Genomic DNA, 72,089 nt, shown 5'->3' with positions numbered 1-72,089 from the left:
CTTACAAGAGGGAAATTCCAAGGCTTAATAGGGATAACTTTTCAGCATGGCAAGGTCTCATGAGACTCCATTTGGCTTCCATTGGAGATTCAGGATTGAAATATCTTGATCAAGCATATGTAACACCTTCTAGCACAATATCTATGAATGACATTAGTGAGAAGAAGACTCATAACACCATGATGATAGACAATGCATCTGCCCTAAGCTATGAAGAATTTGATGATGTCAAAAACTGCACAACTACCTTTAAAATGTGGAACAAGCTTTAAAATGTCTATGGAGGTGATGATAATGTGAGAAGAGCCAAAGCAAAAAGTTTAAGAGGACAATTTGATCAGATGAGGATGAGAGAGGATGAAAACATTGCTAAGTATGTTGAAAGAGTCAAAGTAGTTGTCAATGCAATCAAGGCTTCTAGAGGAGACATTGAGGAGGAAACACTTGTAAGTAAAGTTCTTATAACATTACTTCCTATTTATGCAATTAGAGTTTGTGCAATTCAAGAAAGAATATGTGAAGCAAATCATAAGATAAATTTAGAGGCCATAGTTGGAAGATTGACTGCATTTGAGCTAGATAACTATGATAACTATGTTCCAGCTTCCAAGAACATTGAATTAGTATTTGAAGCCAAGCTTTCACTCAAGGAGAAAGGAAAGAAGATAAAGGATTCTCAGTCAGAAAGTGAAGAAGAATCTGAACAAAGTTCAAATAATAATCTTGAGGTGGTTGAAGCTCTGCTTGCAAAGAAATATTCTAGAGGCAGAGGGAAATACAAAAGTAAGGTTCCTCTAATTTGTTTTTCATGTGGAGAAATTGGACATATTGCTGCTAGGCACCCAAATAAGTAGGACAAGGATGAGAAGAAAGGTCACAAGTACAATGGCAAGAAATACTTCAAATCATTCAAGGATAAAGGTAAGAAAACATGTTTCATGGCTAAGGATTCTAATGATTCTGATGAAGAAGAAGATGAAATTGTTTATATTGTTATAAAAGATGATTCTAATAATGATGAGAAAATGACACTTATCTCTCATGTGAGCAAAAATGATACATGGATTATAGATAGTGGTTGCTCTCATCATATGACTGGTGATAAAACTAACTTTGAACATTTTGAAGACTATGATGGTGGTAGTGTGAGGTTTGGTAATAATGAAACTTGTTGCATAAAAGGAAGAGGAAGAATCTCACTAACCAAAGAGCTTGTATGTGATAATGCATATTGGGTAGAAGGACTAAAACACAATCTATTAAGTGTGGCACAACTACTCAATAATGGATTCAAAGTGGAATTCATGCATGGTATGGGAAGACTGTTGGATGACAAAGGAAAGTTGATTGGATCAGGCATTCAAACAAAAGGTAACTTGTTCTATCTTGAACTTGGTGAATGTTCATGCTTTATTGCTCAAGTTGAAGAAAGTTGGTTATGGCATAGAAGGTTGTGTCATGTGAACTTTAATAACCTTGTGAAAATAAAAAAATTCAGAAAGGTAAGAGGCATTCCTAGTATAAAGAAACTAGAGGTTGGTCTATGCAAGAATTTTCAGATTGGTAAGATAAAAAAAAAAACTGTCTTCAAAAGTAAGAACTATCAGTTTGAAGAAGTTTTAGAAATTGTGCATACTGATTTGTATGAACCTATTAGAATTGAAAGCTATACTAGAGAAAATTTCTTCATTCTTTTTATTGATGATTACTCTAGAATGATGACTATCACGTACCTAAGAGAGAATTCAGAAGCTTTTGAGAAGTTCAAGTGGTACTTGGCCAGAGTAGAAAAAGAAACAGGCAAAAGATTGAAATATTTGAAGTCAAACAGAGGTGGTGAATTCATCTCCCATGAGTTCAATAACTTTTGCATTGAAAGAAGAATCAAAAGATAGGTATCAGCCCCTGAAACTCTCGAACAAAATGGAATAGTTGAAAGGAGGAATAGATCTATCATGGACTGTGCAAGAACCTTAATGATTGAAAAGAACATTGCTATCAAATACTGGAAGGAAGCTATTAGCACTGCAGTCCATACCTTGAACTGAGTATAGCTGAAGAAAGACTCATTCAAAACCCCTTATGAGTTATGGTATGGCTATAAACCTAATGTAAGTTACCTAAAAGCATTTGGAAGCAAATGTTACATCTTGAAAGAATCTAGAAAAGGTAAATTTGATGTGAAGGGTGATGAAGGAATATTTTTGAGATATTCTTGCAAGAGCAAAGCATATAGATATTTAAATTTGTCTACTCACAAAGTCATAGAAAGTGCACATGTGAAAGTTGATGAGTTTGCAAAAAGAACAAAAGAAGAAAGAAAAAGGGAACCAAAATATTACAGAAGATTTTTTTTCATTGAACCTGATACAATGCCAGATACACCTATTAATCATGAATCTTCTACTCCCGAGTCTTCAGTAACTGAGTTGCAGGAAGTTCAAATCGAGTTGAAAGAAATTGAGTCACATTTCAATGCTACTGAGCCAATGCATATAGAGTCTAAAGGACCCAAAAAACAGACAAAATAGCTAGAACCTAAAGTTGAAGTGCAAGAGGATGATAGTGTAATGTGTTCAAAAGGGAAGGAACTTGTATTAGAAAAGTATGTTAGGAGACATCGTACACCATATTAGATCATTAGAGACAAATCTGAAGGTACTATGACAAGAAGTAAGTTGAAAGGTACTTTTTTACTTGCTAATTTTGATTTAGAAGTGTCAAAGATACATTAGAAAATGAAAGTTGGATTGACGCTATGAATGAAGAGATAGAGCAGATAAAGAAAAACAAAACATGGACTCTTGTACCCAAGCCTAAAGATAAAAATGTGATTAGAACTAAGTGGGTATTCAGAAATAAGTTGAATGAAGATGGTAAGGTGTCAAGGAAAAAAGCTAGACTAGTATGCAAAGGATACTCTCAAGAAGAAGGAATAGACTATGGAGAGACTTCTACTCCTATTGCAAGATTGGAAGGTGTTAGGACCCTACTTGCATATGCTGCATATAAAGGATTTAAGGTTTATCAGATGGATGTCAAATCTCCATTTCTCAATGGTATACTAGAAGATGAAATCTACATTGAGCAGCCTAAAGGTTTTGTTGATCCAAACAAGAAGGACATGATGTGTAAATTACACAAAGCATTGTATGGTCTAAAACAAACCCCTAGAGTATGTTATGAAAGATTGCATAACTATCTTATTCAGATTGATTTTTAGAGAACTAATGATAACAATAACATGTATAGCAAGGAAGGACTAAATAACAAAATTGTTTTGGCAGAAATTTTTGTAGATGATACTTTGTTCATAGGAAATGATGATCTTTGCAAAGAATTTTCAGAGAAAATGAACAAGAAATTTGAGATTTCAATGTTTGGTGAGATCAAAGTCTTTGTTGGTCTTCAAATTCAGTAGAGTAAGAATGATATCTACATCACTCAATCTAAATACATCAAGGAGATATTGAAAAAGTTTGTTATGGAGGACTGTAAACCATTTGGGATTCTTATGTGTATTGGATTGAAACTTACCAAGGATGATGAATCAAAGGAGGTAGATCAGACATTGTATAGATCTATGATTGGAAAGTTGCAATATGTGGTTCATACAAGGCTAGATATTGCTCTTGCAATTCGTATTGTAGCAAGATTTTTAGCAAAACCAAGAGAAAATCACATGATGGAAATCAAAAGGATCATGAGATACTTAAAAGGCACTGAAGATTATGGATTATGGTACAAATTTTGAAGTAATCTGGATTTGAAAGTGTTTACTGATGCAGATTGGGCAGGAAACATTTATGACAAAAAGAGTACAAGTGGAAGAACTTTCTTTCTTGGAAAGAGGTTGGTTTCTTGGACAAGTAAAAATCAAAATTGTACATCCCAATCTATAGCTAAAGCAGAGTATGTTGCAGCAATAGTAAACTGTTCTAATATTGTTTGGTTCAAGCAATTATTGGAAGGCATGAAGGTGGGAATCAAAAAATTAGTTGTTCTGTTTTGTGATAATACAAGTGCAATTAACATATCTAAAAATCTAGTGATGCATTCAAAAACCAAGCACATTGCAATAAATATCATTTTGTCAGAGAATTGGTGCAGGATAAGGAGATCAGATTAGAATATGTTCACACAAAGGAACAAATTGCTGACATATTCACCAAGCCTTTACCTAGGGATGCATTCTTGTATCTAAGAGGTAAGTTAGGGGTCATTCCCTTATCTGAGGCTCACTAAAATGAAGTTTTAGTGATGCATAAATAGGTAACAAGTTGAATATCTATCAGTTGATGCAGCATAATCATGAGAACATTGCATATGAATCAATACTTAAGGTACATTGCTAGTCATTTGGCTTGTGTTGTCTTTGGCATGTGTTGTCAAAGAGGGAGAGTATACTATCATAAGCCTTTTGAAATTTGCATTTGTTTGTGGAGAATTTGCTCATTATGTAATTCTTTCACAGAGGGAGATTACTATATTTCAGAAGTTTGTGGAATATAATCTAAGAGGGAGAAATATTCTAAAAAGACTTATCTTAAAATTTCATTCTACTATGACATCTTGTGTTGCCATCAATGCCAAAGAGGGAGATTGTTGGATACAATTGTTTAATTATGTGTTGTCTTTGATGTTACACAAATGTCATATCAGTTATTAGACAGAGTCTACCAAACTCAGTTGGTCAACAAAGCAAAAGATAGAGTCTACCAAGAAGGTTAGCAAAGAGAATTACAGAGTTTATTGAGTGCTCCTAAATTCTACATTGTGAAGACAGTTTCTACTGAGCTCACTCGAGCGTCAAAGGATTCTGAGATAGAGGTTAGTGTTAACCGAGCTCTCAAGGTTAACAAAAGAAAGTCAGTTTCTATTGAGCTCACAAGGTCAGCAAAGGAAAATCAGTTCTTACCAAGTTCACTCGGTCTCCAAAGGATTTTGCATAGTCTACAATGTTTACCAAGCTTCACTTGGTTAACACTGGAAATCATTTATGGAGCAATGTTTACCAAGTAGGGTCGACCAATGAAGAATTTCATTATTTTGGGAAATAAAGTTTAATTGTTTCATGTAATGATTGTAGCCGACTGATGTATTGTTTATTAGTGAATGTAACTTGTAAATTGAGCCAACTTGACAATTTGTAAGGTATAAATAAAAGGTCAAGTTGTGAATTCTAATGTATGGATGCATGTATGAATGAACAAGCATGCAAGTGAGTTAATTGTAAAGAGGAAGTGTGAGCAAATTTTGAAAAAGAATCAAATATCCTTGAGGAGAAATAGAGTTGTATTCGATCAGTGAGGATCTATTGAAGTAGAATAGAGATCTGTATCAGCAAATTTTAGTTGCATCTCATTCAAGTCACTCATTGTTACTTTCTCACAATTGTAGCAGTGAATTCTAAATCTCTTAACAGAGTTGGTTTTGCATCCATTTTGTAAATCCTCTAACAAGGTGGATAGTTCTATTGAATTGTTCTAAAGTCCTCTAGTAAGGCCACTCCTAACATGGTGTTTAAATCCTCTAACAGGGTCACACCTAATAGTGTGTTTTGTAACCTTTAACAGGGTTAGCTCCTAACAAGGCTCACTTCAGAAGAGAAAAAATTGGTAGCTAGTTACTTGGTGGTTTTTCCCATATTGGGTTTCCATGTTAAATCTAGTGTCTCTTGTGTTCATGTTATTTACTTTTGCATGCATGTTAATAATTGTGAATGCTTAAAATCAGTAATAAGTTAATACACAATTCATCTACCGAGTTACAACATTTTTTTTTGTGTGGCTACCAAGTGACAGTAGTAACTAGTTATTTAAGACATCTAAGGGATCTGTGGATTTGTTTTTGTGGTGACTGATTCACCCCCCCTCTCAATTACTCCATCTATAATTCCAACAAGGAGTAGAATTAATTAATTGGAAAACTTGAGGACTTTCAAGCCCCAAACCCCACAATCATCGAGGACTAGGTAGAAAAATAATACCTAGAAGACCATACCAAAAAGTGAGAGATGACAAATAAGAGTAAAATGGAAGATGAGAAGAGAAAAATGAGACATTGAGCATAGGTCCATCCATGGTCCAAGAAAAAAATTATGGAAAGGGTGCCAAAAGGTCTTAAAATACAAATGCATCCATTTTAATATGTTACAGTTAATAACTACAATACAAGAATATCATAATGTTCTAAACCTTTTATCCTAGACTTATTGTCAAAACTATCATCAACAGTCACAAGGGGTACCTTTTGCAAATAGTTCAATCAATTGTTGGAATGTTTAAAGGTTCAAGAATAGGGGAAATTGAATAAAATTTTAACTAATCCAAAAAATAGTTTAAAATTGCAAAATAAGGATTTTATATGGTTCTAATCTATGATTTTGAATTTTTTGTTTAAATTTTTATCAAGACTGTGACAGTCATACTAAACATATTATTTAATTTAAATTAAACTTATGATTCTTGAAAAAACATTGTCATTGTATTTTGAATGTATCAAGATCTTTTTTATTGTATGGAATGCACATGAAGATATAGGGAGATGAAGTCTTGGAACTAATTTGTGAGTATTTCCCTATCATAAAAGCATGAAATTTTGATTGACATTTTATTATTTAGGTACACCATTGTATCTCTTTTTTCATTTACTTTTTAGGCGTGTAACTATTATGTAGATGTACATTAGCACCCTTGAATGGGAATTAGGTTTTATTGGAAGCAACATCCACCATGGTCATGAAGTAAGGAAGTTTTTTCTATAAATTGTGATTAGACTTTGAAGTTGTACGTGGATAGTCCAATATGATATTTTTAAAGGGTTACTAATATAATATTAAGATTATATAATATGTCCATTAATGAAGAAGGTAGGAAGTTTTTTTGAATGATTGGGAGTTGTTTCAAAACAAATTATTCATGTTTCAAAATGCAATCAATCATATTTGTATGGGTCTTAAGGATAATTTTATGGTATAAAGTGAAGGGTCTAAGAAAGAAGATGAAAGGGTTGCATAGAATTCATGAAAATTGTGATAAGTTAATGGAGGGGTCTCATTTCCTTGGAGAAGTGTGAGGTTATTGTAAGAATTTTTCTTAGGGAAAAATCACCCAAGATCATGAAGCTCATGCACTAGCACAATATGGACCAATAAAGTATGATCAGAATAACAATATGAAATTGAATTGATGTACATACACACTAGGAGCGCCTGAATATAAAAGCCTCTAGAATGAATGGGAGTTAGTGAAATGATAAGACTCACAACTAAGCACATATCCACTAAGAGTGGATTATCCTCCATTGAGTAAAAATGTTAGTGCAATGATGAGAGGATAAGCTTACATAAATGTGTCACATAAAAAGATGTTGTAGACACCACGTGCTTAATTAGAGTGTGAACAACTATGTTATCTACATGACAACTCAGATAAATATGCAAAATCTTGTGTTGTAGACACCATGTGCTAAATTAGAGTTGCTAACTCCTATGTTGTCAACAAGAAAACTCATGTGAATATGCATACTCCAAGGTGTCTAACTAATAAATAATAAAATAATGCATTAACTAAAGTAAACTGTAATAATAATTAATTATTTACACTAACACCCCCCTCCCTTAAGTGAAACTTAGGCAAATGCACTTAAGCTTACGAAAGCTATAATGAAAATGCATGATGGGTCCTAGCTACTAGGCCATGCTAGGTACCCACATACAAATGCAATGCAGTCTCTCTAAAAATGGAGGAAGAGGGAAAATCTCATGGGAAAAACCCTCCCCTAAAAAGAGAGATGAAAAAACAAGATGCATGGATGGATGGAGTAATTAAGACCCCCCCCCCATTACACCATACATCATGTATATACAATAGAGAAGTATACGAAGGACAAAACCCTATAAGAGGAAAAAGTACTCACTATGAGAGAGAAGAAGAAGAAGAAGAAGAAGAAAGGAGATAAGCTAGTCTCCCCCCCCCCCCAAAAAAAATGTAGACTATCAATCAGTGATCTAGCTGCTCCAAGATGAATGTAGAAGTTGATCCATGACTATTGGATAATGTTCCTCCCTTTAGGAAAAAACAATGTCATAGGTACATACAAGATGCTTCCCCAATGTATAGAAAGAATCCTAAAGATGAATGGTGTCTCTGAAAACTACTCAACTATCCCTATGTCGATATTGACAGAAAAATACAAGAACACAAGAGATAAAGAGAGACATAAGAACACAAGACACACCCCCCTATTCACTCAATCAAAGAACCCCTCCCCCCCCAAAAAAAAAAAAAAAATGATTCTTTTGGCACTTTATATGTAGTGTGTTTACAATAGGCCACTTGTCAAAATGGACAAAAGTGGGCTTCTAATTTTTCTATTTACAACCTCCATTTGGAGTTCAAATTTGGTACTTAGCACTGTAGCTCAAATGTACAACAATTTTGAAGTTTTATCAAAGCAATTCAATGCAAAAAAGAACCTATTTCTAAAAGTGGTATTTCTATCCACACAAGCCTATAATCTGATTGTAGATTTGGAAAGTAGACAAAAAATTAAGCACTTTCAAAAAAAAATGGAACATGAAAATGTGTCTAGATGAGCCTGCACGAAGCATTTGAAGTTGCAAAATGTAGGATTGGACATGTACAGTCACCAAAAACTAATTTTTTTGACAAATCTATGTATCAAAACTGGAAAATAATAGCACCACTAAAAAATTTAGAAAAATCTAGAGAAAAACAAAAAAAAAATTGCACCTAATTTGGAGTCCAGATGACTAAGATATGCCCTCTTGAAGTTAGATTGTCAAATCAAAACTGCATATGGTGAGGGGTCTAATAAAAAAACACTATGTTAAATTTGACATCCAAATGACCATTGTGTCAGTGCAATCTGGCCTATTGGTGATGGTCAAAATAGCTGTCAAATTTAATACCATGAAAAGGTGACATTAGCAAAAAAATCCACCTATCTTGATGATGTGGCATGTTGTACAATGATGATGCCAATGGTATGGATGATGATGTATTAGATGATGTTAGTAGTGTACAAATAGCTTACATGTCTTTGTGTGGCGCTAACATGTCTCTAACTAAGATCCAACATGTTAGTATGGATTTGCAGATGTGGTAGCTATGTGTCTGTTGACTATGCTCTGTATTGGTGTTGACATGTCATGGGATCTCTGAGTTGGCTAGGTGATCAACCAAGAATGTGGATCCTTGGTAGTAGAAGCGACACAGACATGGCTACTGACAAGGTTGCAAAGTTGGAATCGACGAGGTTGAGGAGCTGGTGTTGACAGAGCTATAGACATGGCAGACATGGTGGGAGGAAACTTACCAGAGGCGGTGTTGGCTTTGCTAGAGTTAGGGTCGCCAATGGGGAGTGGCATAGTGTTGGTGGGATTTGATAGATGACATCCATAGTTTAAAGCTGGTGGGGGTTAAAACATGTTAGGAGGTGTGGGATTAATCCCACATGCACCCTAAATGTGTTTCCCAAGCAAAATAAAATGGTGAAGCCTTAGGGAGTAAAGTGGATTGAGGCTACCGAAAAGTTGAATGTCGCTCACTGGTTGTGGTGTGGTGGGATATTTTGTTGGTTTGTTGTACAATCCACCATATGACTTAGATGTTGCCGGCTGTGGAAATTCTGACTGTGAGAGCCAGGATTTGACCACCCAGTTCCTGCAGTAAAAATTCTTCTCTACAGGCTTGATAGGCCAAAAAAATTTCAAAAAAATAATCCAAGAATTGTAGAGAAATAGAAACAGAAATAAAATATAGATCTGAAAATAAATTACATAGATCTAAAAATGATCATACCAAATTCTGTAAATCAAGCCTTCAGGTGCTAGTTTGCAAAAAAGTTTTGCCTCAAATTTGACTATGGCCTAAGGTAAGCAAATTTATAGTCAAAATTCACCAAATCGATGCTCCGGCCACAATGATGAGGTCTGCTTTGGCTCTAGATGCTCCCAATGATTGCGATACTTCAAATTTGAATTGTGGTCCTCCAAGAGGTAAACCAAAAATGGTCTCTAATGGCTATGTGAAGAGAAGCTCCCTCAGGTCTAATACCATGCAAGAATTTTCCTTAGGGAAAAATCACCCAAGATCATGAAGCTCAAGCACTAGCACAATATGGACCAATAAAGCATGATCAAAATAACAATATGAAATTGAATTTATGTACATGCACACTATGAGTGCTTGAATATAAAGGCATCTAGAATCACTAGGAGTTAGTGAAATGATAAGACTCACAACTAAGCACATGTCCACTAAGAGTGGATTATCCTCCATTGAGCATAGAAGTTAGTGCGATGATGAGAGGATAAGCTTACAAAGGTGTGTCATGTAAAAAGATGTTGTAGACACCATGTGCTTAATTAGAGTGCAAACAACTATGTTGTCTACATGACAACTCAGATAAATATGCAAACTCTTGTGTTGTAGACACCATGTGCTAAATTAGAGTTTCTAACTCCTATATTGTCAACAAGACCACTCATATAAGTATACATACTCCAAGGTATCTAACTAATAAATAATAAAATAATGCATAAACCTAAGTAAACTTAAGTAAAGTGTAATAATAATTAATTATTTACACTAACAGTTATCTATAATCATTTTAAGCCAAAGATGAGTAGATGTTGTTAGACGCCTCATTTCTATTACCAATAACCTTGAATTGTATTTAGGTTAAAGAGTACCCTTGGGATTTGAGTTTGGAGTAGGATGCTATGCATTATATGTAGATTTTTTTATTAAGAACTCTCAAGATTGAACCTATGACTTTAAGGATCACTTCCAAAGTGTGAAGATAAACTAATTCAAATTTCATCATAAGATTTTTAATGCTATGCGGTAGGACAATATGGTTCACTAGGATGCTTAGAAAAACTAGGTAGATTAGGAATATCTCCCTACTTACATTCGAAGGAATATGATACAGTAGGCTCGAGAAGGCTCAAGTGTTTGACATATGTGATAATTTTGCATTAATGGACTATGAAAATGCAAATGAAATTGGGAACTACAATATCTTGGGTTAACTATCAATAAAATATAGTTTTCTACATGCATATGATGACTATAGATTGTCAAACAAATATTGGGACCAAATCTGAAAACTAGAGATTGTATGATCTAATGTACAAAACTAAAATTTGGGCCAAAATAGGAGGTCAAGGGAAATGCACTCACCCTAGAATATGCTATGGGCGTTGGCTTGACAATTTTGATGAAATTAGTTGCAAACTATAGTTTCTCTCTAAATCTATTTGTAGGTCTTCCCTCATGCATGTCTCATGTTCCTGCACATAGGAAAAGAGGGAAAAGGTTATGCAGAAAAAGTCAAGCCTCAATTGTAGAATTAACTATGAAATTGAAATGAATTGTACTTGAAAGAAAAGTGTGTTTCTATGTAGCATATGCTAGATCTGTGGAATAAGATGTCTTACACCTTAATAATGCAATGTCCTTTGAATGTGATTGCAAGTGTTAATGCAATAGCATGACTCCACAAAAACTTGAAAAGAAATCATAAAAGACATGTTTGATTGAAGGTTGTTAAAGCTTTCCATGCTAGGACAAAATGTCTAGAATCCTTGATGCTTGAATGCTTGAGTGCTTGATTACCTTGAATTGAATCTGCTAGTTACTTGATTGAATGGATGGATGGATTTCCAAAATGATGTAGGATACCTTTTTATATACATCGCCTAACCATTTTGGAGTGCAAAACTCAGAGGAGGTTGATGAGGATTTAGAAATCCCACTAAAACCAAATAATTGTCACCCGGTTTAAAATTGCAGCCAATTCTTGGGGTAAGAGGCGACTCTTAGGTCAGGGGTGACCCAAGTTGGCCTTGACCTCCCAGTACAAACCCAAATTTGGACCCGAGGTCCAAATTGGTATGAGTACACAGTAAATATACATGAAATTGAGGTGTGATAAAAAAAAGTACACGAGAGACCACACATGCTAAAATGACACCTAGGTAAGCAAGAATTTGTATAGGAATATTTACAATGCTACAAATACATATACGCAATTACCATCATTTTCAACTAAGATTAGATATCATATTTAAAACAACAAATAGATATCTATCAATCACCAAAATTAGTTAAATATTTTCATTTCTATTAAATTTGAAGATTTCATAATTCTCTTACAATTTATTACAACTCTAAATTAAATTGATGATATTTTATTTATGGATACCATATTATAAATTAGTGCCTTCTAGATTAAATCATTTGCAATATTTTTGAATCAATGTTATGGATCACACTACTATCCATCATATAAATTAAATTATTTTTCTATTGGTTTTGTTATTAGTAATGGTGGGTTTTGAAAGCTTCCATTTTTTTTACAAAGAGGGTCAAGTAAAATAAAAGTGTAGCAAAATAACCTTACTACATCAAGAGACTACTTTTCTAAACTAGGCATAAACAACTAACAACATACTTCAAGGTACAAGGTACAAGCTAAATTGGGAATTTACTCAAAACAAGAATGATTGATGTACTCAAGATGACCACAAGTCAAAATGAATGAATGCCAAACAACATCATAGCCTTGTTAATGCAAGAACCTTGCTTGATGGAACTCTTAAGATTAGAAACCAAACACAAAGCAAGGGAAGGAGCAAGAAGACAACATTTGCTCAATGCTTCCTAGCCTTTGTAAGCTAGGGCAACCCATTTTTTTTACAAAAGTCTAGCTAACTAGTTGCTTTGGGTTGAGGTTTGTCCTATGAAGATAGGCAACGAATACCACTAGAAGAACAAATATTGACAAAGAAAACCTCATTGAAAATATAATCCACATAGTTCAAAATATTAGATTGAAGATTACAATGCATCAACTAGAACTTCTTCCCCTAAATAATTAATTTCCTTTAATTATTCATACAATTCAAATCATCATGACTCATTTTATTGGAACTAAAACAAACTATCAAATAGTCTTCTAAACAACTTGTTAGATCTATATATCCAACTTGAAAATTAAAGTGATCATTAAAAATAACATTTTTAGCACTCCAAAATATGTTTTATTAATGTAATCACTCAATAAATTAAGTCCATTCAAACTAGTGCTAACCAAAATTACTTCCCTCTCCTAATATTTGAGAGCCTAGTCCAAAGAAAGACAATTTCACAAACTTTCCCCTCAAATTAAAACTAAAAAATAATTTAATTATTCAATAAACATAATTTTTAAAAACTCCAAAATAATTTAATTATTCAGTAAACTTAATACTTTAACCACTTTAACCATATAAGTAAGCAATGAAGCTCCGCCTGCCACAAGTATCTAAACGTATTTCACCTTACCTCATACTAATCTACAATATGTTTATAATTTCGACATATACGTTTTCTTTTTTCCCCCACACACCCAGATGGAAGTCACTACTAAGTTATCCCTCTGCGTGTTCTGTGTACCTACAGATACACTCCTTTCAATTCTAACATAAATGCCTTCCTCCTCATAAGCATGACAACATTTAGTGCACTTTTGTGTCTGGATGGTCAGTAGCATGCTCACCAATTAGTAACCAGTTTAGGCAGAAGTCTGGGTGGGATATAAAATTGATCATTTAAAGCCATAAACCGAGTGGTGAAACAGAGTTTTCTTTTTGGGAGACATAAGTACAGCATTGAAAAATTGAGGGACCTGTTGAAATCCCATATAAGAATGAACCGTAGAATACATTGATATCCCAGGGAACTCGAATTTTAATCATGACAATGATATAATTATTGTTTCAATGAGATTGAAGAACTGGATTCAATTCAAGACACTTTATTAGACTGCTTTTTAGACAAACAAATGATATATTATAGTTATAGGATTTGAAATAAAAATAAATTAGAGTTATATAACTTTTGTAGTTATCGTATTAGATTCTTGTATTGTTACATTATAGGGTCTGAATCCTTTCAAAAGTAACATCAAGTCTATAGACTAAAGAGAGGGTCACAAGTAGTGACACTGACAAAAGTATAACAGAAAAGGAAACAATAATAACCAGCGTAACAAAAAAAAGGAAAAAAGAAACAGGTAGGTAAGGCCAAACCAAAATCCCCAGAGGGCCAGCAAGAGCCAGCCACCACAAAGAACAAACCACCAATCGGCAAACCAGCAACTATTAGAACACAACAGCCAACCACGCAACACCCAACACCCGCAGAGACGAAGAAACAACAGACCCTCCTGCTACTTCTCCGATTCTTTGAACTTTTCCAAGTTTTTCATATGATCTATCATTAAAATGAAGAAGATCAAACATTAATGACAAAAATCATGGGCAGTTTAACCTAGAAATACAATCTACTCGAAATAACTTTTTTTTAATATTTTAGAATACATTAGAATCTGTTAATAATATCTGTACTTATCTAAACCTTAACTTTCTATTTTGTGGGTAGTCCAACATCGTTATCCAAAAGCAGCCCATCCAAAGCTGGCTAATGGTTGGTATAAAGTAACACAAAAGTAAAAAGAGATAACTGTTGTCCTGTCACAACTTTTTAAATCCTCAGTCTGGACAAATGATGCACTTGGAATGTGACAAAGCGAATTGGGTAGCCATCAAAATCATTTGGATGAATGAAGAAGAAACACCACTTGATTTAACATTTAGTGACAGAATGACTTGTCTCTGCCATTCACAGGACTTGTTACAACGGCTTCACATTCAAAACAGCACCTCAATCACCATCTTTTTTATTTCTGTTGTTTTAGTAGCCTTCACTTCCATGTGCAGTGGGCCCTGCAACAACAGCCACCGTCTACTAACAGAAATATGGCCTGAAGCAAGAGCCTCCTGTCTTCAACCTTGGACAAAACTCCCCCAAAAGTAACTGAATACAACCCCCAAATAGGACCTACTTTGTTTTGTTAAATAAGTGAATATACATGACGTTCTGCAGTTCTGTCTTTATATAGTGGATTATAACAATTTGAATAAATATACATCTAAATTACAAATTGCATTTGATTAAGCAATCTGCAGTGGATCCACATTGAACTTAGTATGTTTCACATATCATCATCGTGACCAATTATACTCCAAAAATTGTTACTGATATCCCATCCCCATCAGAATTCTTACTAATATCCTTCTATCTTCAAGTAAATGCTACATATCCGCCAACCCAAATCATGTTCCCCACCATTTCTTTATTAATAAAATATATATACAAACAACCAGTGCTCCCCACTACTTGAGCCGTCCCACACTTATTATGAACATATCCATGGAACCACATCATCACACTGGGACACGCTCTCATTGTTATTTTAATCATTTCAGAAGGAGAATCCAATCTCAAGAGTATGTAGAACAGATTGTCTATCACATTACAACTTGAAATGTCTTCTCAGACTTCAAAAAAAACTTCCCTTGGAATTTGGAGTAGCCACTGTCAATCAACAAGCTTCTAAACATTCTACCCATCTTTTGAGATTCAACTGTAAGCCATAAGGTAACTTTACAACCAAAATGCTTTAGCATAAGAAACAGGTGCACCCAATGGTTAATACTACTTTGCTTTAAATTAAGGAAGCAATGTGGATTGCCTACTTAAGTAGTTTCCATAAGCAAAAGAGATTCTTTCTTTCAGTGCTTGGAATTGGTTGTCAAAACAGATGGTGGCGTCAGCTACTGGTTAGTGGCAGTGGCTACTGGAATATTATAGTTTCATCTAATGGTTTTCTTGTAAATTGTGCATAGACAAATAAACCTCTATTTTCTAGGATTCAAGCCCGATTTCCAATGTTCTTCTCCTGATTACACAGACTGACGAAAGCAACAAATATATTCTTTTTCTTTTGGTATTTTTGAGCTTTGCATAAGCTTGGTTCCAACGGTGCTCTCCTGATTATCACTAACAGATTGCTGAAAGCAACATAAATATTATTTTCTCTGGGTATTCTGAGCTTTGAACAACCTTGGGTACTTTTAACTTTTAAAAGTACTGGTTTCAACACCTTCAGCTGGAGTGCACTTTATATCACTTGAGAACGCCGAAAGTAAGTATTATGGACATGGATGATTATACCATTCTCACAAGCTATGGTTGAGTTTCTCAGTAGAAGGGCTACTTGAAGAGTCCCGTGGGATGATTATATTTTGGGGTTATCTATTGTCTATTAGACCAGTTGTACACCATACAATGAGAGATCCAAAGTGTTCATGCAGAGATTATGAATGTGGAAAAACCTAGAAGTTTGCTGTCGGCAAATTAACTTAAAAATGATTTGTGATGATGTATTCTAAGCTTAAAAGATCCTTTTTTGAGGACTTTCGACTTTTTAAATGGTTGAAGAATCGAGCTACTGCAAGTGCAAATGTGGTGTTTTCTTAATGTTTTAGATTCAGCAGCTACCAGTGGTATGGGTACAATGAGGACCTCGAATGTCAAATTAAGGGTTTGAAACCCTGTTAAAAAGAAGAAATCCTCAGGACAGAAGGTTTAATGGACTCTCCTTTAAATCACAGAGTGATGTTACCATTACCTGAGATACAAGTTGCAGATGATCGTACTAGCAGCCTTGAAAGGTCTGATAGTATTCCACTGCATGCATTCCCCCTCCCCTTGCCTTTGGATCACAGGGAAAAGGAAGGTGGAGATGATGAAATAGAGCCAACTCTTTATAAGAAGGTGATCTACATCCCCGACACATCTGAGGCATCTAATAAAGGAAAACAACCTATGAATGATTCCAAAGAGCTTCCACCTTCTTCCAAAACAATGCCAGGCGAAATCTGGGAAGAACACAAGCATGAGCATCATGTAGAAAGCATAAGAAGCAACAACAGAGGTAAAGCATGTTATGAGAGATACATAAAGCATGGCGCTGAAGAATGCCTGACTTCCTATAAAAGGGAATGGACACACTGTTTTGAATTGAGAGTAATTGTTGCATCACATTACCTTCTTTGGGAAAACATTGTTTGGGGAATCCTTATGGGTGCATGGTTGCAGCAACAAACAAAAGGGAAGTTGAGCTCCGTCGAGGTTTTCTCATCTAATCTGTTATGTGGGACAGCATTTGTTCTTCTTGGAGGGCAGGCTCTTGTTGTTGTGGGGGTCAGTGCACCTTCCGTAATCTTCATTATATCTATTTCGAGTGCGGCAAACAGGTTACTAATCGATTTTCTTCCATGGATGGGCTGGGTAGGCATTTGGTGTTCAGCCGTACTGATTATATTAGCAGTTTCAGGTGCTTGCAGGTGTATGCCAACGACAATCACATCTTTCACATGGGAGGCTATTCAGATTTTCACAAGCATGTCTTTCCTATGGCATGCCATGGAAGAGATTGTCCACCTTTTCACCAAGAATATCAAACTGGACACGTCCATGTTGTCTCTATGGCTGGCAACATCTTCGTTTGTGGTGTCTACCTTTCTTAGTAGGGCAGGACGTTTGAAACTTATTAATAAGAAATTGTGTAGAGCTGTAGGCAACTGTGCTCTTCCTATAACCCTTTTGCTCTTCACAGGTATGTTCTTGTTACTCACTATCTTATTGATGCCTCCAATAGTTGTCATTTATCTTTATTATCTATGTTAATGAATGAATGAATGCTTTTAATAACATCTTTGAGACTAAGCAGTCTAAGGGACCAAAGGAACGGAGCACTAAACAATTTCTATATTCCTTTCCATTTCCAATCTTCTACTATATATCTTAACCAAAAATCTAGCAGTTTGGTTGATCTTGTCAACTTCAAATAGGCTATGTATGCTGTCTGCATTCAGGATGATATCATAGTATGTTCAGATGTTGCCATATGCTGTACATTCAAAGAGAAAATGCCATTCCGTTTCAATTGCTCTGTCCTACAAAACATGCAAATCCTCTCCTCCTAAGCCTCTTTGGGCCTTTTTCATCTACCCGTCTAGCATATAAGGTGATGAGATCCTGTCCTTAATTGTGCCACTAACAATCTTGCCTTACCTTTGATAGCAGCCCCTAGATACACTTTCTCACCATGTTCTCCGGTTGAGTTGAATTCTTTAATGTAGTAAGTAATTTTCTACCAGTGTTATTATTAATGTGGCATTCTCAAACTTCTCGGTAACAAACATTTTTATGCTCACATTTGTGTTAGGACACTCATGTAATGTTCAATATAATATATCAATAGTTTCAATTCTTCACAAATTAAGACCTAAAGGGACACCTGGCTGAAAAGCAATGGCTATTCAATGTCTGAGTTTAATAAAGAAAATTAATCTCAGCAACAGAAACAATGTCCTACTGGATTTTGTGTTAGGTGTTGTACACTTAACTAAACCTAAGAAGATTCTTCAAACTTATAGGGTTCCCTACCTCACTGGAGATATTTTTCTGTAGTTTGGTTATCTAATATTTGTTTTTCCTAGTAGACAGCACATTTTATTTTCATTTCTATACATGTACTGTTTTGCTTTCTGATATGTCAATAATTTCTTTAATATTTCTTGTTTGGGTAATCATGTCTATAGCAAAACTTGCAATTTTGGTTCTTGGTCAATTCTTATTACTTCTCAAGATACGCATTTTAAGTTCACGATCAATTTTCATTGCTTCCTTCTCATCCTCGAGCTTGCTTAATCCTTGAATGTTTTTATCATGTCTCAGGTGTGACGTATTTGCCTAAACTAGATCGTCCACAACTTCAAAGAGTTACATTTCCCCTAACTGGATTTCGAACAGATGGAGTGACTGAGCTTGGGAGTTTAGTGAGACTGAAGAGTGTTCCCTTGTGGGGGATTTTTTTGGCAATCATCCCCGGGTTATTGCTTGCGTCCATAATATTTGTGGACCACAATGCTGCTTCCATATTACTGCAAGTAATTTCCATTAATTTTGTATTTTGACCTAGTATGGTTAACCATTTCAAGTTAAATTGTTCAATCTGACATTTTTGTGGTTCTTTTAATACGAGTGTAATCACTTCATTGGTCTCTAGGGCAATATATTGACTGGTGTAATAGACAGAAACACATTGGAAGCCTCTAATTCACTTGCTCAAGACACTAATAGGCACAGAATAGGTAAACAAGGTTGTAAGTTAGTCAAAATTAAAAAAAATTCCATTTCAATGCAGAACGAAATCAACTCGGATTCAAGGAAGAGCAGATCAAGAAGCTGGGATATATGTATCTTGGCCTTTCTTGTTCTAGCGTGTGGGGTATTTGGGCTTCCTTTCTGCTATGGTCTTTTCTTTCAGGTAAAGTGCTCTAAACAAATTAAACATGACACATTTCTGAAATCAGAAAGTTGATGATTAGGGTTTTAAAGATTTTTGCTGCAATGTATGAAACAGAGCCTAAAGCATGTCCAAGTTCTCACACACACCAAAAGCATTGATGTGGAAAGCCAGGAGAGCCAAAATGAGATAAAAGTTCAGCGTATTTCGGGGCTCATTGCATCCTTGTTGTCAGGCCTTGCACTTGTTCCAGGATTAAGTTGGGTCACTGCAAAAATTCCTCTCGCAGTGGTTATTGGCTTGCTTTTACAGGTGGAGTTTAAATAATGCCTTGAACCTGTCCTCATATTTTCTTCAATAACTTCCATAAACTAAGTATGAGCTCAAATGGTACAACCTCATTGTGATCTATTAAATTTTGAATTGATAAAGTAAGAACCCAAACTCAGGACTATTGAAGAATCAAAGCCGAAGATGTATTCTAATTTGAGCCACTTGCCCTTTCATAACTATAGTTTCTCTCGAGCTACATTGCTACACATTAGATCATGAAATACGATCAGCAGGCTGCTTTATCACTGATTTCCTTTCCTTTCCAAGATTACAACCCACATGAAATTTGAACTCCCAGTCCTCCGCTAATCCATGACTGGCTTGATATCATTTCAGAAAACAAATTTAGCTTCGGATTCAAATCCAAGACAAGCAATAATGCTGATGGTTTGTTATTTCACCATTGAGACGCATTCCCTTAAAAACTGAACTTTTCTCTAAAAGTATAAAACTTAGGACCACTGAATACCATAGTTGTTAAAAAAAAGACTGCAGGAATCAGGCAGACCCTCCTATAAAGCATAGTGCGCTAGGAAAACTTTTTCATGTGCATGGCGACGCTGACACAACACGCCCTTCAGTACCACTTGAGCTGGGGGGAATTTGTACCTCATGACTACATGCTTAGCACATTAAGCTCTCGCTAATCGAGACAAGCTCCCAACCCCACTGAATACCATAGCTATCAGATTTGAAAATTTGATTTTTTCAGGATGTCAAAATGAATCAGAAATTACAAATTAGTAATTTAAAAAAGTTTTGGAAAAGTTTCTAGAACAATTGAAAATTCCAAATAAACTTGACAAGTCCATCTGGTCCAAAACACTGGAGTGAACCACATATGTTAATCCTGCTGAACACAACTACTTGGCCGATCTACCATTCAGCTATATGCCTTTCCAGGCTGCCAGGTTTCCCTTCAACTGTGCCCCCAATAATCTTTCATGTCAAGATTGTATGAAACCATAGTGGAAAACATGAATATGGCAGGATGCAGATCCAAAACCAGCAATGTGAGTGAAGTGTTCATACTGTACAGTTGAAGCACAATTGAGGCAGTTACCTTTTCATGACCATGCTTCTCTATATATGGAATGGATTCAAAGGTAAGACTACCAAAAAAACCGACTAATTGTTGTACTATTGACCTACTTTCCGTTTAATGACACATATTACTATTAAGCCATATACCAGCTGTCCTCAAAGCCAAAACATGCCCCGCACCAATTTTACAAAATCAAAAGATGGACAAGTTAGTATTCAAAGTTCTCAAAGGTAAGGCCAACTCAAACGGAAAGTGGGTTGATGCTCTGCCAACTTGCTTTGTGCGATTGTACTACATTAGTTGCACTTTTCCTTTTTAAGCTGCAGGCTAGTTGACTCATAGTTATTCTCAAGTAGGCTAGGTTTAAAATTCATGTTTACCCAATATAAGGAATGGAATATTGTTGTATCATTGAATGTTAGCCCTTTTATGATCAGTATCTTGCTAGCAGTATCCAAGACCACTTATACTTTCAAGTCTGTGCTATTGCCATAATTTCTGCCGAGATTTTATATATATACACATATGTGCTGTAAATTGCTGACAATAAACTTTTTTTATAACATTAAGATACTTTTCTTTTAGAAAGAATTGAAATCTCTAAAATGGTGGACACAAATTTGGGATCACCCAATACATTTACAAACCCTGCAGCACCAGCCTACATATATGTCATGCCTACTTTGGCTCTGATATCATGTTTCAAAGCAGACAGGCTATGAAAAGCAACCAAAAACACCCAATATGGATGATGGACTGCTGTTCAAAATGTGTAATATTATTAATATCTAATAAGGGTGATCAACTGCCTTCTCTACCACTTATGTATTACTTGCACATGTCATCTATTTCTGTTGTATACAGAATTTTCTCCTTCAATATGCTGTTATGTTTTACCCTTTACACTGTTGTATCCTATTAGTAAATTATTTTTCTTTGTCTTATTTTTTAAGTGTTCTCCTAACATTAGCATCTGATTCCTTGTCAAATGGGATTTTGTGTGCAGGTGGCCTTCCAAGCTTTATCAAACTTGCATTTCATGAAGAACACAAGACTATTATTGACAGATCCATATATCTGCTCAGTCAAAGGATCAAGTCATTCCACTTCAATTCCTGTAATAAGACTCTACACTTGTATCCAGTTCACTTGTGCCCTTGTTATCTTTGCTGCAAGCAGGTCACCGGCTGCAATCCTTTTCCCCTTATTCATTCTTCTCATGATATGGATGCGCCATTGGCCACTTCACAACCTCTTCATAAAAAAGGGCCTCAACAAGATTGACAGAAAACTCTTCAACAACCAACCTACATCCATTAAGGCCACAAAACTAAGGCCTAGAAAACACTCTTCTATTGAAGTCATGAATTCACATAACAAGGACAAAAGAAAAGCAATCATGCAGGAAGATGTGCAGGCATCTGATCAATCTCTACCTCAATGGAAGGATCTGCCTGTTCTTCCCACCACAACCAAGCGGAGATTAAGAGAACGAAAAATTCGACGGAACAAACGTCGAAGGAGAACAACAATATCATCTCTCAATCGCCATTCACTTGAAAATCATGAAGAAGATCATTCTCACAGAGTAGTTCTGCCTCTTCCTTGTAGATACCAGCTGAAGAAGCCAGATATAACAAGTTATGAGGGTATAGAAGGAGGAGGAGGAGGATCATCATCATCCTTCATATTTTCCACATCAAAACCAAAATCAATAGTAAAGCAACTATCTCCACAGGTTATACTCAACAAAAGGAAGAAGAATTCAGCCATACAAAATCCAGTAGAAATGCATTCAAATGTACTATATGATCCTCATCCCCTACCCAGTCCAAATCAAGGTACAAGCCTTGGCCTCACAATTGACAATGATAATGAGGTGGTGGTGGACACACAAGGGGCCAGGCCCTACATTTCAAGGCCACCATCTTCTTCTTCATTTGCTTCACCATCATCCTCACAAGCACACATTGATATTATAAATCATAATGCTCATACCAATAATGATATTGATGGTGTTCATGGGATAAGTACATTTCCAAGGCTCACCAAAGAAGATGTTTTTCCAGTTAATAGGAGAAGTGCTCTTCTAGAAGGTAGAATGGAATGCAAGAAGTACAATATTACAAATGGTGTGGAGAGTAGCAAAAGGTCTAGGATGATTCTAAATCAAGGGAGATGGCCATCTAATAAGCCAATGTCCACATTGAACTAAAAGGCCCAAAAAGGAAAAAGTGTTTTGGTTTGCTTTTGGCTTGAATGAAAATTTGTATACTTGAGAAGCTCCATTCTTCAATGGAATTGAATTTTGTAAATTAATAGGAAAGCAATAGAAGTATTGTTGTTGGTGTGAATGTTTTGCTTCTTGATTTGTTATGATGTCATTGATATTCAATGATATATTAGAAATGAGAGTACAAACATATTCAATATACTAAAAAGTATATTTCGAATAATTTCATTAAACTAAAATTGTCGTGCCCATCTAGTTTATTATTTTAATAAATTCATTTCAGAGTGAAATGCAATTAAACATTTTCATACATAAAAAGAACTATAAAGTGCAATTATCTATTCATGCTTCTAATAAGCCAATTTGCAATCAGGAAGGTGATATGTTGGAGGATCCTCATTTGTGGTGTTAAGTGTGATGTTAAGTGAGTGATTTTTTGAAAGGTTTCTCTGGAATTAGTTGCATTCCTCTTAATCAGGAAAGTAATATGTTGAAGAGTCTTTTATTGTACTACTATTAAGTATGAATTCTTTGAATTTTATTGTTTTTGGAAAAATTTAACTTGACACTATTTAGGTGTTTGTTTATTAGGTCTCACAAATGGACATTTGCAATTGCTTTTTCTTTTCCAAGTTTTTCAAAGGAGAATGGTGTACTTTTACTTTCACAGGGCTATTTTTATAAATTCTATTAATTTTCAAAGGTTGTTTTATAAATATTTTGTCTTAATAAATTTAAATTGTATAGAAGGATGTGCAGAGATTGGGGTCCGATCTTCGGTACCATGCCTGCGGGTGACAGTGTTGACGGGTTCCTCCAAGGTGTCACTCTTGGTTGGGGGCAGCTTTCTTTTGAGGGTTGTTGTCTGATTTTTGTGAAGGTTGGTTCCACCCTTCTATGGCTATGGGGAGAGAGGTTTCCCCTAGATTCGTAGCTGGTTGTGATGGTAACATGGGCAAGGGTGGGGGTATTGGATTCCAAAGCTTGTTCAAAGGCTCTCATTCTCCTTGGTTCATCTTACCTTGGAACGACTTTTTTTGGATCTAATCTTTTGGATCCTATGTCTTCCCAAGCTCTGGTAGGGAGTTTAGCTATCTATATGGTACTCCTCGCCTTTATGTTGGTAAAGACTGGGTTGGGATGGTTGCTCACCCCCTCCCTATGCTAGATGGTATGATGGGTTGCTACCTTTGGGGCAATCTTGGGTTGTGGAGGCTCATGCAGCTTGTCTCGCTTGGGCACTACTGGTTTCAAGCATTAGGTTCTTGTACCTTTATGTTGGTTGATCAAGCTTGGGTTCCCCCACTAGTGGGTGGTTGGTGCTTTGTTGGGAAGGCTCTTCATTGTCTTCTCATTATGAGTAAAATGTTGTTACAGAGGTGGTGGGCTTGGATGTTTGTCTCTGCTCCTTCTCGCATGGCTTTTATGGAGGTGAAGCTATCTCCTATTGAGGTGGAGATCTGGTGTGAGTTGCTAGATGTGGAGGAGACTCCTATTGACGGGGTTGGGGTTTGGTGGTTCCATCTTCCTAACCTTGATGTTTTGTTCTTGGTTGGGAGGGCTCTCCATTGTCCTCTCATTATGAGTAAAATGTTGTTACAGAGGTGTTGGACTTGGATTTTTGTCGCCGCTCCTTCTTGCCTAGCTTCTATGGAGGTGAAGCTATCTCCTATTGAGGTGGAGATCTGGTGTGAGTTGTTGGAGACTCCTATGGAGGGGGACATTTTCAAGGGTGTTGCTAGTGATAGGTTGGGGGGCTAGTGGCTCCACCTTCCTAACCTCGATGTGTTGATCTTCTCTCCCCCTATTTCTGCTATGGGGGACCCTTTCACTATTGGGGTGGGAAAGGAGACTATTGTATGGTGGAAGATCTTTGAAAGTGCTGGCCTGAGAAAGGGGCCAAGATGGTTATGGATCTCTAGTTATAACAGAGGAGAAAGGATAGGCAGGTTTTTGCCTTGTTTAGTTGTTCAATTTTTATGGTGATGAAAGGACCTCATTCTTCTTGGTTCTTGTCTTCTTTTGATTGGATGTATGCTGGAAGTTTTAAAGGGCTCATCCAAGTCCTTGGTTCTTTTTTTTGGTTATGTTTCACAGCTTGGATGGGGGCTTGTCCCAAGGTGTGTCATTCTCAGACCTTTGTCTTTGACAGAGGTAAGTCTATATTGTAGATCCTTGGTGATCCTGGATTTGGCATTAGGTGTTGTTAATTCTGTTTACCAGTATCTAGTGTGAGTTGTTTGTACCATGGGCCAACACCCTCTTGCTATTTTTCTTAATAAAAAACAAGGTCATATGTAGAATTCAAGATTTAACTGTATAGAAAATAATGAAAGATCATTTTAAAAAAATAATATATATGAAATATACAAATACATGTGAGTTCTCAATATTAATTTCATTGTTCAATGATCTTTATAGATGCTTTCAATCTTTTAACTTTATCAATCATTTTTTCTACAAGATCATACTATTAACTACCCACACAAAAATCATAAATTATTAAATTAACACAACACTAAAGTAATTATAACTTAACACTTTGGATTGTAATCTTAACAAACCTCTTCATCCAAAAGAGACTAAAAGATAATTGGATCATTTATCAACTTGATTAACTAGCCATTGTTTAATATTGATTGTCATCTCATAGTATTAATCAATTAGTGTTGGCACTTATATGAATTCTCATATTGCCTAACCATTTTCAACACATTATTATGTGCATGAAACTCATCAATCTTTTGTGTCTAGCTCCTCATGCCATTGTCTCCATAGTTTGATGATCTATTTCCTCTTCTTGATACTGTTAGAGTAAATAATTAATTTACTAATTATTTATTCTATTACTTAAGCTTACTTAGGTTAATGCATTTATTTAATATTTTGTATTTAATGCATGTAGTGGTTAGTTGTTGACAACACGGGAGTTTGTTCCCTTCTAGCATGTTCCACCTTTTTTGGATATGTGCTGAGTTGTCATCCTTATCTTCTACCACCTTCCAACTTGTTCTACAAGCTTCCATAAGCTCTTTATAAGCGGGCTCTCTCATTGTATTTTCATAAGGCATTGTGCATATTGTAAATACATTTTCTTCTTGTGTTTGCACATATTGTCTCTCATGTCTGTTTAGGGTTTTTCCCTTGCTCCTCGCTCTTCCTTCCTTGGCTTCTCTTTGACAGGTTCTCGCATGCAGGTGATCTTGGTCATCTTCGAAGTTGGCTTTCATCAACTCCAACATGGTATCAGAGCCTTCATGCTATTGCTTGGTTGAAGATTTTTGAAGCTGTGATTTGAAGTCACAAATCCTAATTTGTTTGTGCATTTTTTCTTCAAATTAGGGGAACAACAAATTTTCGGAGCACATTGGGCCCAAACGGACATCACCATTGGATCAAGAAGGTCGTTTGGAGTTAGGATTCATATAAAAATTTTCAATTTTGGAGACAGAGCTCCAGGAGGCAAATTTTTTTAGCCCTACAGGCTACCGTACGGACTGTATGAACTTTTTTGGCATTTTTTTAAAATATATATATATTATTTGGGTGCACCGCCCAATGCCCACCGTTGTGCCACTACCACACGGCCCCCAGCGGTGACCCCTAGCAGCGCCACCCTCTGTACACATAGCCTCCGCCGCAGCCCGAGCGCCGCTCATTCTACCGTCTCCGCTAATGATGACGCCCCTCAGCACTTTTCTCGACCGGTGGTTCCGCCCAGTCTCTGCCTGACAGCGCTGCTCCGCCCAGTGTTTAACACCATTTTGCTGCTCCGACGTCACCTGCTTCATCAGTGATAGCTCACAACGTAGCCAGCAGTTTGACTGCCATTTGGCAGCCCACAAGGGTGCCACGTGGCACCTTGCCACATCACCCCTGCCATGTCACCTTTTCTGCCACATGGCGTGCCACGTGGACTACCACATAGCGTGCCACATGACACCTTTCTTGTGGCGATGACCTCCAAGCCATCAAATTTAATGCTTTAGTTTGTTGACATCATCATGACATCATCCTTGCACCTCTCCTTCAGGTTCTATTTTGGACCTACCTTCAATTTTTTGGCCATAACTTGAGCATACGGATGTATTTTTTCGATCCAAAAGAAGCGCTGAAAAGTTGGTTCCGAGACGGAGACTTTACTGTAGGTATTTTTAGGTTTTGATGCATTTTTATTGCTTATTTTTTCAGTCAAAGTCTGAAGTCCTATTTTTGACTCCAACATGCATATCTTTTGCATCCCATGCCTATTTTTTGAAAAATTTATATTTCTGGAAAGCTAGTTCTATCACCTTTTCAGAAATGTGGTCCTTTTTTTGAGTTTTTAGCCCATGCTCTTTCTATCATAGTTTTGGTATTTTTTCTATATGGTGGATATTTTGAGTGTTTTAGGCTCGAGGATCGTTTTCTTGGCATGGATTCTCTTGTTTTAGGCTGTACTTTATTTTGTATCAGCTTGTTTTCAATTTTGATCATTGTAGCTATCATTTTGAAGTACTTTTATGTATCACACTGAGATAAAGTGCCACTTTTGCATTCCGAGGGTCATGAACGTTGTTTTGAGTCAGTTGTACATGCACTATTTTCATAAAGAACCATGGGGGGGATAGTTGTTTTCTGTTTTAGGCCTTCTCCCTTTGTCAAGTGAGTGTCCCTTCCATGACATTAGCCCCATGCAAAGTCAATTTGACTGTGTCTTTATAGGTGTATGTACCTCTTTTCCTCTCACATCGTTCTTGGTTCGTCTGCAGGAGACTTTGGCCCACCTTCTTAGTTTCTTGTCATCACACCCCATATGCATTAAGGGGGGGGGGGTTATGTTGTTTTTCTAATGCATCCATGGTTCGATGGTTCGTTAGTGTGAACTATGTATTTAGTGATTGATCCTATGTACAAGGCGATTGTAGTGGCTAGCTATCTATGCATTTCGGTGAGATGGATCATCTACCATATAGACATGCTCGGTTCATGCCTTCTTCTTCCATGAAGGTTTTTTCAGATCAGTAGTTTGGAAGATTTGTGGCTTCTTCATGCTTCAGTGATGCTCTTCATGATCACTCCTTGTTCTTATTTTAGAGGACATTTCCCTAGTTGGAGACTTCTTCAGTTCTTCACTAGGTTACCTCTTTTTGGGGGAGGGTTTTTCCCATGTGATTTTCTCTCTTTCTGTGCTTATAGAGGTTGCATTTCTTTTGCATTGTACTTGGGTACCTAAAATGGCCTAGTTGCCGGGACCCATTTTGCATTCATCTTAGTTTTGTGATCTTAAGACATTTCCCTAAGTTGCACTTAAGTGGGGGTGTTAGAGTAAATAATTAATTTACTAATTATTTATTCTATTACTTAAGCTTACTTATGTTAATGCATTTATTTAATATTTTGTATTTAATGCATGTATTGGTTAGTTGTTGACAACAAGAGAGTTTGGTCCCTTCTAGCATGTTCCACCTTTTGTGGATATGTGTTGAGTTGTCATCCTTGTCTTCTACCACCTTCTAGCTTGTTCTATAAGCTTCCATGAGCTCTTTATAAGCGGGCTCTCTCATTGTATTTTCATAAGGCATTGTGCATATTGTAAATACATTTTCTTCTTGTGTTTGCACATATTGTCTCTCATGTCCATTTAGGGTTTTTCCCTTGCTCCTCACTCTTCCTTCCTTGGCTTCTCTTTGATAGGTTCTCGCATGCAGATGATCTTGGGCGTCTTTGGAGTTGGCTTTCATCAACTCCAACAGATACCACCTAACATGATCATACTAAAATTATTCAATTAACACACCTTTGACCATATGTAGCAAGTGCAATATGAGGAAGTTATTTCATTACCCAAGTAAAATGACAATTGACTTCATAATTCCATGTACCTATTACTCCTAGTTGCATTCCCAGCTAGTGACGAACTAGTTGACCACATTTGAGTTCACATTACCTATGTTTTGTGGCATAAGAAACACATGTCAAAAGCATAAAACACTCATTGATTGATCATACAAACTTATTTTTTCTCCTATTAATCAAGAGATGGAAATGAATAACATAAATGCAGTAGATCACTACTCTCTCCGACACTCAACAAAAGAAAACCATAATTGAACATGCATATTTTGTTGAAAACTTTAGTAGTTTACAAATTCATACTATGTTTGTATCTTCAAATATTGAGTGCATGCATCTCAAATTACTCATCTAGATTTCTATTCAATTGATTTAAGAAAATAGATGGTTACTTTTGATCCATTATTTGTATACTATTTCCTTTCATTTGCATGAAAATTACAAAAATAAATCATCTATACATTTTATTGCTTCTTCCAGTTAATTTGTTGAAGATGCCCATTTACTTATTATAATGTGTTGTAATGCTGGTTGGAGCAAAATTCCTTTCTCACTTAGTGAATGGACAAAATACTTGAATAACATTTTGGTAGGGATTGATGGTTTTCTTTTCAATTGAGTAGTGTATATTTTGATTTAGTGTAGTAGTGTGCTTTGTATGTTCAATTTGGTATTCTTTTATTGACCAAGGAGGGTAGCAATTCTTTAGATTTATGTTATTTTATTTCCATCTCTTGATTAATAGGAGAAAAAAATACTTGTATTATGATCAATCAATGAGTGTTTTATGCTTTTGACAAGTGTTTCTTGTACCAAAAAAATAGGTAAAGTGAAGTCAATGGATATGTGGTCAAGTAATTGGGTATTGGCTAAGAATGCAACTAGGAGCTATAGGTACATGGAATCATGAGGATAGTGTTCATTATACTTGGGCAATGAAAAAACTTACTCCCATCACATGTGCTACATATGGTTAAAGACATGCTAATTGATGAATTTTAGTATGATAATATTAGGTAGTATCAAGAAGAGGTAATGGATCATCAAATTATGGGAGGTAATGTCATGAGGCATTAGACACACAAGATTGACCAGTGTTATGTACATAGCAATGTGTTGTAAAAGGTTAGACAATATGAGGATGCATACAAGTGCCAACACTAATTGATCAATACCAAGAGATGAAAATTAATTTTAGAGAGTGGCTAAGTTAATAAAATTGTGTAATGTCCCTGATTTTTAATAAAATGTTTTAATTGGGATAATTAATTAAATGTTCCTAAAAAAAAATTATATCACACAGACTTATTTAATTAATAAAGACCCCAAATAGTAAAATAATGATTAAAGTTTGTTGGTCGAGGTTCTATTCATAATTTTTTGAGAAGCTTCCCTAAAGCCCTTTATAAGGCCAAATTGTAGGTTATTGTAGGCATGAGATTGGATTATTTTATTGTACTATAATTCCTATTGGAGTTTAGTATTGTTTTCCATTCAAAAGTGCCAAACATTTTGTACATGGCTATCATGGTTTTGATGCATGTTGGATACAATTGATTAATTGTGTGTTGTCTTTGATGTTACACAAATGTCCTATCAGTTGACACTTAGTGCATGTCGAGTTCACTTGGTCAGTGAAGACATTTTTCCTTGTCTACCAAGCATTCCTGAGTCTGCTATGAATAGAAGGTAGTATCTACTAAGGTCACTTAGATGTCGAAGGAAGTTATGTAGAAAAGAGTGTTAACTGAGCTCACTTGGTTAACAAAGGGAAAAGTGAATAGAGCTAGTATTAACTAAGTTCACTCGATTACCAAAGGGATTTTATAAGTTTGCAATCTTAATCGTGCTTCTATTGGTTAACACAAGAAATCACTTTAGAGTCAGTTTCTACCGAGCTAGGTAGGCTAACAAAGGATTTTCTTATGTTGGCATGTAAAGCTTAATTATTTTACCTATTGATTCTATCCAACTATGATAATGAATATTGGTTATTCTAATTTGTATATGAGTTGACTTGACAATTTGGAAGGTATAAGTAAGAGGTCAATTTGAGATTTCAAAGTATGCAAGTTGAATGGATTGAAAGGAGATAAGAAGAGAGGAAGCAAACTTTAAGGATAAGTAGGTATCCTTGTGGAGCATAAAAGTGTTATTCGATCAGAAAGGATCAAGTATAAGCTAGAATAGAGATTTGTAATCAAAAATTTAGTTGCATCACAATTAGATAATTTCATTGTTACTCTCTAGCCATTGTAGCACTGATCTAAAATCTCTTAACAGAGTTAGTTAACAACTATTTGTAAATCCTCTAACAAGGTGAAAATTCCATTGATTGTTTCAAGGCCTCTTACAAGGCCACTCCTAACAAGGTGATCAAGTCCTTTAATAGGGTCACACCTAATAGTGTGTTTTGTAACCTTTAATAGGGTTGGCTCCTAATAGGGCTCACTTCAAAAGAGTGAAAAACAATAACTAGTTGCATTTGGTGGTTTTTCCCAAATTGGATGTCCATGTTAAATCCTAGTGTCATATGTGTTCATGTTATTTCTTTCATGCTTGCAAGTAAATTACTAATAACATCTTAAGATCTACTAAAGTTAAACACACTTTGCATTTATCGAATTACAACAATTTCTGTATGCTTACCAAATATCTTCAGTAATCAGTTTTATTAGTTTGGATTTTATTTGACATCTAAGGGATCTAGAATTTATTTTAGTAGTAACTAATTCACCCCTCCCCTTAATTACTCTTATATTTCCAATAATTGGTATCAATGCTTTTGGTGCTTGTAGAGAAGGTTTTAAGGACCTAAGCTAAAGATCAAGATTTCTTATAAGAGAGAAATTCCAAAGCTGAACAAAGACAACTTTGCAGCATGACAAGGACTTATGAGGCTTCATCTACCTATACCATCAATGATTCAGGCTGCAAATACCTTGGTGAAGAATGCAAAACTCCCACTGGAACATTATCAGTTGAAGATATTGTTGAGAAAAAGAACCATAACATTATGATGATTGATATTGCATTTACTCTCCGTTATGCTGAATTTAATGAGGTCAAAGACTATAAAATTTCTTTTGATATGTGGAACAAATTGAAAGAAATCTATGGAGGAGATGAAAATGTAAGAAGAGCCAAAGTAGAAAGCCTTAGAGGACAATTTGATCAAATGAGAATGCTAGAAGATGAAAACATTGCAAAATATGTGGAAAGAATTAAGGCCAGTGTTAGTGCAATCAGAGCATCTAGAGGAGAAATCAAAGAGAAAATGATTGTAAGAAAAATACTCAGAACTTTGCTTCCCATCTATGCAATTAGAGTGTTTACTATTCAAGAAAAGAGATGTGATCCAAATAACATGATAGGCTTGGATGCCCTAGTAGGAAGATTGACAACTTTTGAACTAGACAACTTTGACAACTATATTCCTGCTTCCAAGAATATTGAGTCTACATTTGAAGCTAAAATCTCACTCAAAGAAAAGGGTGAGAAAATAAAAGACAATCAATCAAGAAGTGAGGAAGAAACTAAAGAAAGTTCTGATAGTGATCTTGAAATTGTTGAAGCTCTTCTTGCAAAGAAATATTCTAGGAGCAGAGGTAAGTACAAAGGTAAAATTCCTCTAATTTGTTTCTCTTGTGAAGAAATTGGTCATATTGCTACTAGGTGTTCAAACAAAGAAAGCAAGGAAGAGAAGAAAAGCCACAATTACAAAGGCAAGAAGGAATTCAAAGGTCACAAATCCTACAAAAATAAAGGTAAGAAAACTTGTTTTATGGCTAAAGATTCAAATAATAGTGAAGATGAAATAGTGTATATCGTTGTAAAAGATGAATCTAATGATGAAGGAGATAAGATGGCACTTGTCTCTCATGTTAGCAAAAATGACACATGGATCATATATAATGGATGTTCTCACCATATGACTAGAGATAAAATTAAGTTTGAACATTTTGAACACTATGATGGAGGTAGTGTAATGTTTGGAAACAATGAACCCTATTGCATAAAAGGAAAAGGCTATATGTCATTAACCAATAAACTTGTATGTGACAATGCCTATTGGGTTGAAGGACTAAAACATAATTTGTTGAGTGTGGCACAACTGAACAACATTAGGTTCAAGGTAGAGTTCATAAATGGAAATGCAAGATTGCTGGATAACAAAGGAAATTTGATTGGATCAGGCAGGCAAACAAAAGGTAACCTATTTTATCTTGATCTTGGTGATTGCTCATGTTTTTTTTATCAAGTAGAAGAAAGTTGGTTATGGCATAGAAGGCTATGTCATGTAAGCTTTGATAATATGGTCAAGATAAGAAAAATCAGAAGTGTAAGAGGTATCACTAGTTTGAAGAAATCTAGTGTTGGATTATGCAAAAAATGTCAAATTGGTAAAATGGGAAAGACTAGTTTTAAGAGAAAAAACTATCAGTTAGAAGATGTCTTGGAAATTGTGCATATTGATTTATGTGGACCCATTGGAATAGAAACTTATAGTGGAGAAAAAAAATCATTCTTTTTGTTGATGATTATTCTAGAATGATGATTGTTATGTATCTGAAAGAAAAATAAGAACGTTTTGAAAAATTCAAATGGTATTTGGCTACAGTAGAAAAAGAAACTGGAAAAAGATTGAAATGCTTAAGATTAGATAGAGGTGGTGAATTCATTTCAAATGAATTCAACAATTTTTGCATTGAAAGAGGGATCAAAAGACAAGTATCAGCCCTTGGTACTCCGGAGTAGAATGGAACAGTTGAAAGAAGAAATAGATCCATCTTGTATTGTGCAAGAATACTAATGATTGAGAAGAATGTTGCTATCAAATACTAGAAGGAAGTTATCAGTACTGCAATTCTTACTTTGAACTGAGTTCAGTTGAAGAAGGATTCAAACAAAACTCCCTATGAACTATGGTATGGCTACAAACCCAATGTAAGTTACTTGAAAGTAGTTGGCAACAAATGTTATATCTTGAAAGAATCTAGAAAAAGAAAATTTGATGTAAAAGGTGATGAAGTATATTTCTAGGATATTCATGCAGAAGTAAAGCATACAAATGTCTAAATTTGTCCTCTCATAAAATCATAGAAAGTGCAATGTGAGAATTGATGAGTTTGCAGAAAAGATTGAAGAAGAAAGCAAAAAGGAGCCAAAAGAACAAAAAATTTGTCTACTATGAACTTGATACATTGCCAAACACATTTGACAAAAAGGAGACTTCATCTCTCGAGCTCTCTAGGTCTCCAATAGTTACTGAGTTGCAGGAAGTGCAAACCAAATCATAAGGACTCGAGTCACATTGAAAGGTTACCAAGTTAGTGCATACCAAGTCTAAAGGACCCGAGCCATAGATAGAAGGACCCGAGTTTGAAGTTGAAATTCAAAACCAAGATAGCGCAATTCATTCAAAATTTAAAGAACTTATATTGGCTAAACATGTTAGAAGGCATCATGCACCTGAGTAGATCATTGGAGGCAAATTAGATGGAACAATGACAAGAAGCAAACTAAAAGGTACATGTTTACTTGTTGAATTTGAACCTAGAAGTGTTAAAGATGCACTGGAAAATGAAAGTTGGATTGAGGCTATGAATGAAGAAATAGAACAAATAGAAAAGAATAAAACTTGGACTCTTATTCCTAGACCCAAAGATAAAACTGTGATTCGTACAAAATGGGTATTCAGAAATAAGTTGAATGAAGATGGAAAAGTATCAAGAAACAAAGCAAGGTTGGTATGTAAAGGCTATTCTCAAGAAGAAGGTATTGATTATGGTGAAAATTTTGCCCCTATTGCAAGATTAGAAGGTGTTAGGACTTTACTAGCTTATGTAGCTCACAGAGGATTCAAAGTATATCAGATGGATGTTAAATCTACATTCTTGAATTGAATACTTGATGAGCAAGTCTACATTGAATAGCCAAAAGGTTTTGTTGAACCAAACAAAAGGAACATAATCTGAAAATTACACAAAGCCCTATATGGTCTAAAACAAGCTCCTAGAGCCTAGTATGAAAGATTACATAACTATTTGATACAGATTGGTTTTCAAAGAACAAATGATAAAAATAGTTTGTACATCAAGGAAGGACTAGATAAGAAGATTGTGTTGGTAGAAATATTTATGGATGATACTCTATTCATAGGAAATGATGACTTTTGCAAAGCATTTTCAGAATAAATGAATACAGAATTTGAGATGTCCATGTTTGGTGAAATAAAATTCTTTATTGGATTGTAGATACAACAAAACAAAAATGGTATCTATATCACTCAATCTAGGTATATCAAAGAGATGCTCAAGAAGTTTGGAATGGAGGATTCAAAACTAGTTGGAACCTCCATGTGTACTAGAGTTAAGCTTACCAAAGATGATGACTCCAAAGAAGTAGACCAAACCTTATACAGATCAATGATTGGAAAATTAAAGTATGTAGTATATACAAGGCTTGCTATTGCCTTAGCAGTTGGGATAGTGTCAAGATTCTCAACAAAACCTAGAGAAAACCACATGATGGTAGTAAAAAGAATTTTGAGATATCCTAAAGGTACTAAAGACTATGGCTTATGGTACAAACTTGGAGGCAACCTTGACCTAAAATTATTTACTGATGTTGATTGGGCAGGAAATCTTGATGATAGAAAAAACACTAGTGGTGGAACATTCTTTCTTGGTAAAAGACTAGTATCTTGGACAGGAAAGAAGCAAAACTACACATCTCAATCCACAATAGAAGTAGAATATGTGGCTGCAATAGTAAATTGCTCTAACATTATTTGGTTCAAACAATTTTTGAAAGGAATGAAGGTTGAAATCAAAGAGCCAATAGTCATGTATTTTGATAACACCAATGAAATCAACATATCAAAGAATCCAATGATGCATTCCAAAACAAAGCACATTGCTATAAAATATCACTTTATAAGAGAATCAGTACAGTATAGAGAAATCAAATTGGAATATGTGCATAGAAAAGAACAAATTGTAGATATATTCACCAAGCCATTACCTAAGGATACATTTTTGTATCTAAGAGGCAAGCTAGGGGTCATTCCCCTATCTAAAGCTCACTAAATAAAGTTTAGTGATGTGTTAATAGGAACTAAGTTGAAGATCAATTAGTTGAAGCATTATTGATAAGGATATATTGTAGACGAATCTGTACTCAAGGTACATTGATACTAATCAAAATTGTCTTTGGCATGTGTTGTCAACGAGGGAGAAGTTTACTATCATATCTTTCTAAAATTTTGTAATTCCAAGAAGGAGAATTTAAGTAGTTCATTCATAGAGGGAGAATATTATAGGAGAAGTTTTCTATGTAAAATCAAAGAGGGAGAAACTTTTTGACAAAGGGAGTGTTGTTCTCAAAATTTCATTATTCTATGACATGTTGTGTTGCCATAAATGCCAAAGAGGGAGATTGTTGGATATAATTGATTAATTGTGTGTTGTCTTTGATGTTACACAAATGTCATATCCTTTGACAGTTAGTGCATGTTGAGTTCACTTGGTCAGTGATGTCTACCAAGTGTTCCTGAGTTTTCTATGAACAGAAGGTAGTCTTTACCGAGATGACTCAGGCATCAAAGCATGTTATGCAGAAAAGAGTGTTAACCAACCTCACTCGGTTAACAAAGGGAAAAGTGAATAGATCTAGTATTAACCAAGTTCACTTGGTCACCAAAGGGATTTTGTAAGTTTGTAGTGTTAACTGAGCTCTTGTTGGTTGACATAGAAAATCGCTTCAAAATTAGTTTCTACCGAACTAGGTAGGCTACCAAAGGATTTTCTTATTTTGGCATGTAAAGCTTAATTATTTTACCTATTGATTCTAGCTAACTATGGTAATGAATATTAGTTATTCTAATTTGTATTTGATTTGACTTGACAATTTGGAAGGTATAAGTAAAAGGTCAATTTGAGATTTCAAAGTATGCAAGTTGAATGAATTGAAAGGAGATAAGAAGAGAGGAAGTGAACTTGAAGAATAAGTAGGTATCCTTGTGGAGTAGAAAGGTGTTATTCGATCAAGAAGGATCAAGTATAAGCCAAAACAAAGATCTATAATCAAAAATTCAGTTGCATCACAATTCCTCTAACAAGGTGGCAATTTCATTGAGTTGTTTCAAGACTTCTTACAAGGACACTCCTAATAGGGTGGTCAAATCCTTTAACAAGGTCACACCTAATAGTGTGTTTTGTAACCTCTAATAGGGTTGGCTCCTAATAGGGCTCACTTCAAAAGAGTTTCCATGTTAAATCCTGGTGTCATATGTGTTCATGTTATTTCTTTCATGCTTGCAAGTAAATTACTAATAACATCTTAAGATCTGCTAAAGTTAAACAAACTGCATTTATCGAGTTACATCATTTTCTGTATGCTTATCAAGTATCAACAGTAATTAGTTTTATCAGTTTGGATTTTATTTGACATCTAACGGATCTACGATTTATTTTAGTAGTAATTGATTCACCCCTCTCCTCTCGGTTACTCCTCTTATATTTCCAACAATTCCCTCACCCTATTTTATTCTTTGTACTGCTTTACTTGGATCTGGCAAATCCAAGTACCATAATACTTTGCAACTATATTCTCTTTGTGATAAATTATGACTCACTTGCACATTTGTGTTATGATTTACTTTTGCATGTTGGAAATTAGAGGTCTTCTTTGATTCAAATATTATTGAAGGATATTAAAACTCCATAATGATTTGCTCCTTGTAATACAAACATCCCACACATATCACCTCCATTTCAGATACCATATGCTAGGCAACTTCCTATTGGGAACTAGAAGCAACGTCATGTTGAGAGCTAGAAGCATCTTCCTAGCAAGAACCAAACAACTTCCCAACATAAGCTAGAAGAAAATTCCAACATGTATCCAATAACTTCCTAATAGAAACTAGAAGAAACTTCTTGATGGGAACCATGCAACTTCTTGGTAGGTATTGGTGCCTAATTTTACAGTGATTATTATTACCAGTAGAAAAAAAAATTTATTATACCTAGAGGTGGCCAATGCTCATGATTAGCATAATAAACTATGTCTCTGGGCCAACTGCACAAAGTATAATGCTTCCTATGCTTCTAGGTCTACAAAACCAAGGTGGGAGTACCTTAGGGATTCAATTAACTTCTTGACTCTTACCCTTAATCCATAGAAACAACAAATATGGTCCAATTTCTCTAATATATGTGAGACAAAAATGAGCTACAACAACTAACAATAACCCATAAATTCCCATAGATAGATGATGACCACCATTATACACTTGATACAATATTTGATTGATTTAGATTTGCATATAAATTTGATACATGTAACCGAATTTACTTCAGTTTGTCTCTGATTTATATGACTAGTGCTTTATCCATTGCTACACAGAGTCAACTATTAGTAGGGGATCTAATTCAAATAACTTGTAAATGAATTTTATCAACTATAATCACCAATTCCCATTCTTATGAAATATCCTTTTATAAACTCATAGACACTACTGATTCATTAAAGCACTTCCTTAACTCCTTGAATTAAAAGAAACAATAGAATCAATATACAACCTATCCAGATTGCATTCAATCAATTAAACCTTATTTAACTAATCTCAAAGCAAAAAAACTCATAAAATGGAGACAAAGATTGATAACATAGATATAGTGTAAGTGCCCTTTTGTATTATCCTTTGAATAGACTGATACAATAACTAATAGAAACTCAATGAAACTCATAATATCTTGCTGATTTTGTCATTGGTATGAAAAGATTAGAAAATTATAGGATTGAAAGTAAACTTTGAAAAACTACACATAAAAATGAACCAACTACACTTTTAAACAAGGCAAAATTACAAAATTCTTGGACCCTTTCTCTAATCTTGCAATCTCACTTATATAGGGTGAGATGTGACAAGCTTCAGGTATAGGAAAATGATAGTTTTCCTTAAGAAAAAAAATACTTATATTGTTACTGTCACAAAAACAAAAATTGGTGCAACAGGATATCTTCATCATGAATATTCTCTAGTGGGACCTCCTTCTACTACATCTTTTACTACCGAGGATCTCATGATTGGCCTTGATGTTGTTGCAAATCCTCAGAGGATGTAACCAATGGAATTGCATGTGATGGATTTGGTTCATTTTTTTTCAGAGTGACTTCAACTCAAGAATTTCCATCCATGTCATTACATAATGCCAAAATTACAGTTACATCTGATTCTTTTGTTGTTATGTTATTAGTTTGAATTTTTGTACTTACAACTGCAATTTGTTTCTCACCTTTGTCCTTTTCTTCTTTTATTGATGTGTCAATAATTTGTACCTCATCTTGTCCTATTTCCTCATCATCATCATCATTTTTAGCACCTTCTAACTACTCAACATGAGAAAAATCTGTCGTCCACTTGTCAAAATGTGTGTCATTTGGCTAATCAAATTGTAGAATGTCATGCTATTTCTTTATAACATATTTTGCAATTTTGTCAATCTCAAAAAATTATGACTTAAAGAATTAAAGAATAATTGCACTTTTAGAACTACCTCAGTTGTGGCTACCCACCATGCATTCCCTTTTTCATTTATAATTTCATTCATTTGAAGGAAAAATAAATCATCCAATTCTTGGGCTCTTTCCTCCTTACTTTTGAATTTATCATTTTTATCTAAAGCATATGGGAATAGTCTGAAGTTAACACTTATATTTTTCTAGATAACTAACAATTCTCCTTTGTAGCTCAACTCTTTTTTCATCAAATTTTGAGAGATCATTAGCAATATTATAAGCTTTTTATATGTCCTAAAAAGATAAATTGATGATAGAAAAACATAAAAGAGTAACCTCTCTACTCCTCTTACTCCATTTATTAACAATTGGCTTCAAGGCTTCATCATTTTCCTTTATCTCATCCCATATATATGTTGTCTTTTTTAGTTGCTCATAAAATAAGGGCCAATCAATTTTATCAACAAAATACATGAGGGTTTTTCTTAGCTTATCCTCATATTGTACATCCAGTTCCACATGCAATGCCCATAGTTTACTCTTTTCTTCTTCAAAATCTTTTGTAGTATAATATTGTAGCCTTTGTGGTGTATCTATAATCTCAATGAGAGGAGTGGATTTAAAAGGATCTATTGGTGGGCAAGGATAAGAAATTCTTGGCCTGTTGGATCATCCCATCAATTTATTCTCTAGTTCAATCCTCTTTTGAACTTCTTTATTGTATGCAACTAAAAATTTCTCATATTTATCATGTTATTCCAACATTTCCCTTTCATCTTTTGAGCTGTGGCTAAGGTAAAGTTGGCTGATCCAACACCTAGATGTGCAACTTCTACAGTAGTAGTTTCTTCAACTCTTTTCACAATTAGGTTGCCTATCAAGCTAGTATCATTAGGCTGGGAAGAGCTAGTCCTAGATCCTTTTCTCATTGACCAAATGACCAATGCAGTATGGTCCTCACTAAATTTAGCACCTTTCATTTCTTTCTTCCCCTTTTTTTCTACACTCATTTCATCTATAAAAAAATTAAAAACCATAGCATCTGCAATGTCCTAGTTTTGTAGCAATAATACCCCAGATGCCTTTATCATTTGTCTCCCTTCTTTAGGGGTCAAGCTCTTAAAATCATACACCATCTATTCTTTAACTTGGTTTTGCATGTATGCCTCTTCCATCTCTAGATGCTCTATTTTTAATTTGTTGCATCTCTCCTCAAACATTCAAATGTTTGTTCTCCAAGAAAATTGGTTAACGGCTCTAGATTTAACAAAATCATCATCCAAGATGAATTCATGGCAAGCCTATTCCATCACATGGTCCAACTCCCTTCCTCTATAATCTGCCACAATTAATTCAAGGCTTGGCACTAGAGGTTCTTGAGGATTTCCCTCTTCTAATTCTGCTTGAGTAATGAACACTCCCCCTTGGGATCCCAACTGCTCCACCTACTCTCTAGTGAGTTGTTCATCTCCTATTTGTAATGGGGACTGAGTGGGTGAATATTCTTCAATTTGAGGTGTATGTTCCTTTTCTATTTTTTGCCTCTTGGGCGAGGGCTCATTAGGTCTTTCCTCATGAACAACCTTGGTTGATCCCATCATTTGTTTTCCTTTATCTACAATGGCTCTTTTATTTTGGATCACACTATAGGTAGGTCTCTTTTGAACAAATGATTGGCCTGATCCTACTATAGGAGTAAAAGATAATCTCCTCATGACCTCTTTAGCTTTTTTTAGAAAAGAATTGATAAAGAATAGTTTCTTTTCATTCATAACCTCCATAATTTTAGGAAACGTGGTCAATAGTTTATTTAACTTATCTACCTCAATTTTTGCATCAACTAAAGGCTTGTAATTATTATCAAAACAATGAATGAATTCCTAAACCCTAGAATAAACCCTCCATTTTTCCTTTTTGATCTCTTGCTGTTGTTGAGAGAATTCATTCCTTATTATGTCTTTAGGGAAATAGAATTGGTGGTCTTTTGCATCAACCTTATCCTTTTTTCTAAACACATCAAAAAATCCTTTGGTATCACAAAAATGGGGATGGGACACAACCATCTTGTATTGTTCTAAGAATTTATACAAGAATAACCAACCACCCTTTGTGATTATAAAATGGTGAGCCACAGTACAAGTGGGGAATATTGAGCCTTTGTTTCTTTTGTCCAATTGTGCTTCCTCCAAACCCCCTATCTATCATAACATTTCAGCTATCCCTACCTTTAGAGGTACTTGGTAGGGCAACACATGAGGAGTCACTTGAAAACCATATACCCTAAAAACCATAGAAATAGGGTAAGATATAATATCAACCCAATTGTGGGACACTTTCAATTCAAAAGGATTATCCATAGGCTTGATAAAATCCATCATTGCCTTGGGGATTTTGGGATTGCCACTTAATAAGAGGCTTCTTAATCTAGAGGTAAAATACCTATCAAACCTAACAAAACTAGCCTCCTCTGCATCCTAGGTCATGTTTGTACTCCACAACTGGACTGGCAGATCCTCCTCTTCATACTTTCAGTTCAGGACCATCTCCTTTTCAAAATATGTAACACCTTTAAAAAGGAACATGTGCATTGACAATGTATAATAACCAAAACTCTTTTCCACCTTACTCTTCCCAATTCCAACTAACCCTATATGGATTTCCTCTGCTATATATGATGCAAAATCAAAAATAATGTCAAAACCAAAAGAGGAGATATGAGTCATCATATACATAAATTTTATTGGCATAAATTTTGTTCATCCTCACCAAAAACCCGACATGGAGTCATATATATTTCTATGGCCCTAAAAGTGAAAAATTTCTTCTTAAAAGGCTCTTTAGTAGATGTTGTAACCATTGGAAAATTTCCAATTGAACCTAAGTGCACCCTTAGTACACCTTAACTGATCTTATCCCTCTTTGACAAGTATTCTTTCTCTAGTCTTGGCAGGTCAATGGTTACATGATAATTTGAAAATGGTTCTAGGCCAAAACCATCTTGAATTTCTTCAAAATTTATTTGTACCAAGCATTCCCTATTTATTCTTCTCACTATCCTAGCTACTGGGTCATAATTTTGGGCAATGGCCATGAGTAGGTCAAAATCTATAAAGACAACAGGGACAACTAGTTTTCCCAAATCAAAATTCCAAATGTTTCCATGGGGAGGAAACAATTTTATTTCTAATAACCACTTCTTAGAAAGATGGAACCTTGTTTTAGTAGTAGTAGCATCCCTAACCCAATTCCCTCTATCATATAAGCCATCCACAATCTTGAGCCTAGGGTTAACGGAAATTAGCTTTTTCACTTGGGGAGACTCTTTTGTAGACTCAGGCAATAATTCAAGAAGCTCATCATGTATATTTCTACTTGTAAAATCTACCTTTCTTGAGAAAACTTTCTTTGGAGGCATGCTTACTAGTGACAAGGAAAACCATAATTCTTTACTATCTAATAGATTTGGATACTTACTTGGTTGTTTGTTACTCTTTCATTAGAATTCTGCAACATACTATGGATACTAGAAATTCTTTTACACTTTAATCACACAAGGAACAATTATCCAATGGATTTTAGCTCTCTAAAATTCTGAAATTTGTTTGCGTAGAGAAGAAATGGAAAAATCTTACAATACATCTCTAATTCTGGCTCATATAGGGAGCTTTCAATTTTCATAAATGAATTGTAAGGAAAAATAGGGTGGCATCACCTTGTAATTTTGAAAACATGCCATTGATTCTTAAAAATTCAACAATTTAGGAATAAAATCGTGAATGACTCACTTTCAATTTGCCAGGTTAGCAGTCAATCTAATCAAGTTTCTCCATATAAGCTTTTCCTTCCATTGTTGGAAACTTATTTTGGATGCACTAGCTACTATTAAAACTAGGAAATTCATAGAATGACATAATAATAAAACATGAGGTAAAGACATGACCAGTAGTGGCTTTGTCTGGGGACAATGAATACATAAAATTCATATGAGGGCTTAGAATCCTTGGGAGAAGTAAACCATAATCTCAACCCAAAAATTTCTTGACAACTACTGAGAGAGTGACCACACCAAAAAATAAATGTACAAGGGCTATACAAGAAGACACAAAGGGTTTACATAATGTACAGGAAAAACCCTAGAGTTCTATTCATGGAAACAATGATATCTTGATCCGGGGGATACTTTCATCAAAATTGAAGTATCTCCAAAACTCCAACAATCAACATCAGATTAAACTCCTTGAAATTCTAGACCCAATGCAATTTGAACGGACAAAAACGGAGTCCATATGCAAAAGTTATGGTCAATCAAAGGTTGGTCAAATCGAGAATGAAGGTCATCAAAAAGGTGAAAAAATAATCATCTCCAAAGTGGTCAACAATGGATTTCAAAATAAAGAGCTCGTTGAGAGCTTTTTGACGGTGTTTGTTTCATCAAAAACAGAGCCCATACGTGAAAGTTATGACATTTTAAAGTTCGGCATAAGAGATGAATATTGATGATGTCATCATGACGTCAGTGAAGTGGGAAATAAAAAGGTTTATGGTCGGATTTTAACCCATGACCATTTATTCCCAAAATTCATGCTTCCTCCACTATGCCATGTATGGATTTCAAAAGATATTGGCGGCAATATGTTTTTAAACATTGGCTAGTGCCAATTTTAATCAAAGGAGGCCGCCGGTGGGGTTGGAACCCCCGACTGGTGGCTGCCCCAAAATGGTTTTTTCCATTGCGCTATTTTAGTGCTTTAAAATATACATGGCGTAGTTTAGATTTATCCTTTAAACCGACGGCCTAACCTTAGTAAAATAAGGTTTTTTTTGTTATTTTTAACCCCAAAATTGGTAAAAGCCAAATCTTTTTAAAATGGCTAAAGGGTTATTCCGAGGGGGAAATTAATTGAAGGACCTATTATTGTAAATTTTGTTATAGCCTTATTTTGGCTAATTTTTTGTATAAAAGGGGGTTAGGAGACTCTTAGAGGGCATTCAGAAAGTGGAGAGAACGTCCAAGTGCTGAGAGTAAGGGAGATGTGATCAGTCTTGTACTTTGGAATAGCGTTATGCTGTTGTACTTGAAAGGAGTGATTTTGTAAACAATTGTACCTGATATTGGAGTTAATCGGATCGGTCCCCCTATTGGAGTAGGACCCGGAGACGTAGTCCATACAGATGAACTCCGAGATCAAATTGTTTGCGTCTTCTTTCTCTCAATTTCTCTTTTATCAGCTTAATCTTGTTGTTCTCTTATTTCAATTATGTTAATTTGATTCATTAAAGGTTTAAATTAACTTTATGTAATTAGTTAGCATTCCTCTGTAATAGTCCTAGATCCTAATCAGATCATATCTTAAGAAAAATATCTCTTCAAGAATTGTCAATAAATTGGCAATTTAAGAATACCTCATGTTAAATCCTTCAGATAATATGAATCTTCACCATTTTTATCATGAATATTATATGGGCCAAGCTAGATGTAGTCAAACTTACAATGTTTTCGTTTATCTTCCATTCTAGCATTCCACATCAGCACCATATTACCTATTTCAAATTTTCTCTTAGTAGCCCTCTTGTCATATGGATGTTTCATTTGTGACTTCAACTTTGCATTCTAAATAGAGGAATCTCTTCTTGTTTCTTCAAATTGTAGGATACCTTCCATCATGAGCTGCATTTCATCAATAATATTATCTTCATAAATTTGAACAAATTTATACATCTCCTTTAAATTATTCTATGGAAATCTAGCCCATATGCCATAAACTAAATCAAAAGGAGCACGTCTAATGGCCCTTTTCATAGTAACCCTATCAGCCCACATATCTAATGGAAATTTTGAATCCCAAGCCTTCTTGTTCTCTCCTAGAATCCTTTAATAATTTTCAATATGCTCTTATTGCTTGATTCTGCTTGACCATTCCCTTGGGGATGGTAAGGTGAGGATGTGTACTTTGTAATGGCATATTTCTTGCAAAATTCTTTATATTCTTTAGATCTAAAACACATAGCATTATCAATTACAATATTTTGTGGGCATCTAAACTTGGTTACAATATTATTCAAAATGAAATTAGTCACTACTTTACTCATTCAATTCTTAGTAGGAATTTCTTCAACTCAGTAAAATAATCAATAGCTACCAGAATCCAAGAATGTCCATGATCTGATTTAGGATCTACAAGTTTTATGACTTAATCCCAACAATTAGATATACTTTCACGATCCATGCAATAAATGCATGGCTATGTGTTTTAAAACCATTGGAATTACAAAGAAGAAGAATTAAGGATTGATATAGAGGAATTTAAACTAATTATGCAAAATGAATTTAATGCTTTTACTAAAGCAAATTAATGTAATTGAAAATGTAGAAAAAAATAACACATAACTCAATTGAAAGAGAGAAATGAGATAAAAGAGGCACAACACAATTTGATCTTGGAGTTTGCCCTATCCAGACTATCTCTAGGTCTTGCTCCAACTGGTGGACTAATCCGATTAACTCCAAAAAATCAATTACAATGTGTTTACAGAATCAACCCCTTGTAGAACATCAACATTATACTGCTCCAATGTTCTGGACTAAAAATACATCCTCCACAATTTCTCTCTCCTCTAGGATTTATTTCCAAAATCCTCAATTGTTCATTAGCTAAATGCTCCCATAAATTTTCCTCAGTTCCTCTCAATTTTCTATCAACTGCCTCCAACTGAATACCTATGTTCAATGTTTTGAAAATGACCCTATCCCTCCTTTTATACAAAAGAATTTTCCTAAAATGGCCTATAACCAAAAATTACATAAATAGGCCTATTAACAAGTCATATTTCAAAATCTCCCCCTTTGGCTTTTATAGATTTTGCATTTATAACCAAATTTGGGGTTTAGTTATTAATAAAATAACAAATAAACCCATTTAAGAGGTGGGCAGTTGAGTTGTTACAGCTTAAATTAAACATAACACATATGTGTTAAATGGCATATGCAATGCAATGATTGCTCTATCTTTTAGCACTCACACGATTGGGGTTTCAACCCCCACTGACGGCCATCTTCTAACTAAATTGGTGGTAACCATTATTTAAATAGAATGTTTGTTATAACATTGTCAAGCACTATACGTGGCCTAACAAACAAATGACACTTTTAGGCAACTGGCAGTTAGGGGTTCAACCCCTATCGACCACCTAGCCTTCTTGAAAATTTCTTCTAATTGATGGTGCCACCATGTATGCCACACGTCTGATGACCACCAAAATAGATGTCATGTCAGCTCTAAGGTGCCACGTGGACTTTCTTCCATACACATGGCACCTAATTTTTTTGCCACATACAATGCCACATGTCACCTCTTGACTAGCTCTTTTACTTGATGTTGACATAATTGTACGGTCATGCTGACATCATCAACCCTCTTCAGTCAACTAAACTTTGACTGAGCATAACTTTCACATATGAGCTCCGATTTTGATGAAACAAACATTTTTGGAAAGCTCTCGATGAGACCTTTATTTTGATGCTAAATTTGACCAATTTTGGAGAGTTCAAAAATTTTTCCTTTCTGATAGCCTTTGACCAAGGTTTGACCAACCTTTGACCAGCCATAACTTGGGCATACAAACTCCCTTTTTGCCTGTTCAAGTTGCGTTGGATTCAAAATTTTGAGGACTTAAATCTAGTACTGATTATTGGAGTTTTGGGGATACTTCAAAATTTAGTGAAAATATCCTTCGGATCAAGCCTCCCCACTGAAAAGAAGCTTTCAAAGCTTCGAAAGTTTATTTTTCACATAGAATAAAAATGAGGGCATGTTCGCCTCACCTGTACAAATTGTTGGAATTCTAAATATCTGAACCATCAAACACATTATGAAGAATGACATAACATAGTTAATACAACCAACCATAAATCCACCAGTTTCCACTATTACATCCATCACCCACATAGTACCAACTAGTAGAAATAGAAGAAACAAAACTAAAATAACTGATGAGATGGGAAAAGTATCAATTTTTTGGACCTCTTGTACAGAAACACCACTAGAAAATGAACCTATCAAATCCTCTTTTACCATCACCGGTTGAAGATTGGGTTCTGCTTGCACCTGAGCCTCACTAGCTACTGTAGACATGAGAGTCAGTTTATTGATTTCATTTACTATCATTTTCAAATGTCCTATGTTTACAATCGATCCTTCATTCTTCATACAATGAGCTCTTATAATGTATTCAATTCCATCTTTAAACAAATGATACTTGTTATGTTCCCTGTAGAAGATAGCTTTCTTATCATATAATTATGGGCTACCCAAAACAATCCCACAGATATCAAGTGGAGCCACATCAAATTCAACCACATTTACAAACTTAGATGTTATTGCAAATCTTAAACTACATTGCTTAGTGACTTGCAATCTGTTATCATCATACACCCAACCTAATGGATAAGGTCTCTTATGTGGCTTAGTTTCCAATCCCAATTGCTTAACAACATCTTCTGAAATCAAATTGACTTGGCACCCACTATCTATCAACGTATTGACTTTAGTGTTCTTTGAAATCACCCTTATATGAAAAAGTTCACACATTTTACTATCTTTAGGAACAACATGACTTTTAAAAGTAGAAGCACATGAAACATCAGTGGTAGAATCAACATAAGCTTTACCTTTCAAACCCACAACCAATATTGTTGCTTCATCACCAGAATCTGATCCAAGATCCTAAACAAAAACCATAGATTTTTTCTTACCCTTGTGATCCTTAAACCACTTTGGTTTCAATTTTGGATGTAATTTCCAACACTTCTCTTCTGCATGTCCTTTCTTCTAACAATGTGAACAGGTAGGCTTGTCACCTTCCTCTTTCTTCACTATGGCTACCTTCTTTCCTTTCTTGATGCTATTAGGGGGAAAAAATCCCTTCTTAGAATTGAAACTTATTTTTCCTCCACCTACTTCAATATGAGTCGCTTGAACACATACTTCATCAAAGTTAGAATGACTAAACATCAATATCGTATGCTTCAAATATGAATGCATTCCACCTATATACTTTAACAAAGTATCTTGCATATAAAGAGGAATTCCAAGCATTAATGCCTTCTTCCTAAACACTTGTGTATACTTCTGTACTAACTACCCTTTACCTTGCCTAAGATTTTTCCAATCCATAATGGCTTGTTGTAAATGACCCAAAGGATAAAATTATTTCTTCAAAGCAAAAGTAAATTCATACCAAGATGAAATGATTTTACCATGTGTAGCAAGATCATCCTGGATCTTTGTCTCCTACTAGACTAATGTGGTACCTCCCATCCTGAGAGTAGCTACCTAGATTTTGGAAGAATCATCCAAAATCTTTTGAACCCTGCAATACACTTTAATCTGCTTAAGCCAATTATCTAGTTTCTCTACATCCAATTCATCATTATATATAGGAAAATCAAACTTAACATCCAGTTTTAACAGAGGCACATTAACATGTTCAGGTTTCTTTGAAGAATAAGTGAACAAAGAAGATGAAGAAGATGAAGAAGATGAAGAAGTTGATGATGATGGAGACAAAGGTTTAGGAGGGTCACTACCACCTCCTACTCCTTTACCTTTCACATCTTCTGATGAGGATTTTTCTTCCTCCTTCTTCTTAGCTTTATTTACTTTCCTCAACTATCGTTCATGTCTCTCGTGGAGAAGAATGTCTACCAAAGCCTTTAATTCCACAAAAGATCTCTAGAACGCTTCTACATCAAACTTGGGAAGATGTTATTTAGATGCCATCTCTGATCAAGGAAAAGTTCTCCTTTTACCAATATCTAGATTGAACTCTTCAAGTTCACATTCTCCTTGTTTAAATCTCAACCTAGTTAAAATTCACCACCTGCAATTTCTCTGCAAAATAGGCTCTAATACCAAACTTGATATGATTTAGGATCTACAAGTTTTATGACTTAATCCCAAAAATTAGATATACTTTCTTGATCCATGCAGTAAATGCGTGGCTATGTGTTTTAAAACCATTGGAATTACAAAGAAGAAGAATTAAGGATTGATACATAGGAATTTAAACCAATTACATAAAATGAATTTAATGCTTTTACTAAAGAAAATTAACACAATTGAAGAATGACACATAACTCAACTAAAAGAGAGAAATGAGAGAAAAGAGGCACAACACAATTTGATCTCAGAGTTTGCCCTATTTGGACTACGTCTCTAGGTCTTGCTCCAATTGGTGGATTGATCTGATTAACTCTAAAAAATCAATTACAATGTGTTTATAGAATCAAACCCTTGTAGAACATCAGCATTACACTGTTTTGATGTTCAAGACTAAAAATACATCCTCCACAATTTCTCTCTCCTCTAGGATTTATTTCCAAAATCCTCAATTTTTCATTAGCTGAATGCTCCCATAAATTTTCCTCAATTCTTCTCAATTTTCTATCAACTGCCTCCAACTGAATACTTATTTTCAATGTTTTGAAAATGACCCTATCCCCCCTTTTTATACAAAAGAATTTTCCTAAAATGGCCTATAACCAAAAATTACATAAATAGGCCTATTAACAAGTCATATTTTGAAATCTCCCTCGTTGCCTTTTATAAACTTGGCATTTATAACTAAATTTGGGTTTAGTTATTAATAAAATAAAAAATAAACCCATTTAAGAGGTGGGTGGTCGGGTTGTTACAACTTAAAGTAAACATAACACATATATGTGTTAAAATGCATACACAGTGCAACGACTGCTCTATCTTTTAGCACTCATGCAGTTGGGGGTTCAATCCCTGTCGACAACCATCTTCTAACTGAACTAGTGGCAACCATTGTTTAAATAGAATGTTTGTTATAGCATTTTTGAGTGCTATATGTGGCCTACTGGCCAACGAACCTTTTAGGCCACTAGTGATTAGGGGTACAACCCCCACCGACCACCCAACCTTCTTGCAAATTTCTTCTTGCCGATGGTGCCACCATGTACACCATGTGGATGCCATGCATTTGATGACTGTTGAAATAGATGCCACATCAGCTTCGAGGTGCCATGTGGACTTCCTTCCATACACGTGGCACCCATTTTTTTTGCCACATACAATGCCATGTGTCACCTCTTGACTAGTTCTTTTACTTGATGCTAACATCATCATATAGTTATGCTAACATCATCATCCATCTTCAGTCAACCAAACTTTAACTAAGCATAACTTTTGCATACAAGCTCTAATTTTGATGAAACAAACATTTCTAGAAAGCTCTCGATGAGACCTTCATTTTGATATTGAATTTGACCAATTTTGGAGAGTTCAAAATTTTGCATTTCTGATAGCCTTTGACCAACCTTTGACCATCCATAACTCGAGCATACAGACTCCTTTTTTGGCCCATTCAAGTTGAATTAGATTGAGAATTTTGAGGACTTCAATTTGGTACTGATTATTGGAGTTTTAAGGATACTTCAAAATTTGGTGAAAATATCCTCCATATCAGTCCACCACTAGTCTTGTTTGGAATATCTATAGTACCTCTCATGTTTGCAGTCTAAACCTTGTCTATTTTGATTTGAGAGATACTTGTTACTCTTATTGTTTTATGTACTTTGAAATGACCTGAGGGTCAGATATTATACTTTGATTTAGTACCATAGATGCTTTACTGCTATTCTATTTAGTTTATCATATCTACATGTTGATGCTATTTTGAGATGATAGTAGGTCTATGATGATATCTAGTTATATGGTTTATTTGGACATAATTTTTGGTTATGTTATGTGATGGATTTTATGCTATGGTGATTACTGCAGTCATGTATTTTTATGCTTCCTAAGAATGTGAGTGATGTAAATAATACATGTTGCTTCGGTCATGATATTATATGCAATTACACTTGATTGTATGTTTTAGTGTGTAGGAATTATATCCCTAGCAGTGGCACATGGAGATAGTGATTCAACTATTCATATTTTACCAATGTCGTCCCTGTATGGTCGACATATCCCTATTTTAATTGTTTAAATCTAATCCTTTCAATGATTAGTAAATCTTAACTCATCTGCATTATGTGATTAGACCAGTGAGCATGTTTGTGCATTTAGAGGTTCGCTCTATCGCGAAAGTGTTAAGTGATTTTCTGTGATTTTGGGTTTTAAATCTTATTAGATTTAATTTCTGGCAACTTTGCCTTAGGTGAATTTTTGTTATAGATAATAACCTTTTTTTTTTTTTGTGTTGATTCAGAGTTTAGCTACTCTAGCTAGCTGATTTCCAAAATTGACTATTCACATGAAATGTGAATAAGTATTGGAAAAGTGAATTCATTATTCACTTCTCACATTTTAGAAATAGAATTTGAGAGCAAATTTGGAAATCCTCTTCTGAAGGATTCTTTTTTTGTTCATTTTGGGAGCTGTGAGCATGGGATCTTCACGAGGTTAGTCTCATTGGATTTGACTTGAGGAGTTTTTGCTTTTCTGTCAGTTTTAGTAGTTTCAGCAAAATATTTATTTTATTGCATGGGTTTCGATTTCTACCCTTTTTTCTGTCAGGTAGGGCCTTCTTGTTTTATTGTTTTTTCTCCATTTCAGCTTCTATTTCTTATAGCGGTATGTTAGGAGGTTGAGAACTAGTGTTCCCCTCCATTTCTATTTGCTGGTTTTGCCCGATTGGTCGGGTATGAACGTTTTCCCTATTTTTGAAATGGGGGTTTTGGTTTTTTGAGCCGTTATGCTGGCTATTTTTGCATACAATATCCGATTTCAGTTATTTTTGGATTTTTGGGGTTTTTGCACCCAAAGGCCAAATGGGTTTTAATTTTGATTTTTTTTCCAAAATTTGGGGTTTTTATTTCATTTTGCGTGCCACACTGTTTTATTAGGTTTTCTTGGCACAATGTGGGTCATGGAATTGGATAATCCCATTGCATATCTGTCATACCACTTTTACATCTTTTGTTGCATTGGGATGCATGTTGCATTTGTCCTCTCAATTTTGTTTTTGGTTGAGGGAGTTTTTGCTTTGTGTTCTCATCCAGTCCTTTGTTATGATCTTCGTGATTGTGGTGTGCCACACACAAGTATGTGCGCGTACATTTTTGGATGACTTGCGAGTCCCAATCTTCCATGGTATTTCTGGAAGTGTGATCATTGGGGTTGGGGTTGGGAATTTGCATGCCTAAGGGCACTCATTGCTGGATGAGCATGGGTAGAGTAGGGTAGCATATGGAGGGAGCTTCTATCTTGCAGCCTAGTGATCATGATGCCATGGGTTGGCAAAGGAAGTTTTATAAAAGTGATAACTAAAGAAAATATTGGGTGGTAATAAAACTTAAGATAATAAAATGTGTGAGCACCCAATTAAGTTTGAGGACACAATGTGTGAGCACTCGTTTAAGTTTGAGGACACATGATTCGAGCTTGGGCTTTTCAATGCCAAGTGACTCTCCATGATGTTAGCCCCTACATAGTAGCCCTTTGAGATGTCTGACCATGACCTATAGTTATGCATTATCTTTGTCTTGGATTCAGTCATCATACTTCTTGGCATGAGTGTTAGCCATGGATGTTTGCTTTGTGTGTGGTTGTGGTTGGTTCATTATCTCCATCAACATGGTAGTTGTGGACCTATGGGTGCCACATGGTTGGGAGGTGTAGCTACCTACACCACTTCTAGGGACTAATGTACAAAGACGGTCTTGTGTCCTAGTGCGACCATTGCTGGAGGTGTTCACTTGGTACTTTGGTCTACAGAGTATGCTTTCTTATGATTTATGTTTTCATTGGGATGTTGTTTATCATGTTTAGGTGAGGTTAGTTTTAATACATTCCTTATTATGATGAATAGCATGTGGTAGGTGATGTTATCTACTTTGTAGGATTATCTTCTACTTTACTACTAGCATGTTAGATTTTCTTTGCTTTTTATAGCATGTTTAGTAGTGACATTTCCATTATGATAGTACCGATGATTCAATCGATAGCTTGGGAATGTTATGTATGAGGGATGGCTAGGGCCCATGATGGTCTTGTTGGGACTAAAAATTGCATGGTTCAATTTTAGTCACATATTGAAAATTTTGAGAAATCAAGCCCCATAAACGCAAAAGTACTTGGCTGTACCTATAAGGCCTCGAAGGTGTTCAATGTTTCTAACACCTTTCATTCAATTTGCCTAAGCATTCAAGGAAGTTAAATCATCATTCTGAGTCATTTGGCGAAGTCCTATTTTGAGATAGTTCTAAATCTGCATTTTACCTCAAGTGTCAAATAGCGATAGGAGGTTGTGTTTGCACCAAAATATCTTGCACCCACAATTGTGTCATGACCCACCACTTTGGGAATGTCTAATATCCATACTTGAGGACCTATGTTTCAGATTTTGAGTCATTTCGAGTCTGTTTGACTAGGTTTTGAATCCCTCAAAATTGGTTAGTTACTATTTTCTTTTTGATGCACTTTGTGCATAATTCTAGGAAACCATGTTTGACATGTTGTAATTTTGACCCAGTTGACCCAAATGTTAAAATTCTTATTGCGTTTCATTGTAGATGTCAGAGACTTGTTATGTTTCAAGTTTCAGCTTATGATGAATCCATTTGATCAATTTTCAAACGTGATTCCAAATGGAATTTCTAACTTTTTATTGGTGTCAATATTTGCAGATTGATTAGTAGCCTTGTTCAGGACATCATATCTCCTGATTTGAGATAGGTCAAGTCAAATGGATTGTACCCCTATATTATTTTCTAAAAATATTCCAAGTGTGTCAGTTTGCAAGTCATGACAAATTTGTATGCACACTTTTCCAGGTCAATTCCATTTGCAAAAATCGTTATCCTGTCAATGTTTCCAGTCAACAATTCTGAGTAGCCTACTTTGAGCATCTGCCATTTGCGCCAAGTTATTCATCATAAGCCCAAATCGAAGATCCATAATGTCCTCATGAAAAAGAACTAATGCCCCAAGTTTTGTCTACCCAAGTGTCAGTTTGCCTAGTTTTCAAAGCCAAATCCGAACCTAGTTTCTTGTCTAACATGTTTTCGTGTAGGTGATTCTAAGAAGGAAACTTTTGACGGTCATTATCTTTTGATTGGGAATTCTTCATGAGATGAGATTCAATAGGGTAGAAGTGTGAAGAGTAAAGATTCAGTGTGTTAGTTTTTAGATCCTGATCAAGTGTTTGGGTCAATTTTTAAGGTCAGTCAAGGGACCTCTTGGTGCAAAAGTGATAGTTGGATTTGAAGAGTTTGAATGAGTTTTAATTGATGAATCAGTGATCAAAATTAGTTCAAATCAGTTTGAGGTGATTAACAGATCAGTTTGATGGTTCAGTTGTCCAGAAATGAAATTTATTTAGCCAAACCCACTGGGGGCCCGACTAAATTACATCAGATTGACAGGAACACTGAGCTTTTTACAATGGATTAGGGAGAAGGCTTTTGGACTGGTCTTGTTTCAAATTTTCTTCCAAGCTCTAGAAGTATCAAGAATCAAAGTATCACGATATGTTGCATTGTAGTTTCTATGGAAATTATGCATGTGATGCTAAAATTCATTGAATACAGGGTGATTATTTCATTCCCAAGCATAGTGCAATCAATTTTGACATGGCTATTTTCACCTTGAGGAGAGAAAGGAAGGATAGTCCAAACATATCAGTTCAGAGTATAAAAAGAAGCATACACTCATTAGCAGGGAACCCAACAACATTTTTAAAGGAGAACCTCTAAGCAGGAAGATGTCCAAAGAGCATGATTTAAAAGATCCAAGCTGCATCAAAACAAAGGGAGCCTACAGGTTTTAAAAGAGGGAAGCTTCAAAAGTTGTGAAGAACACACTCCCTGCCAAAGCAAATCCACGACTTCACAAGAAGTTCACAAAGACCAGTCAATAGAGAAGCCATTTGTTCATGCTATAATAGATCCACAGTCATAGAGAGGAGATTCCAATGCCATAAGAAGGGGGCACGACTAAGAAAAAAAATAGAGTAGCTGGCTAAATTACAAAACAAAGACCATCCACAACATTTTAAAAGGAAACTCATGTTCTAAAAAGAGCAGTCGACATGATTAAAAAGGAACCGTTGACCAGTAAAAAGTAAGTACCTGTAGCCAAAAATTTTAATGGGCGTCCACATAATTCAGAGAGTCAATCAACATTTTTCTTAACGTGCTCCACATTATGGGCTAAAGGAATGATCACCTAGCCACTTCCATTACCTTAGCTTTTGCTCAGGATTTTTGCACTCCATAAACTCACGCTAAAGATTATAGCTGTAGCCTGGAAGCAAAGGAAAATCGCATGGAGCAGGCATCAATGAAAAGAGGGGATGTTGGGTAGTTTTCAATGGGTTCCCATGCCAATGGAGGATGGAGCCTCATGCAATCAAAGAAGTCACTAAAAAACTGAATACACCCACAGAGGAAGCTGTAGTCGAATGCATCCAACGTAGCAAGGGAGAGTTTTTATATCAATATTAATATTGATATTAATATTAATATTAATGTTAGTACCTAATACTATGTTAATATGAGTTAGTGTCTAAACTAACCTAACATATGGAATTTAACTAAGTCTTAAAACCTAAACTTATGCATAGCCTAAGTTATCGATGCCTAACTACACCTGGCATTATCAAGGACTTGGCAAGGGGTTTTGGGTTTTGGTGTGAGGCAGCAATGCAAATGCAATTTAATGCTTGCAAGTTGTATATGGTACTTTTGTCGCCATGTGTTGGAAGAGGCTAAGAAAGTGGGTTTAAGGGATAAGCTTGCAGTTATGAGCATTGAATTGTGTATTGGTCTGTCGTTTTGGTTTGGTGATTACTGAGTTCAATCCGCCATGTTGGGGATTATGGAAGATTGTTGAATGGGTTTCTCTACTTTTTCATGGGGAAATTGATGACCATGATGGAAAATATCATTTCTTACCAGCATTATAGAGGTTCATGTTTTTGTTCTCTTTATGGTTATGTCATTTCATGGTTTTATTTATTTTTTCTTAGTTACCACTATTGAGGAAGTTTCTCTGGTATCTTTGTGTCTAGTTTTTGAGAGTTTAAAGGCTTGGGCTGCGAATTTTGGGAAGAGGACTCTCCAGACAACTTTTCTTATGTTTCATATTGCATATATATAGGCAGGGGGCTTTTCTTTAACTCTATCTTTCTTTTAATGTTTTAATGATTATGGTATTTTCTTTTGAATAAAAGTTGTTGCAAGGAAAATTCAACACTCAAATTTGGGTGTATGCAGAGTTTAATGTTTTCATTGTTAAAATTTAGTGGAAACCCAGATTCAGGTGTAAGGGTGTATGAATGTAAGAATGTTTAAATTTTTATTTATTAATGTATATTGACACCCAAGCATGGATACATGCAGGGTTCGACATTTATATGTTGCTGGGCTCTGTATATATTCATACTCGAGTGTGGGTATCAAGATTTTACTTCGTAAAGGTTGTTGTATGTGGGTTTTGCTATATATTATGTGTTCATTTATGGGTTTGAGTAACAAGCATATGATTTACGACTGTTATAAGAGATGAGCTCTATGGGTATCCTATTTTGTGTTTAATATTTTGTTTACTATTTGCGACTCGACCTTGGTTAAAAGTTTGTGGTGACATTCAGTCACGGCCACAAAATTGCAGTGATTTATGGGTCATGACTGTGAACCGAGGGCATAGTCAAGTAACAGAGGTTGGTTATTTCGTCAAATGGTTGTTGTTAAACATTTTACAATGCTATAAACTTTGTTTTGGTATTGGATTAAGATAACATTTTAAAAAAAAAAATGTTTGCATGAGATGTAAATCGGCTGCTATTTATCATCAATATTAATGTGTATTTAGAGTCTGATGATATAGGCTCATAATTATTACATTGTTTGTGATTGTGGGTTTCAAAAATTCTGTGTGAAATATACATACAATTTTGGGGTTAACATTTTGAATAGGGTTTTAGATCCTATCAAATGCCTTAGTAAGTTTTATGAATTCAGGTTTGTCAATTAAAGCAAACAACGGAGTTTTACTGTGATGTATGTTGGTTACGACAGTTTGTGATAAACCATAGCATAGTAAAATTCATAGCGGCTATTAACTTATGATTAGTCTTAATCATCGAAATGCAAACATGATTACTTTATAGGCTGTATCGGATTTAGGAGATTTGAAAATTTATGTTTCATCGAATTTGGTACAAGAACACTGAAACAAAATAATTACTTTGACATCGATATATTGTCAAATAGTTACTTATTAAAGTAGTGAAAATTGTATTATTTGGTAATGGCTGGTTATTAGATTTTCAGCAAAAAAAATCATTATCTATTTTAATTCTAACTTTAAATTCTTAAGGCTTTATATATATATATATATATATATATATATATATATATATATATATATATATATATATAGGTATATGTAAGTGAGTACATATATATATGTACTGTGTATATATATATATATATATATATATATGTATTTATTTATATGTATCAACATATATGTATTTCTTTATGAATAGATTGTTAGAATTTAAATTTATATTAATAATAAAAAGGCTATTATGATTACTAGTTTTGGAAAAAGGAAATTGATTAATTTTTATAATCTGATGTCAGTTAGTAATAGTATATGTGGATAATTTTATTATTGGTATTTTAAAATGAAATATAAATATAGTGAGTTTAGAAAAAGTCAATTCTTTATTATTTAATTTGAATATGGTTGTTATGTAGTTGAAAAGCATGGTTACTTGTGAAAATAAAAGGGACATGGCTGTCTTGGTAATAAGAATTGTGGATTGCATAAAAGAATTCAAATATGGTTTCATTTGGTACTTTGAAAGTTTGAAAATGGTTTCATAAGATATTTCTGTTTGCTGGTGCAATTGTTATATTGAAGCAAATGAATTAAATGTATTAGTTGGAATTGGAAAATTAAATTTTGTTTTCTCCCAATTAGTATAATTAAACTAAAGTGTGTGTTAGATTATGCAAGTGTGATCCTTTAGAATGGGTGGCTGTCATAAAGCAAGTAACTTGTGGTGATGAAATTATGTTGTCGGATGCCCTCCGACACTAGTCTAGATCCTTATGGAAAAGTTTATGACAGTTATTTAATCAAGTGGTAATTTTTAAAACTTCATGGGTTGGGAATCATATAATAAGATAAGAACATTATGATTTCACCTAACATAATGAGTTCTACGAGTGGCTGAACGTAGATTCTTATGTTGACACCCATGGACTACTAGATCATTACCTTGTCATAATCTATGCGAGTTTATTTTTGCATATCTGTGTGAAGAAATTATGTACTTGCTTTATAATTTAATGTGGAAAGAAAATTATATTATCTGGATTAAATGAATATAATTTTGTTATAAAATCTAACATGTAGGTTTATTGGAGGTTTTATCAATTTAATTTGTGTTCTAAGCCCTGTTTGGTGTGTTGTGATTGTGCTGTTTTGGATTTCAGATTCAAGAAAGGGTTGGTTATGGACTTAGAAGAAATGGTTATTTAACATTTAGAATTTAGTGATTAAATTGAATGTATTTAAATTGTTGTACTTCTAATAAAAAGAGTATAGATGTGTTATATACTTTGATGTAATATTTTGAAATGTTACATTGTTATTATGAGTACTTTACTGTACCTGAATTGTAAAGATTTAATTGTATTGGAGAATTGTAAGAAAAAAATACTCGGGGTTTTAATCTTATAATTATGTTTGGATTATGGTCATTTGGTTATCTTTTTGTTTGTGTGGTTTGAGGGTATTACATTTGGTATCAGAGCCTAGTTTAAACACTCGGGACTCGATAGGTTTAAATAGGGGTTTCATTATGCTTTCCATGAGATTTTAATTAAATCTCTTTTATAGGAATTCCAGTATGCCTCCTATTACCCGAGGAGCATGGGGACAAGGTATCCCTAATGATGATGCCAATGCAGGCAGAGGCAGAGGTGGACGTAGAGGCCGCGGTCATGGCCAAGGTAGAGGTCGTAGCCTAGGTGGGGGTCAAGTTCATCAAGAAATGCTTGATGACAAAATTCCTCATGTTGAAGAGTAAGAGGGATTTCAAGCTAATATTCTTCAACAAATTTTTGGATGTTTATATGGGATTAAAGCTAGGAATAATATTCCTGGTGGGGAAGCAAATGCTCTGGGTATTCAGATTTCCAATGTCAATCAGGCTGTAGTAGTAGATCCTGTTATCAAGACTCAACTTAAGGACATTTCAAAGCTCAAAGGTCCATATTTTAATGGAACTAAAGTTGGTAATGAAGCTGAAGCTTGGCTTCTAAACATCGAAAGATGTTTTATTCTGCATGATTATCACACTAATGTGAAAGTTCGCTGGACTGCAATGCAGTTAAGGTCTTTTGCATCAATTTGGTGGGAAATGGAATTAGAACACCTTGGACTTCACATTTCTCAAGTCACTTGGGAATTGTTCTTAGAGAGGTTTTGAGAAAGGTTCATGTTTGAGTATTGGCAGCAAACCCGGTCTGAGGAATTCTTCAGCATTTCTCAGGGGAATTCAATAGTGGTAATGTACGAAAGAAAATTCTTCTAGCTAAAGAAGTCTTCTGGTTGGAATGAAGGTGATAAATCTTTGGTGCAACACTTTATCAAGGGATTAAATCCTAGGATTGGTGAGGCAGTGAGAACTTTCAAACCAAAAACTGTTAAGGAAGCTGCTGATCAGGCTAAGCTTGCTGAAATGAAATCTAGTTTTTCAACCAAAAGTGCTGTTAACCCACCTGTTCCAAGCAGCAGTAAAAGTCAAAAATCCTTCAGGGATGATTCTAAGGAAGCACCCAGTGGCTATGGTAGTAAATCTCAAAAGTGAAAATTCAACAAATTTACCAAGTCAAACAAGGGGTTTAAGGTCCCTGAACTACCTAAATCCATTAAGCCTGCTGAAAGTGTAAAATAGAGTTTTGCACCACCACAAGCAAATTCCTCGCAGGATAAGAGTACCAAAAGAGGAGTAGAATGTTGGCATTGTGGGTAGTTGGGTCATTTACAATGGAATTGCCCTCTTAAAGGCAATAATCAAGGTAGGCCAAGAGCATTGGGTTCTGAAGCTACTATTGGAGATTATGGAAGGAACCACTATATTTTTGCTACTGTGGATCATAATCAAGTAGAACATTAGAACACGCTGATTGAGGCTAAAGGTACTTATCAAGGTATGAAAATTTCCATTTTATTTGACTCAGGTGCCACTGATTCTTTCATTTCTGCCAATTTGGTTAAACATTGTAATATTCCTACGAGAAAGGCTGAGTTGGCATGACAAGTTGAGTTAGCTTCTGGATCGAAGGTAGAAACTAGACTGATTGCGATAGTTTATGAAATTCATCTTAAGGCATTTACCACTATAGAAAACCTTAGAGTTATTCCTTTAGGAACCTATGATATAATTCTAGAAATGGACTAGTTGGATCAGCACCAAGCTATAATTGATTGCAGTGAAAAGATTATTGAGTGCATTGATGATTTTCAAGCAAGTAAATTCATATTAGGAATTAAAAGGCCCTTTTCTATTAGAACCATTTCTGCTAAACAACTTCAAAGGTGTTTATGGAAAGGCTGCAAGCTATTTGCTATTTCTATTAATGATTTTTTTGAACTCATGGCAAAGCAAACTAGTCTAGACCATCCTTTGCTAAAGGAATTCTCTGATATTTTTGTGACAGAAATTCTAGGTATTCCACCCAAGAGAGAAATAGACTTTAGGATTGATCTTATGCCTAGAACTAAACCAATTTCTAAAACTCCTTACCACATGACAACACAAGAATTGGTAGAACTCAAGGTTCAACTTGAAGAACTTCTTGAGAAAGGACTGATTAGACCTAGTGTCTCTCCTTAGGGGGCACCTCTTATCTTTGTTAAGAAGAAAGATGGATATCTTAGACTGTGTATCGATTAAAGACAGTTGAATAAAATTACTATCAAGAATAGGTATCCATTACCTAGAATTGATGACTTATTTGATCAAGTGAAGGGTGCTAAGGTATTTTCTAAAATTGATCTTAAATCTAGGTACCATCAGCTTAGAATTGAAGAAGCTAATATTCATAAAACATCATTTCAAACTAGGTATGGGCATTATGAATTTGTTGTTGTACCTTTTGGTTTAACAAATGCACCATTAGTATTTATGAGTCTAATGTAGGGAGTTTTTAGAACCTTCCTTGATAAGTTTGTAGTTGTCTTTCTGGATGACATTCTGGTTTATTCTAACTCCATGGAGGAGCATGAACAACATTTGAGAGAAGTTTTTGAATGTCTCCAAAGGAATAAGCTATATGATAATCCTGATAAGTGTGAATTTTTCAAATTAGAAATAAGTTACCTTGGACACATTATAATGGGGGATGGAATAGCTATGGATCTAGCTAAGATTAGAGCTATTGTAGAGTGGCCAGCACCTACAAACGTGTCTGAAGTGAGAAGCTTTATGGGTTTAGCTAGTTATTACCGAAAGTTTGTGGCTAATTTCTCAAAAATAGCACATCCTATCACTTCTCTTTAGAGAAAAGGTAAGAAATTTATCTGGTCAAATAAGTGTGAAGAGGCTTTTCAGGATCTTAAAGAATGTTTGACTAGTGCACCTGTATTGGTGGTACCTGATCCTTGTAAAGAATTTGTGGTTTGCATAGATGCTTCTTTAGATGGATTACGAGTAGTTTTAATGCAAGATGGCAGGGTGATTGCATATGAATCCAGGAAACTCAAGGATAATGAGATAAACTATCCTACTCACAATTTGGAACTTGCTGCAGTAATGCATGCATTGACCAAATGGCGACATTTTCTCCTTGGACAACATTTTGAGTTACGTACTGATCATAAAAGTCTTCAATATATTTTCACACAGCCAAATCTTAATGCACGACAGTGCAGAAGGATGAAATTTTTGTGTGAATATAACTTTTAAGTTAAATATGTGCAAGGTAAAGAGAATAAGGTGGCTGATGCACTTAGCAGAAGACGTCACAAACTTTCTTCTTTAACTCTCACAGTGGATTTGAAGGAGAAAATATTACAAAATCATATTTTTGATCCTTGATTTTTTGATGTCAAGGTTGTTATAGATAGTGGCAGCACATTAGAAGGCAGATTTGAAGGTTATTCTATCAGCACTGATGGATTGCTGATCTACAGAGGTAGTATTTATGTTCCTGAAATTGGAGAAATATAAATTTTGGTTATGTTAGAAGCTCATAAAGTGCCCTATTCAGCACATCTTGGTGTTAAGAAAATGAATGCTGATATTAAACATCATTACTATTGGCCATGTATGAAGAGGGATATTGCTGACTTTGTCGCTAGATGTCTAGAATGTCAAAGGGTGAAAGTTGAACATCAGCATCTTGCTAGTTTACTTCAATCTCACAGTGTGCTTGGATGGAAATGGGATACCATCTCCATTGATTTTATCATGGGGTTACCTTTATTAGTTAGGCAGCATGATTCAATCATGGTTGTAGTTGATAGGTTAACCAAAGTTGCACATTTTATTCCAGTGAGATCCTCATATAATGCTGCATCTGTAGCACGTATTTATATGGAACATATAGTACGACTGCATGGGATTTCAAAGAAGATCATATCAGATAGGGACCCAATTTTCACATCTTCTCTTTGGAGGTCTATGCAACATGAACTTGGTACTCAACTAAATTTTAGTTCTACATATCATCCTGAGACTGATGGGCAACCTAAGCCTGTAAATCAGATTCTAGAAGACATGCTTAGAATGTACGTCATGAATAGGCCAAACAAATGGGAATAATTATTGCATTTAGTTGAATTTTATTATAGTAACAATTATCATAGCTCTATAGGTATGGCTCCATTTCAAGCTTTGTATGGACGACCATGTAGAACACCCTTGAGCTGATATAATTTAGAAGATAGAATTCTCCTAGGTCCTAAAATGCTCTAAGTTATGGAACAACAAGTGAAATGAATCAGGGAACACCTTGTTACAACACAGGATAGATAGAAAAAGTATGCAGATTTGCATAGGATTGAGCATCAATTTGTGGTTGGGGACAAAGTATTTCTGCGAGTCAAACCTAGAAAAAAGTCCTATTAGATATGGTAAAGGTTCCAAGTTGTCTCCACATTTTGTGGGACCATTTGAAATTCTGGAATGTATTGGTCCAGTTGCCTATAGACTTGCTTTGCCTCCCAGCCTATCTTGAATCCATGATGTCTTTCATGTGTCTATTTTGAGGAAATACATACCTGATATCACTCATGTTCTGAATTGGAATGCATTACAGGTAGTGGATGGCCAATTGATGTTGGAACTAGTGTAGATCATTCAGCGAAGAGAGCTAAATCTCAGAGGTCGCAAGGTGGAACAGGTAAAGGTATTATGGGATCATAATGATGATACCTCTCCAACTTGGGAAGATACTAGGGAAATGAAAGCTTCACATCCTCATTTGTTTTTAGGCTTCCAGGAGTAAGCCTAAGCTAGTGGGGGAGGGTGTCATGGCCCTGACAGTTTTACATCTATCACCTTGGAATCTATGATTAGGTTACTTTTCTAGATGGTTTGGTACTTGTTAAAGCTACTTTAATTATGGCATTATTATGTTAAACTCTACGAGATTTCAGATGTTGCTAAAATTTGATTCTCAGAACTGATGATTTAATGTTGTTAGTATAGTGTTTTATGTAGAATTTTAACATCTGAATCAATTTCGATTCAGGATTGAAAATTTAAATAATAGAGCAATGTTAGTTTGGTTTCAGTGTTTCTAATTGTCTGGTTTGTACTTTCAGATATATATATATATATATATGAGGGCATTAGTATAAAATAATTATATATATGTATATGTAATTGTGGTATATTTATGTGCTTGTATTTATATTTATACACGTTATAATTATACGTATGCATATATGTATACTTATTGATTAGCAATGATATTAATGTTAATTAGGATTAAATATTAATATTAATATTTAATCCTAATTAACATTAATATCATTGCTAATCAATAAGTATACATATATGCATATGTATAATTATAACTTGTATAAATATAAATACAAGCACATAAATATACCACAATTACATATACATACATATATATATATAGTTATACAACGTTATAAATATACATACATACATATATATATACATACTTAAAAACTGGCAATGACAGATTCCAGGTATTGATAATATTTTAAAACCACTATATATATATATAAATCTGAAAGTACAAACCAGACAATTAGAAACACTGAAACCAAACTAACATTGCTCTATTATTTAAATTTTCAATCTTGAATCGAAATTGATTTAGATATTAAAATTCTGCATAAAATACTATACTGACAACATTAAATCATTAGTTCTGAGAATCAAATTTTAGCAACATCTAAAATCTCATAGAGTTTAACATAATAATGCCATAATTAAAGTAGCTTTAACAAGTACCAAACCATCCAAAAAAGTAACCTAATCATAGATTCCAAGGTGACAGATGTAAAACTGTCAAGGCCATGACACTGATGACGCTATTATGGTTGGGAGGAATTGCATACTTAGTTTTTATTTATGTTTAAATGTAATATTGCTTTTAGTTTACTATGATGTTTCTTTCTATTCATGTTGAGTGTTATTGCTTTGAAATGTGGATCCGATACTCCCCAGTGTGGAAGAACTTTGTTTCATAGTATTTGTAGCTTTCTATTGTGTTTTGTGTTTGCGTGCTGATTTAAGATCTCGCATGAGATTGCACTTCCTCGTGCAAGAATGCACATCCTTGCACGACATATTTTTTGTCTTCGCATAGCTTTTCACTTCTTAGCGTGAAATTTGGCATTCGTTTATGTTGTTGGAATGCACTTCCTCGCATGAAAATGCACTTCTTCGCATGTTAGTATGCACTTCTTCTCATGAGAATGCACTTCTTTGTGCAAAAATATGCTATTTTTTTTCCTTCACATGAAAAATAGGGGCTATCTAGGGTTGTCAGGAAAAAGTTTAGAAATTGGTTTTGGACACCCTTTTAGGTTTTACACCTTCCTAGTTCAAAACAAATTTCCTAGGGGTTTAAAATATATCGTTGAAGTAGAAGTTAACATATATTTAATTTCTTATGCTTAAGATATATTTTAATATATGCGATGATTCATTTGAGATAGGTTCTAGACCTCTACAGGCTAAGATAAAGATTCTAGGAAATTTTAAGGCTTTAGAAATTTAGACTTAGCCAAATTTCAAGGATTCAGGATTTCAGCCTTAGCCAATTTTAAGGAATCCACTTTTGTCTTTCAGCTTGGTTGATCTCTTATGCCTTATTGGTTATGTGTTAGTCAGTGGTGACATTTGGAGATTTGTTGGTGTTGGATGTTTGTTAGTCTTCCATTGCAGTCTTTTGATTTGTGTAGGTTGTTACCATGTACGCTTACACTAGGTTCTTAAAAAAAAAAATATTCTTGCTATATTTCATCCTTGTTCCAAGGATCTCCAGGTGGAGCATTACAATATCACCAATGAAATCAATTCCCCATTCTTGAAATGGTGCCTGTACTTCAATAGGTCTTAATGGTAAACTTCCAAAGAACTTTAGCTTTCTATCAAATCTTTGGCAAGCATCGCATGTTTTAACAAACTCATGGGCATCTTTGAAGAGTGTTGGCCACCAAAACCTAGCTTTGAGAATTTTGTGAGTTGTGGTCTTAGTCATGTAATGACCTTCACACACACCCTTATGCATACCTCTTAAAATTTTCTTAGACTCAATTTCATCTACACACTTCAAAAGTACCCCCTCCATATCCCTCCACCATAACTGCCCCTACACTATAAGATACCTTATAGCCTACAATTTTAAGGATCTTTTTGGGTTATCTATTAATCTTGGTGGGAACTTCATATTTTGAAAATAATAAATTACACCTCTATACCAATCAGAAGTGTCCATGTCATAGTGATCTGAAGAACGGATCTAGACTAATTGCAGTATTGAATGCTTAAATAAAATCAAATTAGCGGAAGTCTTAATACATTTATACATAAATGAAATTAAGCATCACAAACTGAAAAGCTTGAGGTGAAATAAACATAATTGAGAGAGAGAGAAGAAGATAGAAAGTGCAAACAAAGTTTGATTTTGGTGTTCACCACAAATGTGACTACGTCTCCAGGTTGGCTCCAATAGAGTACAACCGATCCTATTAATCTCTAGAAATAAATTACAATTATGCACCAAGACCATTTCTTCTAGCACTTCAACAGCATAACAATTCTTTGAAGCACAAAAATGGCTCCAATAATCTCCTAGAAAATTCTCCCTATTCCCCAAAAAAAAAAAATCTTCACCACAAGCTATTTCTCTCCAAGTCTCCCTTGTTTTTCAAAATGAACCTAGCCCCCTCTTTTATACATAAAATTTGACTAAATTAGGTCAAAACTAATTATTTTAATAATATGCCTATTAACAATACATGCTTCGTCATTAACCTCTTTGCCATTTAATAATTTTGGCATTACATGAATTTAAGGTTAAAACAAGTAACAAAATAACCATATATCCCTATTTTAAGGGTGGCTCGGTTGGTGGCCACATGATAAATATGTTTTAACCAATATAAGCCTTAAGACGTGTGTGTGGTATGATGGTAATTAACTATTTTATGTCCCAACTAGTCTAGGGTTCAACTCCTGTTGGCGCATCTTTTCAAATAGCTTTGGTGGCATTTATAATTTAAATAGAATATTTGACAATTACATAATGAATACTCTGTGTGGCCCAACGACAATGCCTTATTTTGGTAAAGGGGTGGTTGGGAGTTTGACCCCCCATTGGCCCAAGTCTTCAAGCCACTTGCTGACGTATAAATGTCACATGTCAAATGATGATATCATGATGATGTCACCATTTTAAAAACATTTTGCCTCCAAATTCAAACAAACATAACTTTCACATATGAAGTCCATTTTTGACAAAACAAACATCGTTGGAAAGCTTGTGACAAGATCTTCATTTTAAAATCCATTGTTGACAACTTTTGAGATGGTCTAATTTTGCTCCTTATCTAGCCCTCTAGTCTACCTGATGACCAAAACTTTGATCGAGTGTAACTTCTACATCTGGACTCCATTTTTGTCCATTCAAGTTGTGTTGGAATTAGGACACCGAGATATTTTTAGAGATTTGAAGACACTTCAATTTTCATTGAAAGTATCCACCATATCACATAGAGATTATCCCTACAATTATCATGAAATTGGTTGATTTGATTTGCTTCTAAATTAGCTTCTGTCATTAGTTTGGCCAAGCCTTGACCTCTAACCAGTTTGGTGATCTGAATATCAATATTAAATTCCTGTATTCTATTAATCCACCCACACCTTCTACTAGATACCTCTTATTGTGAGGAGAAGTCCCTAACAGTAGTAGTAGGGACAAATGCAATAACAATTGCCCCATTAAATAACACCTAAAGGAATTCACTCCTTTCACTAGTTCATATGCCTATTTCTCATTAATATCATACTTTAGTTCTGCTGCATGTAATGATTTTTAAAAAAATGCAATGGGCTATTCATAACCTTCTTCATTTTTCTGTAACAACATTGCAAAAATTGTGTGAAATGAAGAAAAAGGAAATATATGCATTGGTTTATCATATTTAGGTACCCTAAGAATAAGTACATCCTTAATAACTTGCTTAATCTTTTGGAATGCAAAACTAGGCTCCTCATCCCACTTTATCTCAGATCCCATCTTTAACATTTTTGATATTGGTCTACTAATTTCTACAAAATTAGTCACAAACCTTCTAAGAAAGTTGATTTGCCCAAAAAATGACTGAATTCCTTTAATAGTTTTAGGGTTCTGAATTTTATCTATTGCTTCTACCCTTCAAGGTCAATCCTCACTCCATGTTTGCCAACTAGATGCCCTAGTAGCTTATGCTCAATAACACCAAAGTTACACTTTCTAGGATTCAAAGAAATACCATATTTAAGGGCTCTGATAAATACCTTTTCCAAATGCATGCAATGATCATTCTCATCTTTAGAATAGGCAGTTAAATCATCCTAATACACAACCAAGAATTCATCAATAATATCAGCAAAAACCACATCCATTGCATGTTGAAAAGTAGCCCCAACATTAGTAAGCCCAAAAGGAATCTTGACATACACATAGGTAGCCCATGGAGTAGTAAAAGATGTTTTAAACTGTTCAAATTCTTTAATAACTACTTGATTATATCCTAAAAATCCATCCATCATGGACATAAGTTTAGAACTAGTGACCTTTTGTAGCATAGCCTCCATATTTGGAAAACCATAATTATCCTTTAATGAAGATATGTTAAAATTCCTAAAGTCAACACACAACCTTTTATCTCCATTCTTCTTCTTGACAAGGACTAAGTTAGACACCTAAGATGAATATCTAATAGGTTTTATGATCCCTGCATCTCTTAACTACATTAGTACCTCTTGCACTTTGGGGGCAAGAGTTGGGTTAATTGGTCTCTATTTTTATCTAAAAGACTTAGCATCTAGTTTTAGTGGGATTTCATGCTGAAATAAGTCTTCTCTATAAGCCTTAAGGTTATCATATGACCATTCAAATACATGTCTGTATTTTCTTAATAGACCAATCAAACCATGTCTTATTTTAGGAGACAACTTCTTACCAATATACACCTTTGTAGGTGTCTCTTTAGTTCCTAAATTTATCTCCTCCAGATCCTTAGCATTATATTCCTTAGTATCAATTTTGGATCTATCTTTATTATCAAAAAAAGTTTCCAAGACAACTATTTCCCTTGGTATTTTGTTAGTTTTTAATTGTACAACTTCCTCTCCAAAGACAATATCTTTTCCATCTATGTTTTCTACATAAGCTGCATAATCAACTTCTTGACCTGACAACATATTCTCATAATTAAAAAATCTCAAAATGTCTTTATCATCTTCAGAGACTTGCCAATTTTGGACATTGTCAGGAATAGAGGGCCTAGTCCGTACTTCAACTTTGGATATACTAGAAAATGTAACATCATCAGGCTTTATTACTATATTTTCCAGCAAATCTACCATCTTATTGTTAGTCCTATCTTTCCAAACTATCCCAAATGCATCAAAATATTCAAACATATCCTACACCACATTTCTGTATTGTTTCAATCTCCTATTTTTTGACACATAAATGCTTCTCACCTAGGACACAACCAACTCAGAATCCCCTATAGCATGTAATCATTTTATCCTGTGCTTTTGGGCTAATCTAAGTCCTAATAGCAAGGCCTCATACTTCGCTATATTATAAGTGCAAGGGAAACTCAATGTAAAATAGAATTTGTATGTTAGCCTTGCAAGAGAAATCAATAAAATACTTGCACCAGATCCATCTTTGTAGTAGGTAGCCATGAAAAAAGAGAGTTCACAAATCACCTTTGTCTATCTTTGTATCAGCTTCTATTTCTATCTATGATTTATGCTTATCTTTTTTTAGAATAAAAACCTTAGCTCATAATGTATTAACATTTGTATAAACAAAGTTTTTCATATCATCCTCTACCTCTTCTTCAACCATGTATACATTCTTAGGTTATCTTTCTACCTTCACTAAATTCCCATCAATTTGGAAAGTGGCAAATGATAAGTCACATTGTAAACTCCCACCCATGGTAGCACTCCATTTTCTAGATAACAACATGCCATATTGAGGTGGAATATCTACAACTAGCATGCTCATAGTGAGTTTTTTGTTTGGATAAGTTGTCAACCTATATGGAAAAGCATTAATAGTACCTATGATAGTCACTTCTCTTTTATCCATATCACAACATCTTCCTTGAGTAGTATCAACCTTTAGGTCCAATCCTTTCATTATTTCAAATGGCATAATAGTATTGGAAGCACTAGAATCAATCATGCAATTTTTTAATGTTTTACAATTTCCTAGGATACTTAGGAAAAATAGTTCAACATTTCCTAAACACTAATTTTTAGAAATACTCTAGAATAACTTGGGGGGGGGGGGGGGGGGTGGGGGCGAATCAATTATTCAAGGTCCAGATTTTCAATTAAAACTTTTTCATCAAGTAAAGTGAGCCTATTAAACTATTCATTCATCCAAGCTTAAACTTTCCTACTTAGCAAGTTACTATAAATCAAAATGCAAGCATAACACATGAAAGATGAACACATAACATAGTGATTTAGGTGGAAACCCAATTTGGGAAAAACCACCAATAATATGCTACTCAATTCTCACTCTTCTAAAGTGATGCCCTATGAAAGGCTTGCCTTGTTAAAGGCTACAACACACTATTAAATGTGACCTGGTTAAATGATTTAACCACCTTGTTAGAAGTGGGCCTAGTTGGAGGACTTTTGAACATTCACTTAGAATGCCATCCTGTTAAAGGATTTACAAATGACTATTAAACCAATCTAAGTCTATAGGATTTTACCCTAGTCTTGCACAATTGTTAGAGAGTAACACCAAGGGCTTTTGACCTAATTACAATTTACAACTTATCTTGTAAATTTTATATCACTGTTCAACTCTTCTGAGTTTGCCTAGCTTTTAGTCTCTATAGCTCTAACAACTTGTTCTCCCTTCAAGCTTTGTCTCCTTGAGTCTCCATGATTTATGTACTAGTGTAATCTCTTATATGACCACTAATTGAAGTAGAGTCTCTATGTTCTATTCTTCTTCTCCTAGATGCCTTCTCCTTGACACCTTCCAACCGCTTCACAATTTGGCACACCAATAACTCTTGCTTCTTGGTCAGTGACTTCTTAAATAGAAGTTTGGAATTGCTTTTCCACTTGATTCTTCCATCCTTTAATTTTAGTTTGAATGGATTAGGTAGGATTCATTGAATCTAACCCATATCTTTCTCCTTCTACAAACATCATGAAGAATCCTCTTGAATTTGCTCAAAAATGGTTTATATAAAATTTTGTACCACCAACTCATCATCCTTATCCTCTAACTGGTTCACAAAATTCAAGGTAACAAACTTGTTGGCTCAGATTTGGTGAATCTTTGAATTTTCCAATAATATAGTAGCTTAGAAGTATTGAAATTCTAGTGCTCAATACATACTATGTTACTTGACCTCAACTACATTTTAGTGATGCTTCACACATACTGTGGATTCACTTAATGTGCACTAAGTTTTTTTGATACTTGGCACCTGTTACTTTGCTAGGCACTTGAACATGCTCGGTTCCTTCTGTATCACTCAACACACACTAGATTTTTCATTTTCTTGGAACTAACTAAAAATTTTCTTGGCTTGAACTAGCTTGCTTGGCACTCACTAATGAACTTAGTTAAGCTTTGCAGTCAACCTTGTTGCAACTTATTCCTCTAGTGTTTCTAAATGTGATCAATCTTTGTATCTTCAAGTATGTTATCAATACAACATTTAACCATTATCTTAACTGATCCTTGCATTTCATTAAAAAACCTTAACTCAACCTTTCCCTCAAGTGCTTTTGTTACATCTTGTTGATTAAATCCTCTTCATCAATCAACTAAGTGATAGTACTTGGATCTTATAAGTAATTTTCATCCCAACAAATAGCAAGTTTGACATCAATGAAAAAATAATGATTGAAAAAATTCTTTAACAACAATCTTCCTTCTTTGCAACAATCTCCCTCTTTGTTAGTATTCTTTTTTCAATTAGATTTCTAACAATCTCCCTCTTTGATAGTATTATTTTTCAATTAGATTTCTAACAATATCCCTCTTTGACATTGATGGAAAACCAAACTGATAAACCAAGTTATCAAAATTTTAACTAGGTTAAAGCAATAAATCAAATGCCAAAAAGAAAAATGTGT

At 34.8% G+C, this 72,089-nt stretch overlaps 1 protein-coding gene across 2 annotated transcripts; it reads left to right on the top strand.

Annotated features, from left to right (window-relative positions):
- The first annotated feature begins 15,393 nt into the window (after window positions 1–15,393).
- On the top strand, window positions 15,394–22,965 carry LOC149540876 (putative boron transporter 2). 2 transcript variants are annotated; one of them, XM_089801946.1, is made up of 6 exons: window positions 16,934–17,123; window positions 17,257–17,538; window positions 18,663–18,874; window positions 19,132–19,254; window positions 19,351–19,545; window positions 21,618–22,965. In XM_089801946.1, exons 1-6 carry the CDS (start codon window positions 17,072–17,074, stop codon window positions 22,824–22,826), a joined length of 2,073 nt encoding a protein of 690 aa, XP_089658072.1. In that variant the 5' UTR covers window positions 16,934–17,071; the 3' UTR covers window positions 22,827–22,965. The 2 variants fall into 2 exon arrangements, with proteins under 2 accessions (XP_089658071.1, XP_089658072.1); XM_089801945.1 differs by having other exon boundaries at window positions 15,394–17,538.
- The last annotated feature ends 49,124 nt before the right edge of the window (window positions 22,966–72,089 follow it).

Source organism: Cupressus sempervirens, chromosome 9 (assembly GCF_028749045.1).
Source record: "Cupressus sempervirens isolate cs-2001-9-10 chromosome 9, ASM2874904v1, whole genome shotgun sequence".
Classification (NCBI taxonomy): Eukaryota; Viridiplantae; Streptophyta; class Pinopsida; order Cupressales; family Cupressaceae; genus Cupressus; species Cupressus sempervirens.
This window is presented reverse-complemented; position numbering and strand designations above follow the sequence as displayed.

Excerpts from the sequence above, each read along its gene's own strand:
- LOC149540876 (XM_089801945.1), top strand. The coding sequence starts at position 16,509 with ATGGACTCTCCTTTAAATCACAGAGTGATGTTACCATTACCTGAGATA. Across the intron at positions 18,875-19,131 it reads CTGCTTCCATATTACTGCAA|AACGAAATCAACTCGGATTC; the intron begins GTAATTTCCATT and ends ATTTCAATGCAG. Across the intron at positions 19,546-21,617 it reads TTATTGGCTTGCTTTTACAG|GTGGCCTTCCAAGCTTTATC; the intron begins GTGGAGTTTAAA and ends TTTTGTGTGCAG.